This window comes from Vigna unguiculata, chromosome 6 (genome assembly GCF_037176805.1).
Source record: "Vigna unguiculata cultivar grain cowpea cultivar isolate G323 ecotype 2 chromosome 6, ASM3717680v1, whole genome shotgun sequence".
Taxonomy (NCBI): domain Eukaryota; kingdom Viridiplantae; phylum Streptophyta; class Magnoliopsida; order Fabales; family Fabaceae; genus Vigna; species Vigna unguiculata.
The window spans coordinates 25,516,919-25,581,092 of NC_140797.1; the positions used below are offsets into that span (position 1 = coordinate 25,516,919).

At 33.5% G+C, this 64,174-nt stretch overlaps 1 protein-coding gene across 1 annotated transcript; it reads left to right on the plus strand.

Moving 5' to 3' along the window:
- The first annotated feature begins 31,682 nt into the window (after positions 1-31,682).
- On the plus strand, positions 31,683-38,012 carry LOC114186854 (flavonoid 3',5'-hydroxylase 1-like). The gene is made up of 3 exons (XM_028074897.2): positions 31,683-32,066; positions 33,171-33,722; positions 37,247-38,012. The coding sequence occupies exons 1-3, from the start codon at positions 31,719-31,721 to the stop codon at positions 37,877-37,879; spliced, it is 1,533 nt and encodes a 510-aa protein (XP_027930698.2). The 5' UTR covers positions 31,683-31,718; the 3' UTR covers positions 37,880-38,012.
- The last annotated feature ends 26,162 nt before the right edge of the window (positions 38,013-64,174 follow it).

Below are 64,174 nucleotides of genomic sequence, written 5' to 3' on the forward strand. Positions count from 1 at the left end.
TAACTTAAAGCTTGTTCTAGAAATTTAATCAATATTTGATCTAGTTTTTGAAAAATGGTTGTGGACAAGCTTCATTTTCTAATGGTGCATCTTTCAATAGACCACAAATGTTGGGAAGGGTCAATTATCAGTTTTGTAAAGTCAAAGTGAAAATCTTTACTACATCCATCTACAGAGGGATTTGGAATGTCATAATAAACGGTTCTTTTATTTCTAACCATGTATGTATTATAGGATGATGGTGGTCCAAATCTAATGTTGTAACTGAATGATTACTACATGTGATATATATGCGAGATAGTATTTCCATGAGGGAAATGGCTATTTTTTTTTTTTGTACGTTTAAAGATTGTTAGAGAGAGATAAAGGAGGGTACTAGTTAGAGAGATAAAGGAGGGCACTGGCGCAGATGACACTATAGGGTAAGATGTACAACATTAGAAGTTAGGTGATCATGCCTTAGTTATAGGACAATTTTGTATACATGTATTTTGAATTTTATAATCCTCTAGACAAAGTTTTATGATGTAAATTTTATTTAGTATTGTTTTTTAAAGTTCATTTTTTAGATGAATGTATATATTCGTATATGGATATGAAGTTTTTTATAATTGTGTAATAATATTGTAGATGATATGTTATCTAACCATACACTATATTTCATTTGGTTAGATGATTTACTGAATCTTGGTCAGCATGCGCTTAACTAAAAGTGTAATTTGGGTGATGTGACACTAGAAGTGGGTGTTATAAGGTGTACACAAGAAAAAATGGACTCAGTGTCAACTAAAAGTCCACACTAACAAGCCAACCAACGCTAAATAGCTATTAGTGTTGAATTTGGGTCATACACGCGAATAAAGCCTTTTTTTTTCTAAAAGACTCGGTCAAATCCAATTTCTCCTTAAAAATGCAGTGTATGGAGAACCTTGGGAATCAATTTGTGGACATGACTAAAGTCAAATGCAATGTTTGTACTTGAATTGTGGTGGAGAAATTTATTCAAAATCAACACTTATAAACATAAAACTCAAAATCATCAAATTCAAGAAATGCTATGAACTATGCATGAATGCATAACATACAATGCACCAAATGGTATGAAATGATAAATTAACTAATCCTAAATGCTCAAAACATGTTTAATGATCAAAACTAGGCTAATGCAATGGTTAAATTGGTCCAAATTCATCAAACTCAAAATCTGCCCAAAATCAAGAACATGTTCATGAACAAAGTGCATGGTAGCCTCAGATTGGAATCTTTTGATGATACAATTGAAACTGTAATGATGCAGAATGATTATAAATGATCTCAATTGAATCTTGAAATCACTCGATTGGTGCACTACTATCACAACCTCAGAAAAAAATCGCGACGGGATAGCGACCATAAAAAAAACATCATAATAAAATATAAATTTAATAAAGGGGAGTCGCCACCATAGCTTTTGAGAAACTATGGAAAACCTAAAAAACGGTTTGCGAAACCAGATTAGGTTCGGGAGTCGGTTACATATGGGAAAGGTATCAGCACCCCACACGTCCATCCTAAGATGGTTCCATGTAATCAAATTTGCAAAATTAATGTTATTTTAATATATTTATTTTTTTCCCAAAAAATCAAATAAAACATACTAATATGAATGAAAAAAACATTTTCTAAATTTTATATTGTGGGCCCGACAATGTGTTTCACCTTACTCCTACGTATTCTCATAAAAATGAAAAATTAGGATTATGTAGTTCTCTTTTAAAAACAAATTATTAAAAACTTCAATTTGATTAATATTCTATTTTATTATTATTATTATTATTATTATTATTATTATTTTATTTTAAATTTTAATATATAGGTATTATTTACTAAATGAATCAGAGACTCAATATAATAAAGATTTACCATCAAGCAAGTCTAAGCCTTAACATGATAAATAATAATCTTCAATATTAAAAAACTTGACGTGATAAAACAAGATTTGATATATAAAAACATGTATAGTCCAATAAAAACATGAAAGCAGGGTTGTGAATCTCAAAACAGGGTGCAGAATGATATGAATTATATGGTAACTACAAGTGGAGATAAACGCAACATAGTTGAACCAAGGCGTAGTAAGCGTGCAAGACAGAAAACTTGGAAGTTATTGATCCAAAAGGAGAAAATCAATTAACTGTAGTAACTGCAATATGTGTTTCATATATATACAATAGCTTGTAACCGTATAGGGTGTGGTATTCATGAAAACTCTTCCTTTATCTTGTTTTCTAGAATCTATTGTATGAGACTAGGTAATTCTCTGGTGTGTTATTAATACATATATATAAAACTCTCCCTCTTGAGTAATCTCTCTGCATCTCCCTTCTTCTGGAATATAACATTTGGTGCTTTCATTGACCCTCCCATGGCTGAAAATACTGCGGAGTTAAAGCGGCTCCATGACCAAGTTATGGTTCATCAAACAACGTTTGCGCGTGTTCATAAATTAGAGCAAACGTTGGATTCCCTTGTGATTTCTAATGAACCCTCTCGCTTAGATCGCTTGGAAGCATCCATGGATACCATTACGCGTTCAATTGATACCATGTCCCGTCAATTGGAACGAGTAGTCCGGCCTGATTCTGTTTTCGGGAATTCTCATAATGCTTTGCCTATTCGCTCTATGAAATTGGATTTTCCTAAGTTTGATGGATCTGCACCTCTCAATTGGTTATTTCATGTGGAACAGTTCTTTGCTCTTTATCAAACGCCAGACGCGCAACGATTAGCCATTGCTGCTATACATATGGATGGTGACGCTGGCCCGTGGTTTCAAATGCTTCAACGCACTAATCTCCTTCCTAATTGGCAGGCTTTGGTGCATGCAATTGAAGCACATTTTGGTCCTTCCCCATTTGACTCTCCTCGTGCTGCTTTATTCAAACTTCAACAAACTGATTTCGTTCAACACTACTCTCATGAATTTTTATCGTTGGCTAATCGCGTCGAAGGCCTCACCGATTCTGCATTACTCGACTGTTTTATTAGTGGTCTCAAACATGATGTTAAACGGGAGGTTTTGGTCCAAGCTCCTACTTCTTTTGTTAAGGTGGTGGCGTTAGCAAAATTATATGATGCTAAGCCCATGTCCTATTCGCAACCTTCAAAAAAACCACTTGTTTCCTCTTCCCAGCACCGTTACCCTGGCCCTTTTTCCTGCCTCCCCCTCTTCCACATCCTCTGGGTTGCTTCCTACACCGAAACCATCGCCTTCTACTCATTCTGTGAAACGCCTCACTGCCGCTGAGATGCAGGTTCGTCGTGATTGTGGGCTTTGTTATACTTGTGATGAAAAGTTTTCACCTACGCATCGTTGTCCCAATCGCCAATTTCTTTTTCTTCTTCATGATGATGACCCACCGCCGGATGCTTCCTCATCCAGTTTCCCCGATGTTTCTGTTCCAATAGTTGAGGAGACAGTTGCCCAGTATCATCACTTATCGCATTGTGCTTTTCATGGTGCTTCTGGACCTAGTACCTTACGCTTTCGTAGTTTACTGTGTAGGCATGACGTTCAAATTCTTCTTGATAGTAGATCTTCTGATAATTTTATTCAGCCATGTTTGGCAAAGTTTCTTCACCTTCCAATTGAGCATGTGAAGGGTGTGTGAAACAAATTCCACTCTCCATTCAGGGACATACAATTCACCTATTTGCTTTTCTTCTACCAGTAACGGGTGCGGACATTATCCTTAGCGCTTCTTGGTTGGCAACCTTAGGCCCTCATGTCGCAGATTATAGCACACTCACAATTAAGTTCTTCGATGGTTCTGTTTTTTTTACTCTACGGGGCGATTCTCCAAATTTGCCTTCTGCTTCACAAGCCCACTACCATCATCTTCGTCTTCTTCATCATACGAATGCTATCTCCGCTCTTTTCACATTACACTCTCTTCTATCTATTGATGCAGAGGATCCTTTGGTTGATTTGTTACCGCCTCCACCATCTGATATGCTTACTTTACTTCGAAAGTACATTTCGGTATTTCACAAGCCTTATGGCTTACCACCATCGCGAAGTCATGACCATGCCATTCCTTTGTTACTAGGTGTTTCCCTAGTGAAGGTGCACCCATATCGGTATCCTTTTAGTTACAAAATAGAGATCGAGAAGATTGTCTTTGACCTTTTACAGGAAGGGCTTATTCAACATAGCATAAGTCCTTTTTCCTCTCCATTGGGCCATCGTTTCATCATCCGCACAGATCACAAAAGTTTGCGTTCTTTAATGGATCAGACCCTGTAAACACTAGAGCAACAATAATGGATGCATAAACTCATGGGTTACGACTTTATTATTGAGTATAAGCCGGGTAAACAAAACGTTGGGGCTGATGCTTTATCTCGTATGGATTGCTTTGCCTTATCTCTACAAGAGTGTGCTCTTGTTTTTACATTGAAAGATCAACTTGTTGCAGATCTTGAATATAGTCATCGCATTCTCAATCTCTGTGCTGGCCAAACTTTCCCTTATTTTCGCGAACACGATGGACTTTTATATTGGAAAGACCGAATAGTAGTGCCCAAACAATCCCCCTCACTTTGAAGTTAATTCGAGAATTTCATGATTCTCCAATTGGGGGCCATGCTGGTTTTCTGCGCACATATCAGCGCCTCCTACTCCAATTTTTTTGGCCAGGAATGAAACAACAAGTGCATGATTATGTTCGCCAATGCCAAGTGTGTCAACAAGCAAAGGTATCTCACTCCTTACCTGCTGGGTTACTTAATCCACTACCAATTCCGGATAAAATTTGGGATGATATTGTAATGGATTTCATTACCGGACTTCCGCTCGTGAATGGATACACAATCATTATGGTGGTTATTGATAGGTTGTCCAAATACACCTATCTGATTCCCTTAAAGACGCATTTTACGAGTTCTACCGTTGCAGAACTTTTTATCCAACATGTGGTGAAATTACATGGCGTTCCTCGTTCTATTGTTTTCGATCGTGATAAGACTTTTACTAGTCAATTCTGGCAGCACTTATTTAAGTGTTAGGGCACTACCTTAGTCATGAGCAGTGCGTATCACCCACAAACTGATGGTCAATCTGAAGCTCTTAATCGTTGTATTGAGATGTACCTTCGTTGCTTTGCATTTGATCGTCCTCGTGGATGGTTGCAGTTTTTACCATGGGCAGAGTTTTGGTATAATACTGCTTACCAAACTTCAGCTGGCATGACTCCGTTTCAAATTGTTTAGGGACGTCTTCCACCTTCCTTAATATAGGATTCTACAGTTTCTGTTGTTCCGGAGATTGACCACTTATTACAGCAGCGTGATGCAGTCTTAACTACTCTGAAGCATAATCTTGCACATGCTTAAAATCGCATGAAGCAGATTGCGGATCGCAAACGTGTTGATATTGAGTTTCTCGTTGGTGATTTGGTTTACGTTAAACTCCAACCTTATCGTCAACTCACATTGCGAGCACATTGTCATCAAAAATTGGGCCTTCGTTATTTTGGTCCTTTTCCGGTCTTGGAGCATATTGGTAAGGTTGCTTATCATTTGTCATTGCCCTCTACATCCCGTATTCATCCTGTCTTTCATGTTTCCTTTCTTAAGAAGTGTGTTAGTGACCCCTCTGCACAATATTTTCCGCTGCCCCTACATTCTGTTGAAGAGGCTTCCACTCTCACACTTGTTAAAATTCTGGATTCTCGTCGTCTTTGGCAACAAGGTCGTCGGAATGATCAAGTTTTAATTCAATGGTCTAATTTACCTCATGCTCACAGTTCTTGGGAATCTATTTCTTTCATCAAGGCTCAGTTTCCTACATTTGACCTTGGGGACAAGGTCCCTTTCAATGGAGGGAGTGTTGATATGGATTATATGGTAACTGCAAGTGGAGATAAACGCAACATAGTTGAACCAAGGCGTAGTAAGCGTGCGAGACAGAAAACTTGGAAGTTATTGATCCAAAAGGAGAAAATCAATTAACTGTAGTAACTGCAATATGTGTTTCATATATATACAATAGCTTGTAATCGTATAGGGTGTGGTATTCATGAAAACTCTTCCTTTATCTTGTTTTCTAGAATCTATTGTATCAGACTTGGTAATTCTCTGGTGTGTTATTAATACATATATATAAAACTCTCCCTCATGAGTAATCTCTCTGCATCTCTCTTCTTCTGGAATATAACACAGAACCTAAATTTTAATCAACATTGAAGAAGTGTGCATACTAAAACAATGGGTACAAACAGTAAATGGATAAGGCTGCAAGTATTAAATTACAGGGTGCGCAAAGTAAATAAACAGAGGTGTATACCGCAAAATATAGGGGGTGTGCGAAGTAAATGGCCCATCAAAAGTAATGAGTACGCAAAGAATATAAAGGGTACGTGAAGTCCAAATTTACGTTTCTTATGGTTCCTTTTTTATTATTCATTAAATTTCCTTCACCTATTAATATCATTTTGTTATGAATTAACGATTGTCCATTGATTTGATATATTTACTCATATGATTGATACTCATATGATTCATTACTCTTTATGTAAATATTTATATTAAGTAAGTTGATTTGTTTCCTTTATGGATTACATGTTGTGTCTATAAATAGGACTCTTCCTATCAATAATAATACATAGATAAATTGCTCCATATTCTCTCATTCTCTATTTTTCCTTTTATTGTCTATTCTTCTCTCTTTTCTCTATTATGCTTTATTTTATAACACGTTATCAGCACGATGCTCCAACCAATTGAGGACTAGTGAAAGATTTTTCTCTCTAACGCAGTGCTTTGCGTGTCTCAATCTAGGTTCTTTCTAATCCTTTCTCAAATTATAATTTTACCTTATATTCTTCCTTTTGTGATAAAATTGTTCGACTTTATCAATTTTCATCTCCGTCTTTTTATTTTTATTTTTATTATGACGGTGATTATTATTATTATTTTGACGATGATGATTATTATTAATATTATTATTTTATGTGTTGGTTCTACACACGCGAAACGTTGCAAAATTTGGATTTGTGACCCTTTATATTACAAGGAATAATTTCTTATATTGGATTTTAAATGTTGAAATACATTTAGATGCAATAGATATTGGGATACCATTAAATAAAGAAATAAAGCATCTAAGCAACTAATTTTCTCATGCGACAAAAATATTGTGAAAAGAGATTTCACAAATATTATAAATTTATTTTATGCCTATGTATGGCTGGCGGGACAAAGCAATAAAGCTTTTGATGAAAAATCATGAGATCCGCCTAATCTGCTTCATTCCAGAAGTGAATGCAGCAATAAATATTATGAATTTATTTCATGCCTTTATATGGCTGAACAAAGCAATGAGCTTTTGATAGAAAATCATGAAACCTGTCCAAATTGGTTCTGCTCCATTCTAGAAGTGAATGCAACAACATTTAATTTATATTTTCATGATCGTGATCATGATATTAATTATGGACATGGTTATAAAGAAAATTTCAAAGACACATTTTGTCACTAGAAGTGGTATAATAATGTGAAAAAGGGAAAATGAAAATGTGAAAATATTGACAAAAAAATGAAAATATATATTATCATTACGGTGGTAAAGGTCATTTGAGTTGTACTTATTGTACACCAAAGCATCTTACAAATAATGAGAAAAGCATAAAAACACACTTTGCTTATGAAGATGGTGATTCTGATTATGGCCATATGGATGCTACTCATCTTGATATTATTATTTTCTTTGCTAAAGCAAATGGAAGCATTGATCACCTCATGGATTATGAGAGTGTTTAAAAAAAATCTCATATAGATATTTACGTTTATATGAAAAATGAATGTTTGCACTAGTACGAAATATGTCTTATTGATAGTGCAACAACTTATACAATTCTCAAGAGTAATAAATTTTTCTCTTGTTTGATAATGCGAGACATCAATGTTAGTATTATTTATAGTACTTCAAATATATTTGAAGACTCTAGAATAACTATTATACTTCTACCAAGAAGTTGAATAGAAACTTATTAAGTTTCAATGATATTTATCTAAATGGATATTATATTAAGACAAACAATGAAAAAGATATGAAATATCTTTATATCTCTATGAATGAGTTGAAAAAGAAAGTGTATTGGAGAAATTATCAACATTCTCTTATAGTTTGTACTACAAGTTTGTTAGTACAATTGACATGCATGTCATGGTAAACCAGAAGTTTACAAATCAAAATGATTGCCTTGTTTGACATGATAAGTTATTATGATGCGAATAAAAAAGGGTTGAAAAACTCATGTGGACACGTTTGAAGCATGGTAGACCTATTGGTTCCAAAGATAAAAACTCTTGAATGAGAAAGGGAGCTAAATGCAAGATGACCTAATCGAAAATGTGGAAATCCTAAAAGATTCATTTAACGAGAAAGGGAGCTAAAATGCAAGATGACCTTATCGAAAAGGTGGAAATCCCAAAAGATTCATTTGACATAATTAATGATTCGGTTCCAGAAGAACCTCAAGCACCTGAAATTATTGAAAATGATAAGATCTCAATAAATTATGTCATGAATCATATAATATGGAACCAAAATGAAGTTAACATTGAAGAAACTTTTACTTATAACATAGCGATGAATGTTATGAATGACAATGAGGATCAATAAGCAATGATCATTGAAGATTGTCGCAGAAGAAAAGATTGGTCAAAATGAAAATATGCAAAGAAGCATAATTATATTTGCTTACTAAACGAAAGGTTTTTGGACGTATAGTTCGCACACCTGAAGTTGTGAAACTCGTTAGGTACATATGGATTTTTGTGCAAAAATCAAATTAAGAATGATGAAATTGTTAGATACAAAGCACAATTGGTTGCTCAAGGTTGTTCACAAAACCTTGTATTGATTTGTGAAAAAACATATTCACTAGTATTGGATGCAACATGTAACATCCCTAAGGAATATTCCTTAATTAAATAAATAAAAAGGAAAAAATGAATTTAAAACGTCGCAATATTATTATTCCCAAAACGAGGGAAAATTTAAAATATTTAAACATCGCGCTAAAATTTATAAACAATACTAGGAGAAAACATTACAATCTCCAAAATCCAAAAACCATAAATAAACATAGTAAAACCTCTTAGCTCTAATCCCAGCTAGCCCTCACTTCGTCGCCTGAGCATCCTCAGCATCACCTGTATCATTATCTGCTTCCGTGTAGCGAATCACACGATCATCGCCAAATACAAACAAAAAGGGTGAGCTGATAAAAATAAAATTAACATAAAATCACCCATCTTACATATCCAAATTAGTTCTTGGCCAAGACCTTAAACCCTAAGGCTTTTCAACCTTTAATCACACAAATAGTTAGCCTTGGACTCAGGAATATGATGCTCAGAACCTGCCCGCTCGTGGTCCTGTCTCTACGAACCTCCCCACTTGTAGTCCTGCTCTACGAACCTCCCCACTCGTAGTCCTGCTCTACGGACTTGCCTGCCCATAGTCCAACACATTTGATCCTCCAACCACGTACCTCTCCACACACAACATCTCTCAAGTGTGATCATGGAACATACGAACCTACCTCGCTCATATCCCCACACGAGAGTAACTGGATATGAACCTACCTGCTCATATCATCACATGTTCACCACCATCCAAGAACCTACCCGTTCATGGCACAACATCTCCCGATCCAAGTATAGCATCATTGCTCAAACGCAACACACACAAAACATAGTCTGCAGAATTATCGCTTAGCGCAACCCCAAGCGCCGCCAAGCGAAACCAGTCCAGACCGCCTGGCGGAACCTCCTCACCGCCAAGCGTCAGCGCTCTCCCAGACCTACTATTTTACAGTCACCGCCTGGCGAAGCACATCTTGCTGCCAGGCGCCATGCGGTGCAGGGACCTCTCCTACTGTTCCTATCGCCTGACGGGTATCAGCAGGCCACCAAGCGCCATACTAGAGGCACTCAGCTGCTGGTTTTGGCACTCAATTTGGTTGGTTCTATAATCTAGATTGCTCTAAGGTATATTGCGTATTTGCTTTTCAGGACCTGATTCTGATTTCCACAAATCCCAACCTGATTTGATTTCTCTATAACCCATATTTATCATTCAAACATTTCCAACTAGGGGTTCACCTACCCCTGTGTAGTTACATCATGTCTCAGTTCCCTATAGCAGAACCCAATCTCACTCATTTCTTTTACCCAATTAAGCTCATAAGCAAATAATCCTATACTTAACCAATGGTTTATGTACCCCTTTCATTCCCAACTGCTCTTTCCAATTCCACTTACTCAACGCACTAGAATCCATATTTCCAACTTATCTACCATTCCTTTCAAACTTAGTTAATCTCTACTGTCATGGTTCCCTAATTATCAGATTATTAGTTTACAATAATGTTCATTACCTATTAGCCATCAATGCATTCCAATTGCACTCTCCAAACCAATGCACTACACATAACCATAGCCACTTCCTATCCCTCTATATTTCCTCCAGTCAAGTTAACTTTTCTCCCCAAACCAACTCACCCATATTCTCCCTCGCGTCCACTGCACCAGACTTCTCACCATAGAGCTGTCTAGCAGCCATCGCCTGGCGGCCAATAAGATGCCACCAGGCGGCACGTCAGTACCTGGGTAAAATCCTAGGTTTCTTGCACCTGTGAATCCAATCCTCCCCTTCTATTTTTCAATCAACCACCACACATTAATATTTCAGAAACAGTATAATTTTATGCTACTAATCCACTCCATAATCTTATACCAATTCAATTAATGCATCATTGCCGTCAAATTTCCAGAACGTAGAATCCTTCCCTCACATAGGCAAAAATATCCCAATGGAACATCAACACATGATAAAATTCACCAAAATAAGGTAAAAAAGTAATAGAACCAAGTCAAGTGCACAACCAATTCACATTTGTGATAATTCCTATAAGTTTAGCATTTCATTGTCTCACATTCCAATAAATCAACAAAAACATGCACAGATTAAAATAACACACAATTGGCATACATAGGACTTGAACCCAAGTCCTCTCACACAATCAAGTACTCTCAACCACTTGAGCTAGTACTTTTCCATGTCATATCACTCTGCATTAAATGTCTTAAAGGCTCCTATTACCCGCATTTATTAAATAATTATTTAATTAACTATTTAATTTTTCTCGAGTCTTACACAACAACATTGCAATATTCGATTATCCTAGTTGCACAACAAGGTTTACATTTACATCTAATGGATGATGTTACAACCTATTCGTACGGTTCTTTTGAGAATGAGAATCATATTTATATGAAAATCCCTGAAGGATTTTATTTGCTCAATAAGACAAATTCTAAAGAGGGTTATTCAATAAAATTGAACATGCTCTTTTATTGATTAAAGCAATCAGGACGTGTGTGACATAACCATCTTATTTAGTACTTATTAAAATAAGGATATAAAAATGATCTTATTTGTTCTTGTATTTATATGAAAAGATCTATAAATGAATTTGCCATAATTATTTTTTATGTAGATGACATAAACATCGTTGGAACTCCTAATGAGTTTACAAAGGCAATTGATTACTTAAAGAAATAATTTGAGATGAATTATCTTTTAAGGGCAAAGTCTTATTTGAAATTAGAAATTGAGTATTTAAATAAAAGTTTTTTTATACGTCATGAGGCTTATACAATTAAGGTGCTTAAAATGTTCTAAATGGACAAGTCATGTCAATTATGCACTCCAATAGTTTTGAGGTCATTAGATGTTGATAAAGACTCTTCTTAGACCTCAAGAAAATGATGAAGATCTTCTTGGTCCATAAGCACCATATCTTAGTGTCATAAAAACACTAATGTATCTTGCTAATTATACTCGATCTAATATTGCATTTGCTATAAATTTGTTAAGCAAGATATAGCTCTTCAACTACAAGAAGAAAATGGTTTGGAGTAAAATATATACTTTGTTTCTTTAAGGGTACTACGAATATGAGCTTATTCCATCCAAATGATTCAGATTCAGACGAAAGGGTTATGTATATGCATGTTATTTTACATATTCTCACAATGTCATAATGGTTGATCATAAACAAGATGTTTGTTCACATGTGGTAGCACAATAAGGTATATGAAACAAACCATAGTAGCAACATCGTCTAATCATACATAATTACAAGGAAAGTTGTGAATATGTTTGGCTAAGGTTTATAATTCAACATGTGCAAAAAACTTGTGACTATCCCTGACAAAGATGGAATCAACAACCATATATGAAGACAATAGTGTATTGTTCAATTGAAAGGATGATATAGATATCCAAAAATTCATTCATGTGAAAATATGACAAGTCTATTTATGAAGTTTTTGCCAAGAAGAACTTTTGAGCAAATGATTCACAAGTTCGGACTCTGTCACCTTAATGATGTAAGTTTACGTGAGGGGGAGAAATAGAATATGTGATGAACAATCTTGTATTAAAGAATACATAATGTTGTACTATTTTTCCTTCACTAGGTTTTTTATCCCAAAGGGTTTTTCCTAGTAAGGTTTTAACGAGGCTCGTTCTTTTATCAATGGACACTCAAGGGGGAGTGTTATGAATTAATGATTGTCCATTGATTTGATACATTTACTCATATGATTGATACTCATGATTCATTACTCTTTATGTAAATATTTGTATTAACTAAGTTGATTTATTTCCTTTATGGATTACATGTTGTATCTATAAATAGGACTTTTCCTATCAATAATAATACACAGATAAATTGTTCCATATTCTCTCATTCTCTATTTTTCCTTCTATTGTCTATTCTTCTCTCTTTTCTCTATTATGCTTTATTTTAATACACATTTTTTATGATTGGTTCTCTCACTCTTACCTATTAAGGCTAAAATCTAAAAGCACTTAAAACTAAAATTCATAACCTAAAGGCTAAAAAAAACCATTCAGGCCTCTCCTCCACCAACGCACAACCTAACTATCATCTTTATCAAACCCTACTTTCTGCTACATACCACTCTCACGGCCAAGTTTCCTTTGCACTCCAAATCTTCCCCCACTGTTTCCAACAACAAACTTTGGCTTCTAATAACTCAATTTCTATACCTTCATATTGAAGCTTATTGCACTCACTTGCCATTTTAGTTTCCTTTATCTTTCAATCTTAGCTTAAAAATGTGATATTTTAAGTTGTTTTCAGAAGCTGCAGTCTCGCCTGGCGGTATTTATTACCGCCCGGGGCTTCTTAAAAGGTTTTTTTCCACTGTCACGTTCCCGCCTAGCGTTATCCTGCTGCCGCTAGGCGTTGGCGGAAAAACGCTGAGTTTTCAGCACTAAACTTTGCTGCTTGTTTTGATCATAACTTTCTCTACAGGTGTCCAAATGAGTTGGTTCTTGTTTCGTTGGATTCTACACTCAAAGAGCTATAGTTGAAGTGGTAGAACGCAATTTTTGGAATTTTGTGCGAGATGCAATTTACTCTGGAAGATGGCAGCAGTTACAAAGGCAAAAAACCACCTCATGTTTTCGTTGAAAATTTTGTGCATTTAGCAAAGCCTTGAAGCAGACCCTTTCTTCACCTTATGGGCTTCTTCCCTGCACATGAAATAGCCCAAAAAGGGAGTTGATCTAGGGTTGGCCATCATTGCCACATCAGCAGACAAAACAGAAGAAAATTCTGTAAGGACTGGCAACACACACACTCAAAAAGCAAGATTAGCTTTTGGCAGCTTTTGACAGAATGTTGTTGGGAATTTGGAGAGGCAATTTGGTGTAGAGGGGAGGGGGCTGGAATTGAAAAAAAGGGATAGAGAGAACGAGGGAGTTTTTTCCCTGACCATCAGTGTGCAATTTTCTTTTGTTAGCTCTTAGACAACACCGTCATTCTGAATTCTCTGAAAAACTTTTCTCTTCAAGTTCCTCGAAGATGAATTGCTGAACACTTTTCATTGTGATATGGATTATGAGTTTTATTTTAGTTTGCTATTCAATTGTTATTTTGATTCCAAGACTATGTAAGTTGAAACCCATGATGAATGCCAATTCAATCTGTTGTGGGAGTTTTATGTCTTCAATGAATATTTCCAGCTTGCATTTTACACTTAGCTTCTGATTTTATATTTTCATTTTGTCCTGCACTTCTTTTGCTGTTGTCCACAGAGCATCCATCTTGGTTGAATATATCCTAGTTTAAAGTTACTTTGCATTTTTATTAGGTTTAATTTACAGTTATTGTTTAAGCTTTCCATGATATACATTGCAGCTCTGTTTTTGGCTCCATATGGCTTGGTTCAGTCACTGTTTTATTGGTTTCATGCTCTTGTGATATGCCAAATCAAGTTCTAAATTAAAAGGGAGCACTAGCTAGTGGAGTACGTAGACATCAATTTTGGTTTTGTTTCCCTTTTTCTTAGTGATCACTTTGTTATTGATTTTTAGACACTAGCTAGGCCAATTTTTGTTATCTCTTTCAAATGTTGTCATTTCTTCTACTTGTTATCCTTGCATTGGTTTCATGGCTACATACATTCTCATTTATTCTACTTTTAAGAGTCTAGCATATTTCTTATGAGTTAGTTTCATTAATTCATCACTTTACAAATGCATTCGTTTTAATTTCTTTGTCTATCTTTTATGCTTTTAAAAATCTCCCAAAAACATGTATTTAGCATTCAATCCACTCATTGCATTGACTCCATCCTTGGACTGACCTGAGTTGATCCTTATACTGCATTAGTAAAGGGTGATTAATTCAGTTTGTTTGGGACAGTTTATGCGACAAAAGCTGTCTACCAGCTTCCTAAACCACCAATCACTGTATCACTTTAATCATATTAGAAACAAATTTTGTATTCCATTATGTACAAATCTGAACCATCATCATATTATTCCAGACAGTGGAATCATGAATGCAATATGTAACCAAGCTTGTGTGACAAAAACACTTAGAATGATAGCATGCAAACCATAAAATCAACGAGAGTTATTAAACACGAATACAAATCAAGAATAGAACAATGAAACCTTAACAACAAGCATCATAATCGGTGAAAGTAACCTTGTGTTTGAATGAAGCATTTCAACAATGTTGAGAAATTGAAATGCATTGTATTTGAATTGCTTGCAATTAAATTCCCTTCATTTTTTAAATAACTTGTTTGGATAAAGAAATTAAAATACCTTACATTTCAATTTTTTGTTTGGATAAAATAATTGAATTTCTTGTGAGATAAAAGTTCATTTTAACAATATTTATTTTAGGCTTAATTATATTTTGAGTTCATAATAAATTTGGAAACGGGCTCGATGACCCAAATGAGTCAGTCCGACCCGAGGACTCAATCGGGCCAAGAAACCCAGACAGGATAGGTTGGGTCGATCCAGATAAGCCTAATAAGCCTGACGGCGTATACGAGCCGGTTATGCCGATCAACTTCGTCGACCCAGCCTGACCCAACCCGTCTAGGTTGTTGGCCCAGCTTGGCCCCACTAGGTCGTCGGGCCCATCTGACCTATCTGGGTTGTCGAGCCCATTTGTTTCATTGGGCACACTTGATAAGTCTGTCATTGGGCCGACTCGACTTGCAAGGTCGTCAGATCAGTTGGTATCGCCCAGGTCGTCAGACCGGTCGGGCCCGTCTAGGTAGTTTGTCTGGTCGGGCCCAACTAGGTCATCGAGTCGGTTAAGCTTGTCAAGTCAACGGGTTAGTCAAGTCGGTGGCCTGCCCGACACGTCTAGGTCATCAGGCCCGCCTGACACATATAGGTTGTTTGGCCCGCCAAACCCGTATGGGTCGTGGGCTCACTCGTCCTACTTAGGCCATCGGACCCGTTGACCCATCTTGGTTGTCAGGTCGATTCGACCTTTCTTTGTGTTTGAGCCCACCCGACTCGTTTGGGTCATTAGTCCCGTTTGGGTAATCGAGTCCGCTCGACCCATTTATGTCGTTAGGCCAGGCCGATCCATTTGGGTCATTGGGCCAACCCAACACATCTTGGTCGTCGGGTCTACCCAAGTGGTGTGGGTTGTCGGGCACGCCCATCTCGTATGTGTCATTAGGTCACTCTGATCAGTCTAGGTCGTTGGGCACGCCCAATCCGTTGGGTCATCGAACTTGCTCGACCTGTTTGTGTTGTTAGGTTGGTCTGATCCGTTTGGATTGTCTGGTCAACCCAACATATCATTGTTGTCGGGTTTGCCAAGTTCGTTTAGGGTTGAGTCCAGATTGTGAGGTTGAGTCACAAAAATTTCAAATTTCACATTTTTTTAGGGTATTTGAATTTCTTCTAATTTATCTAATTGAAATACTTCAGCAAAATGCATGCATTTTAAATGCTTTTTAATTTCTCTATCCAAACAAAGCATTTCATTAAAAAGAATTCCAAATTCTCCAAATAAATGAATCACCCTCTTGAATTGCCTTATCCAAACACATCATAACCTTGTGTTTGGATGAAGCATTTCAATAATGCTTAGAAATTGAAATGCTTTGTATTTGAATTGTTTGGAATTAAATTCCATTCATTTTTTAAATAATTTGTTTGGATAAGGAAATTAAAATACCTTACATTTCAATTTCTTGTTTTGAAAAAAAATTTGAATTTATTGTGAGATAAAATTTAATTTTAACAATATTTATTTTAGGCTTAATTATGTTTTGAGTTCATGATAAATTTGGAAACCCGACAATCAAGAAGGGCCCGACGACACGGAAAGGTCCGACAACCCGGACGGGCCCGACAACCTAGACGGGCCACGACCTAGACGGGCCGACAACCTTTTGGGTCGACGATCTGGATGGGTCCGACGACTCGGATGGTCCTTCCAAACAGTCGGGTTCGTCTAGGTCGTCGGGCTCGTCTGGATAATTTGACACGTCCAAGTCGTCGGGTCCATCTATGTCATTGGGACCGTCCATGTCGTCGGGTCCGTTTGGATCGTCGAGCTTGACGGTTTGCAAGGGTCCATCCAGGTTGTCGGGCCCATCCAGGTCGTTGGACCCGTCCAGGTTTTCGTGCCCGTCTGGGTCGTTGGGCCCAAAGGTTTGGAAGGGCCCGTTCAGGTCGTTGGGCAGTCGTGTCGTAGGGCCCGTCTAGGTCGTCAGGCTCATCTGGGTCGTCGGGCCCATCTGGATCGTCAGACCCGTCTAGATTGTCGGGCCCGTTAGATCATTGATCTTGTCCGGATAGTGTGCCCCGTCTGATTCGTCGGGCCATTCTGAGTCGTCGGGCACGTTCTGGTCGTAAGGCCAATCCGGGTCGTCGGGCCCGTCTGGGTCGACAGTCGGGCCCGTCTAGATCATCGAGCCCATTCAGGTCGTCGGACTCGTTTGGGTTGTCAAGCCTGTCTGGATCGTCAGACCCATCTGGATCGTTGAGCCCATTCAGGTCGTTGGACCTATCTAGGTCATCGGGCCCGTTTGGGTCGTCGGAGCCGTCTGAATTGTCGGCCTCGTTTGTGTCATCGTTCCTACCAAAGAGTCTAGAATGTGAGGTTGAGTGAGAAGAATGTCAAATTCCACCTATTTTGAGGGTATTTGAATTTCTACTAATTTAGCTAATTTAAATTCCTCAAAAAAATGCTTGCATTTGAAATGCTTTTTAATTTTTGTATCCAAACAAAGCATTTCATTACAAAGCAATCTAAATTCTTCAAAAAAATGAATTATTTCATTAAAATACTCTATCCAAACACACTCTAAAGGTAATTCCATATGAATCAAATTTCATTGAAACTAAACTTCAAAAAATAGAGATCTATTGCATTGCAAATCTGGTGAGTAGATGATGAATGTATAAATTAAAGTGAATAATCAATGTGACTCCACCGAATAAACAAGCGATTTGAACAAACAACTCAAAATAAAATTCAATAGAGAAATTAAGAGTGGACCCCTTCGTTACAATGATTTCTCTTCTTTCTTATTCAAATCTTCCTTTTTTTTTCTTTGACTCACACTTACTGCGTTTCTCTCCTCTTGGTTTTTTTTTTCCGTACTGGACAAATTGCAAACCAAAATTACGGAAGTAGGTAGGTTTTTAAAAAATTACGGAAAAGGACAAATCATGCAGTCCTACACGATTTCTCAACAAAGAAATTGTGTCTCCCTTGAATGTTTTCCTCTTGAATATGAATTCAACCGTTCAAAATTAGAAATCGTGGACCCCCTAGACGTTTTCTTAAGTAAAGTCGCATGGGTCCTGTACGTTTTCTCGTGAAATCGTGTGGGGCAACACATTTTTTGGTTGTCGTAATCGATTACCACAACTCGTAATCGATTATGAAAGGGCTTTTTTTAATTCTGGGCTATTGTAATCGATTACACAGTAATTGTAATAGATTACAGACGTAATTTGGAGATTTTCAATTCCGTTGGATTTTAATTGGATGTAAAGCAATGGTGATAGTGTTGAATGTTATGAAAGTTGAAGTTGATTATTACATTAAGATGTGGTTGTTAAATTTATAATTGTTTTTTAAGTTATAAACATAGAAGAAATTACTAAATATCAATGAAGTTAAATAAAATAAAGATAATAAATTAAATAAGGCAGATATGTAAGAGTTGGTGAAATCTTGAGATTCAATGATGCCAAACATTTCGGTGGAAAAATTATCCATGAATGAGTTGTGAATAGGGAACATGAATGAATAGTAAGAGAGGCATGAACCACCGTCAGGCAACTCATATGTTTTTGTGTTGTTTTGGGGTTCTGGGAAAGGAACCGCCTGGCGGCACGCTTCCGGCCGCCAGGCGACGCTTGGGGTTTACACTAGTTTCTGGGTTTGCTGATGAAGCGCCTGGTGGGACTGGTTGAACCGCCAGGCGGCGCGGGGCAATTTGTCTTGTTTTGGGTTTTCTGGAATTCTGGGTTAAATCTGATCGATGGGAAAGCTATTCGTGGTTATTAATAGATGAATTCGATATTGTATGATGTGCATTTTTACGCATTAGTAGGTATAAGTGAATGAAACAGTGATTGAATATCAACGGGACGAAAGCGGGGTACACTTAGGGTGTAATTGCTGTGATCCTTGCTGGGTACAATGGTACTGAGATTGGAGGCTGTAATTATTGAATTTGTTATGCCAAAATGGGAGAGATTGTATTGAGATAGGTGATAGGGAGTGAACGGGAAGGTTAGTAGGGGCGAAAGAAATCAGAATTGTTCCCAGGTCTGATACACCGCCTGGCGGGAGACAAGTTACCGCCAGACGGGAGACAAGTTACCGCCAGGCGGCAGCGTTACAACAGTGGCAGGCTAGAGTTTTGGTTGGACTGGTTCGGACTGGATGTGTTGTAATTCGTGCGGTTGGTGTAATAGTCTTGGATGTGAAGAAATTTGGATACGAGATGAATTGGATAATTAGGAGAGTGGAGACTTAAGTATGGTTAATGAGATGGGGTGAATTATAGGGTGGATAGTGAGAAGAGAACTCTGACAGATAAGCTTTAGGGCTGAAATATACCTGCAGTGGGGTGAGTGCTCTTTGGTCAGGTTGGGTACCAAAATAGGGGAACATCCTGTGAGATTAATGGAAGAATTAATCATACTATGGTCAGTCTATAGTATAAAATGTGTATGTGTGATAGTTGGTTGTTGGGGAATTTCTAAATAATCTTAATTATAGTAACTCACAGGCAAGATAGGATGAGAGGGCTCATACTGATATAAACCAATCTTGGTGTTATCATATTCAACGAAAACGAGTGTTTCGGTTTGTACAAATGCATGTATGGAGACTAACAGTGGAGTGGAGTGTAGAGAAATCAGCATCTGACGAGGTTCTGATATGGCGCCTGGCGATGGGGTCCAACCCGCCAAGCGATAGCAGTAGTATAAGGGATCTGTATAGCGGGAGGTGCCTGGCGGTGAGAGGTATTTCGCCAAGCGGTAGTGAGAACAACAGTAGGGTCTGGAGCGGTAGTGCCTGGTGGTGGGGGCTGACCCGCCAAGCGGTCTAGGAGTTGGCAGCACCTGGCGGCACGTGTCCCCCGCCAAGCGAATTGCACTGCTGCAACTTGGAATTGTGATTTTGCATAGGTGATCTACAACGCGTCTAGTGTAGCTTTAAAGGTGGGATTGCTGGTGTTCCTTGAGTTGTGGCTCAGAACGTATCCCTTGAGTTGTGGCTCGGGATAGGGGTTAAACATGTGGTATTCCTTGAGTTGTGGCTCAGAATAACATCTCTTGAGTTGTGGCTCGGGATGGCGGATGAACACGAGGAACCCTTGAGTTGTGGCTCGGATTGGCGAGTGTTGCTGATGTGAGTGTACTGGTTGTGGCCAGTACGGATGGGTCCAGATAGATTGCCCTCCTCAGTTGTTGGCTGACGAGTTTGGTAGTCTTGGGACGATACAAACTATGTTCGTATATGGGAACTCTACCTGACGTTACGGTGTATGATCCGTAGCATTGTTTCCCGCACGTGCTCTATCGGTTGTGGCCGATAGGTATGGCAGCAAGTCACCTTGAAGTAATCATTAGACGATGTAGAACACGAATAATCTGATTGGGGGTTAGATGGTAGGAAGTAGAGTATAGAACAATGTGGGATGTTAAGTTACGTACAGTGATATGTGTGTATGTAACATTATATATGATTTATCTATTAAGCTCACCCTATTTGCGTGTGTTTGCGATGATCGTGTACGCGGTACACGGGAGCAGATGTTGTTGATGCAGGTGGCTCAGGTGAAACTTAGTCGCGGAGAGGGGTTTGACTTGGGAAATTCTTATGTTTTCTTTATTTGCTTTTGGAAACAGTTGTAAACCCTGATGGGTGATTTTATAACATTGTTCTTTTAGTTTTGTAACGAATGGTTATGAACTTTATTTACTCATTTAATAAATTTTAAATTTTCCCGCGTTTTGAGAAAATGAGGTATTATTAAATGCGTTGTTATTTATTTGTTTCTCTTATTTTATTTATAAATCCGTAATATCCTGACGGGATGTTACATTAGTTATCGTTTGTTTGGGATAGTTAGGTGACAAAGTTGTACCAACCTCCATATTCAACAAATATAAATGAAAAAAATAGAAAAGAAAATATAATGGATGAAGGAGATGAGTGTAGATGAATGTGTATGAAGGAGATGAAGAGAAGTTTCTAGATGAATGAAATGAGGAAAAAATGTAGATGAAGGAGATGAAAAAAAAAATGTAGATAAAGGAGATGTGTGTGAATGAAAAACAAAGTGTGGATGAAGGAGATGAATATGGGTGAAAAAGATAATTATGAATGAAAGAGATGTGTACAAGTGGATTTATTAATGTAGGATTATTTTGTTCCTTTTAGAATATTAATGAATATGGTGATGATTGATTAAGAAAACCAAAGAAATCCCCACTGAACATTAAGATAGCAAGCTATCTAGATGTGAAGGTTCCTTTCCAAGGTTCTAGAGAGGAGGAGAATGAATTGATGGAGAGTAAGAAACCAAAAGGAAAAACATATAATAGAAACAAGATAAACTAAGAAGAGTAAAGAAACTTAAAATGAAAAGCAAGCGAAAGGGGAGGAATGGAGGATTCACGCCACTACAAGGCTAGGCTAGAAGAAGCGATGGCAACCTTGAAGATGAGTGGTGTATGCCGCCACTTGTCAAGGCAAGATAAGGCTTGAAAGAACTCCATTCCCTAAGGAGGAATGCTCTCACAAAAGGTTGAAACACAAAGTGTATAAATTCTCCAAAATGTTCAACCCTTGTAGAAGTGTTAGAGGTCCCCTTAAATAGAAGTATGTAGGGGTCTCTTAGCAAAAACAAATAAGCTAAAAAGGATTACAATGCAAATAACAAAACATAGAGTCTAGAAAGTAGGTCAACAAAGGAGCATATGGACACATTCTAGAAGCCTTCTTGGCCAAGGCAAGGTGGATGCTCCTTCTAGATGTTTCTAGACTTCTTGGTGGCCAAGGCATGTGGTCATCCTTTCTAGATGTTTCTAGAAAGCTTTGCTCCTTCTCTTTCCTCCACATGTGCTCTCCAAAAGCCATCTAAATGAGCCACTTGTCTTTCCTTGTCCCACCTCTTAATGAACCTACAAAAGAAGTTACATTTGAATTAGCATGTTGGCTTTAGGTTAAGCTAATCCTTTGAGTCAACAAGTCAACCAAAAGTCCAGGTCAACAAGTCAACTTAAAAATAGTCAACCAAGCCAACTTAATGAAATTTTAAACTAAAGAAAATAAAAGAAAAGGAAGGGATCAAGGAACTCCCTTTCTTCTAATCATTTGCCATGGGTCATCATCCTTGGTAGGGATCAATGCTTTATCATTCTCCCCTTGTTGGATAGAATTTGACCTCAAATTCTTGAAGTCTTTATTGATGGAGCTTGACTTAAGTTTATGACAACTTTCTTCATCTTTAATGATGCCATCCCTAGTCTTGGAGAGGCCCTCTTTCTTTTTAATGCCACTCTCCCTTTCTTGCTTGTGTTTTTGTTCATTTCTCTTTGTTTGGGAAGAGAATGAAGAGTGGTGTTGCACCTCTTTCTTTGAAAAACTCTTTTTGCAGGCAAGTAACTCCTTCGGAAAAGCTTGCCCCTTTTCTTTTTCTTTTTCATCTTTTATTTTATTTTTGTCCTCATTTTCTTGTGGAGGTGGGAGAGGTAGGATTGTGAACTTGTTTCTTAGGAAGGAGAAAACATAGGTGTTTGCATGGCCATCATAAACAACTTTTCTATCAAATTTCCATGGTCTACCTAGGAAAATATGGTTGGCTTTCATAGGCACAATGTCATATAATACCGCATCCTTAAAATTGCCAATTGAAAAGTGAATGAGTACTTGTTTAGTTACTTTTATTTCTTCTTCCTTAAGCCATGATAGCTTGTAGGGTTTGGCATGAGGAATGGTTTTCAAGACAAACTTGTCCACCACCCTTGGGCTAGCCATATTTACATAACTTCCACTATCTATGATAAAAGGACATATCTTGTCATTGATAAGGCACCCTCCATGGAAAAGTTTTTGTCTTTGAGAAGGATCAAGTTCTTTGGGAACTTACCCTAGTTGGCACCTTACCATTAACAATCCACTTTCAAGGGGTTTAGTCCTTTCAATTGAATAAGAAGAAGAAGAAGAAGTACTTTTGGGGAAAGGGGAAGAAAAATGTTCACTCTCATCATCACTCTTCTTTAAGATCATTGTCCTCTTGATTGGGCAATTCAAAGCAATGTGTTTATACCCCAAACATTTAAAACATTTAATGGAACTTGATCTTTGAGAAGTGGAATGGTGAGTGTGACCACTTGGTGACTTATTTTTACTTGATGGTGCTTGGTGAGACTTAGAAGGAGATTTATCATGTTTCTCTTTAGCTTTTCCCTTCCATGAGTAACTATAGTAGTGGTTGGGTGAGTAACTCTTCCTTGCCCTATTCTTTCTTTTCAAATGAGTTTCAATCCTAAGGGCAAGTGTGAAAACATTTTGAAGAATGGAGTACTCATACAACTCTACTTGGTCTTGTATGTCTCTCCTAAGACCATTCACAAACCTTTTCATTTTTTCTTTGTTAGTTTCTTTTATTCCAACCATAAACCTTTAAGACTCTAATTCTTTAAAGTACTCACTCACACACATAGGACCTTGGTGAAGCCTTTAGAGCTTCAAAAGAAGTTCCTTCCTATAGGAGGGAGGAACAAATCTAGCGCGCATAAGAGTTTTAATGTCCATCCAAGAAGTCGCAGGTGGCCCTTGGTCATAATTTTTACAAACTTTATGTCACCAAGTTTTGGCATACTCCAAAAGTCTTAACACTACTAGATCAACTTGTGTTTGATCCTTTAGATGATTTTCATTGAAAATTTGTTCCACTTGAGCTTCCCAATCAAGGTATATTTTGGGATCACATCCACCATAGAACTTAGGAATCTTTAGAGTTTCCTTCTTTTGTGATGGTTGGCGCCTAGAATGCTCTCTTTTCTTAGCCTATCTTTGGAATTGTTGCAATTGTTGTTGAATTTTTTGAATTTGTTGTTGCATTTGTTGCATGTAAACTTGAAGGGTTATTTCTTGTTGTTCTCTATCTTATTGTCTCTTAAGCTCCATTTCTTGTAAGATTTTACCAAGGTTTATCAATGCACCTTGAGTGGCCATGGGAGTCACCATCTCACTTTCCTACAACAAAACTCGAAATTCGAGATAAGGTGGTGTTAGTGACAATTGATAACCAAACCTGAGACCAAGTATGGTCTAAAGAAATTCACCATCACTATCCCCGAAAGCAACAAGACAAGGCTACACTCAAATCCACCAAGAGGAGTGAAATACTTTTAAAGTTTTTGAAACCTTCTCAAACACAAACTCAAATGGGTCGACCATCAAACTTAAAAGAGAACAAAGAAAGAAAACCACTAAGACTAAACAAAGATTACTTAAGGACAAGCAAGAAAAGCACAAAGCCAAGGAAGTTAAACTCTAATGAAAGGAAATTATGTGACAAAAATTTTACCAAAACAAAGAAAAACACATTTAAAGACTCTATGGAAAGTACTTGAACATGCCACACCAAGTCTTAAATCATGCATACACTAAGAAAGATAATAGTCAAGTTAAGAATGGAACTAATTAGCCAATAACACCCACAATTTTAATATGAAAACTAGTAGCATAACACCTAATTAAAATTTCCCTAGGCCTTGGCAAATGAGTAAAAAGGTGCTAAGATTTTTCTTCTTTCACAAGTTTCATAAGATAGAAAGACAATGTTTTTAGGTGGCTTGGACACTTAGTTCCTCAAATTTTAGGCTAGAATCAATTTCAAGGAGCATACATCAAGCAAGACATAAAGTGAATGCCATATTCAAATACTTGGAATAACAAGAACAAGAAAACTTCAAGCAAATATATGACATATGACGCAAACAAAAGTTGGGCACATTTAAAGACTCAACATGACATACACAAAGAAACACACATGTAGCTATCATGCATTTAAACTCATGGAATTTAAGCTCAATGATTAAGCATCCAAAGACATGTTATCCAACCACATTTAGGAGCAAAAGAGTCACAAAACCGAAGCCAAAACTGCCACAACATAACTTTAAAATGTTGTTTTTTGTATTCTCGGCAGCTCTGACCTTTGCTCACTCATTTGATCATAACTCTCTCCACAGAACTCCAAATGCGTTCATTCATTTTTTTTTTGGAAACTAGACTCGCAAGGCTTTCTTTTGATATGAAGAACGTTACTTTTTGACCACTGAGATAGCTGCAGTATTTTTTTCAAAAATGCACACGTTGTTGCCAGCATTATCTTTATGTGGACCATTCAAAGATAGCTACACAAGACAAGGTTAGAACATGAAAACACCATATCCAAGGACAACCAAAGCTCTAGATAACAAATTATGTATGATTATCTTCTTTCTTTTATAATATTAATGAATATGGTGATGATTGATTAAGAAAACTAAAGAAATCCCCACTGAACATTAAGATAGCAAGCTATCTAGATGTGAAGGTTCCTTTCCAAGGTTCTAAAGAGGAGGAGAATGAATTGATGGAGAATAAGAAACCAAAAGGAAAAACATATAATAGAAACAATATAAACCAAGAAGAGTAAAGAAACTTAAAATGAAAAGCAAGGGAAAGGGGAGGAATGGAGGATTCACGCCACTACAAGGCTAGGCTAGAAGAAGCCATGACAACCTTGAAGATGAGTGGTGTATGCCGCCACTTGCCAAGGCAAGATAAGGCTTGAAAGAACTCCACTCCCTAAGGAGGAATGCTCTCACAAAAGGTTGAAACACAAAGTGTATAAATTCTCCAAAATGTTCAACCCTTGTAGAAGTGTTAGAGGTCCCCTTAAATAGAAGTCTCTAGGGGCCTCTTAGCAAAAACAAATAAGCTAAAAAGGATTATAATGCAAATAACAAAACATAAAGTCTAGAAAGTATGTCAACAAAGGAGCACATGGACACATTCTAGAAGCCTTTTTAGCCAAGGCAAGGTGGATGCTCCTTCTAGATGTTTCTAGACTTCTTGGTGGCCAAGGCATGTGGTCATCCTTTCTAGATGTTTCTAGAAAGCTTTGCTCCTTCTCTTTCCTCCACATGTGCTCTCCAAAAGCCATCTAAATGTGCCACTTGTCCTTCCTTGTCCCACCTCTTAATGAACCTACAAAAGAAGTTACATTTGAATTAGCATGTTGGCTTTAGGTTAAGCTAATCCTTTGAGTCAACAAGTCAACCAAAAGTCAAGGTCAACAAGTCAACTTAAAAATAATCAACCAAACCAACTTAATGGAAATTTAAACTAAAGAAAATAAAAGAAAAGGAAGAAATCAAGGAACTCTCTTTCTTCTAATCATGTGCCATGGGCCATCATCCTTGGTAGGGATTAATGCTTTATCATTTATGAATGTGAATGAAGACAATGATTATGATGAAATTTATAAAATATGAGTGAAGAGATTTGTCATTTTAAATCTAAGTTTATCTTCTTTTTTACCAATATAAATAATTTCATAATATGTAAACCGACACTAAATTAAATAAATATAAATATTAAAAATAAATAAGGTTAGGATTAACTTATTTTTTTAAAAAAATTTTAAATTTATTTTATTTAGCATTGGTTTGACTGACAATAACCTTATTCATTTTTAATAATTATTTTAGTTAACATTTTTTTAATCAACATTAACTTATTTATTTTTAATATTTATTTAAATTAGTGTCTTCTTATACTAACTTATTTATTTTCAATGTTTATTTGAATTAACATTAGTTAAGTTAATACTAATATAAATATTTATTTATAAAAACGTTAAAATAATTTTATAGTTTTACTTTATATTTTAAAAGAAAATTAAACATTTAGCCAACTTTAATAATTGTTCTTAAAGAACCCAGTTGTACTCCATAAGTCTGCTAAATTGCTCTAGTACTCGGTTGATGGTTTGATGTCTTCCTACTCTGATGTGGCTCCGATCACAGCGTAGGGGTGCCTGCGAAAGACACTTTGATGCTTAAGTTAGGGATTCAAAGAATATTTTAATGCGTAATCAATGCATAGAACAATGTGTTTTTTATACCTTTTTTACCTGTGGGTCCTACCTAGAATGGGCTTTTGGGCCCCAACTACCTCTTTTAACTATTTCTAGATCTAGTGGCAGTGGGTGAAATTACAGGAAGGACCTTCAATAGTTGTTGGCAGACGGCTTGTGAGTCAATAAGGACGAATGTCGCATACTTTATGGGGGTCCTAAGTATGCAGCATCCAGTAAGCGAACATGCGGGCTTGGAGGGCGGGGTACTCTTGGGCCTTCTAGTTATTTGAGTGGTTAGGGTTGGATGTTTGAGGTTGCCTACTATGTGCTGGTGGCTTCCTCAATGTAGTGTTAATATAAGTGTTGATGGTTGCTTACTATGTGCTAAGGGAATCCTTAGTTTAGAGTAAGCGGCCTTGAAGGTTGTTGATGGCTTCTTACTGTCTGCTAAGGGAATCCTTAGTTCAGAGTAAGCGGCCTTGGAGGTTACTGATGGCTACTTACTGTGTGCTAAGGGATTCATTAGTACAGAGTAAGCGGCCTTGAAGGTTGTTGATGGTTGCTTACTGTGTGCTAAGGGAATCCTTAGTTCAGAGTAAGCGGACTTGGAGGTTACTGATGGCTGCTTATTGTGTGCTAAGGGATTCTTTATTACAGAGTAACCGGCGGCCTTGAAGGTTGTTGATGATTGCTTACTATGTGCTAAGGGAATTCTTAGTTCAGAGTAAGCGGCCTTAGAGGTTACTGATGACTACTTACTGTGTACTAAGAGATTCCTTAGTGTAGAGCAAACGGCCCTGAAGATTGTTGATGGCCGCTTACTGTGTGCTAAGGAATTCCTTAGTATAGGGTAAGCGACTTTGGAGGTCACCGAGGGCCAGTTATTGAGTTCTAAGTGATTCCTCAGAACATGGTAAGCGGCCTTGGAGGTTACTAGTGGCTGCTTACCGTATATTGTGCGTACTTGCACCTGGTTCGTGGTATGGTTGAGACACCCGATTCATGGTATAGTAGAGACAATAACATTGTAATGTGACCAGGCTAATATTTAGAAACTGAATTTATTTTATTGTAGTTTATAAATATTGTTATATATTTATACATTTATACAATTTTTTTCTAACAAAATAAAAACTTATAGTTATTAAGGTTCTTATTTGATCGTTGTTAATAGGTGTTTCTTAAGAAAATACTGAAATATATCATAACCCATAGTAAAAAAAAAGCATTTGAAAAAAAATGGAAAAAAAAGGAAAATCTCTTAATTTTTTTTTTAAAAAAAAACTTTTTCAAATTTCAATTGTCACACTTACAATATATTTGAAATTTGTTTATGAAGACATTTTTATTTCTTGCTGATAAAAAAAATATTTTATTTTTAAAAAATATGTGTTCTAAATACTTGAGCAAAGAAATGATTCATAATTATAACCCAAGTACATACTTTGAAGGAGAAATGATTCATAATTATAACCCAAGTACATACTTTGAAAGAGAAAGAGAACGGAATGAGAAATTATTTTTAGTTATTTTTATTTTATTTATTTTAAAGACTTGCTTTACAAATAACTTTCTAAATATGATTTAAGCATACTCTAACTTTTGTTATTCCAACGGGTTTTATTCTCATTTAATATTATCTTTTACTATCTTTCACTTTGTCTTTTTGTTTACAAATAAAAAAAATTCACTTTTGTTAGGATCATTTTCCTCGGATAATGGATGATAAATGGTAATAATTGATTTCAAAGAAATTTTTCCTTCTTAAAAGCGTGTTGAATAAGTAATTGAGTAAGGGCGATAAATACACTATCACAATCGATGTAATTGAAAATAATATTTAAAGAAAATAGAAAAATAAAAAAAAAAGAATGGGAAAATATCTTCATTTCTTTATTTTGTTTATTATTAAAAACTTCACAAATTTCAATCATCAAATTAACCATATATTTAAAATTTGTTTTATTAAAACATTTATATTTCTTAAAACATATGCCAAAGTATACTTGAATATGGAAATGATTCATAATAATAACTGAAGTACTTTGAAGGAAGAGGGAGAAGAGAATAAGGAAATATATATTCAATTACTTTTTTATTTATTATCTTTTATAAAAGACTTGCTTTACAAAAGAACTGTATATATGATTAAGCATATTTGAAAGTTTGTTCAGAACACTCCCTTTAAAACATATGCCAAACTATACTTGAGTAGGGAAATGATTCATAATAATAACCAAAGTACTTTGAAGGAAGAGAGAGAAGAGAATAACGAAACATATGTTCAATTACTTTTTATTTATTTATTATCTTTTATCTTTTAAAGGACTTGGATTTATGAATATCTGAATATAGGATTATACATATTTGAAACTTTGTTAAGAAACTCTACTTCTTAAAACCATGCGCCAAACAATTGACTAGAAAAATCGTTCATAATCATAACTCAAATTGGAAAAAAAAAATATAATGAAATTCAACCTTACAAAATTAGGTTATGAAAAGACATTTACACTCATTTATATATTATAAATTTATTTTATTGTTAATTGGAGTGGATTCTCCACCACTATCCTAATATCGAGACATGTGTATTTTGAGTGTTAGATTAGATTAAACGGTCCAGTAGTGAGTGACACGATATATCCAATAAACAACAAATTTTATTATAATAAATTGAGATGACTTTGATATCATATTAAAAATAAACTTTAAGTCTAAGATAAACCTATAAAATCAGTTTGTAAAGTAAGATTTGAAGCAATTTATATACGATGTAAAATCTCTAACATCTTTAATTATTTTTAAAACCTTTAATTACATATAATTATCAAAATATGATTGAAAAAGAAAATCATAAAATAGTTTGCAATATTTTAGAAACATATTTTAAAGTAAGAACGTAAGAAGCGGAATGAAAATTGAAATTTAGGACTGTGAAAAATGCTATACTTTCACAAAAAGAACGGTAGGTAGCTGCAATCTCTCTGACGTTAGGTTGAACATGGAAGGTTTGGTTACACATGTGAGTTCATAACCTACTCTCTTAGATTGAGTTACTCACCACTTTCCATATTCACAAAGATTTTCACTAATTGTCAATCCTCTAATTCATGCACTACTCACTAAATTATCCAGAAGTTATTTCATCTTGATCGTATTAAATTCTGACTATCTGATGAGAAACTTCTTAGAAGATCCAAATCTATATTCAAATCATGATTTTATTGATGGACCCCTCAAGGAGAGAAATTGTTCTTACATATATGATAAATTCTTAGAATCTTTTTAATAATTAATAAGGAAATAACAAAGGAAGACAAAAAAAAGCATAAAACATGATAAATTATGTAAAATAAAAATAGAAATAGCATGTTATGAATAACTTCCATATATAATATATCCCTTTCAAAATGGTGTTAATAATAAATAACAATTTACGTCTATCTCTCTCTTTCTCATGTACTCTTCCCAACAGAATCAATTTTATTAACTAATTGTTATTATATCATTTATGCTCTTTTGTATTCTAAAAGTCACCTTATATAAGGTATATAATAACTTTCATATATATAAACTTTTTTTATATTTATTTTTAAATTTTACTCTTTAAATAATTTTTTTAATTTAAATAATTATTTTATCAATTTTATTTTTGAAGTAGTCATTTCCTTTTAAATTTATCTGTTTTTTTTATTTGGTCACTTTTTAAACTTAACCTTTACTTAATTACAAAACTACGTAAAAAGAAATAAAGCCTATTTATAAGTAAAGTAACAAAAATTATTTTAATTTTATAATAATAATAATCTATAACAATAATAAAGAGGATTCCTTTTTTTGTGTCTATATTTCATAATACCAATTATACCCTTCATAATATAATTATTTATTATTTTTTAAAATTAATGATTATTTTTACCTATTTTCTATAAAATTGTTTATCTTTTTTTTTTTATTCATCAACAATTAACTTTTTCTATTCATTTTGCTTTATTTTTAATATTTCACTTCATTTTTAATAAATATAAATTTATTTTATATATTAACTTAATAACATTACAGTATTATTATCTATTAAGATACTATCATTCATATTTAAAAAATGTGTATACACAGGCGCAATAATAATAATAATAATAATAATAATAATAATGAACCAATCCGTTAACATACAATCAAACCATTTTTTATTAACGTAGTGACACCGGACTTTTATTATTGCAGCCCTTACTGAATCAGCTGCTTTTATTATTTTGTTATCAATAATTAAGAATTGTTTTTTTTTTCATTTGCTGCGTGAAAAACTAAAAAACAAAATTCTGATAAAAATCGAGTAATTTCAATAATAAATAAATTATCATAAGAAATTATGACATTTATTTTCCTAGTCATAATTTAATAAAGATTTATTTGTCTTAGCATATTTGAATTTTCATAAAAAGTGAAGAAAGAAAAAGACCTTGCCTAAAACAATTAAGAATCACATGTATTCTCTTTTTGTAATTTTTGTTTAATACGTGTGGGGAAGGTTGCACCGCGAGCATGAAGAAGTAGAACCAACTCTTCTTACAATTATTTAGCAAATGTTGGTGGCAACGTGCCCTGCCAAACTCCACACGACACCACACCGAACATCATCGTATATATGTCCCCCGAGCTTATGAAATATCTACACTTAGTTCATAGGCATGGAGACTCTGTTCCTTGTGAGGGAAATTGGTGCGTCAATATTGATCTTCTTGGTGACCCTTTTGTCCATTCGCACAGTGTTGAGACGCCGTGAGAGGAAGCTGCCGCCGGGGCCAAGAGGATGGCCTGTGGTGGGTGCACTTCCTCTGATGGGAAGCATGCCCCATGTCACATTGGCTAATTTGTCAAAGAAATATGGACCTGTTATGTACCTAAAAATGGGTACTAACAACATGGTTGTGGCTTCTACTCCTGCTGCTGCTCGTGCCTTCCTTAAAACCCTCGACCAAAACTTCTCCAATCGCCCTCCAAATGCTGGCGCAACCCACTTGGCTTATGATGCACAGGTACGGATCTCAACACCATTTGCTTCTTCTATTTTTATAAAAATCAAAAACCCATTAATATATTATTTTAAGGTTTTAAATTAAAAATAGTGTTCATTTTTTTTTTTATTGAGTTTAACTATTAGGTCTCGTTAATATTGAATATTTTTTTATATACCCATCACATATTTTGAATATGTTTATTAAGTTGTTTTTAGATTAGGAAAAATATGGTTTCTTTTTTAATTATTGAGATATTAATAAAAGTAAATCTGGGCCATATCAATGATACAAGTTTACTTATAAGACAATTATTTGACCTTATTATGTATGTAGAGGTATGTTCTAATTTGTTTGTATAAAAGGAATATTTTTTTATTCTTCAAAAAATGGGCTTAATTGGACCATATATATAATTAATTCCTCTATCCTCGATTTTTTTTTAATAATGTATAAGTGAGTTTGTTGGTAGTACACATTTTAATGTTTTATGAATGGAAGATGATAGTTTGATAAAGTTTTTTTTATAAACTTTGACAAATTCTTCTTTTTAAAATCACATCAAATCTTTCTTTTCTCTTTTCAAATCACACCAAACATTTTTTTTTTATTTAATGAAGTATTGTCACACTCATATTGTCAAAACTTTATAAAAACAAACTTTGTTAAAAAATAATTTTCTTTTATGAATAAGAGACTTTAATCACATGTAGGATATATAATATGAAAAAGTTATTTAAGTGTAATTATAAATATAATTTATAAAATTTATTTGAGAATTATATTTATATCTCTTGCTTTTTCCTTTTTCTTTTACTATTGTGGTAATTGTTACCAAGGTGTGGAAGTATAATATTTAAAAAAGAAAAAAGGTGCTGTGGTGACGATGTAATATTTTAAAAATGAATGCTTCTTCGAAATTTTAAAGGAGTTGGGATTTGGACGTAATTTGAGAAAAGGTGAGGAGATGTTAATGGAAGGTAGTCTTGTATTAAATGTTAGAAGATAATAAGGTTGAGTTTTGTTATTTTGATTTTTGAGAGTACACTATCCCATGTCTTTTTCTGAAAAAGATGAGTTAATTTTAAAATTAAAGAAAAGCTGATTTAAGTTTTGTTGAGACAGGATATGGTGTTTGCCGAGTATGGATCAAGGTGGAAGTTGCTGAGGAAACTAAGCAACCTGCACATGCTAGGAGGAAAGGCTCTGGATGAGTGGGGAAAGGTTCGAGAAGAAGAGATGGGGCAGATGCTGAGTACGATGTACGAGTGTAGCAAGAAGGGTGAAGCAGTGGTGGTGCCAGAGATCCTGACCTACGCCATGGCCAACATGATAGGCCAAGTCATACTGAGTCGTCGAGTCTTCGAGACCAAGGGTTCCGACTCCAACCAGTTCAAGGACATGGTGGTGGAGCTCATGACTGTTGCAGGCTACTTCAACATCGGCGATTTCATACCCTTCTTGGCCAAATTGGACCTGCAGGGTATTGAGCGTGGGATGAAGCAGTTGCATAAGAAGTTTGATGTGTTGCTCACCAACATGATTCAGGACCATGTGGCTTCTAAGCACAAGAGGCAGAATAAACCCGATTTCTTGGACATGGTCATGGCTCATTATGGTGAACACGACGCTCATGGGGACAAACTCTCACTCATCAACGTCAAGGCACTCCTTCTCGTACGTATCACTCTTTCTCTTATCTCAACTTCTTTCACCATCTCTTCCCACCCTTCAATCACAATCATTATAAAATCTTATATTAATTCATATTTAATTCATGTGAAATTCCAAACACTAAAAACCAGTTCAGTGTTGTAAACTAATTTTAAAATTATTTTATTTACTAAAAAATCTAAATTTATTATTATAATGATTAATTATTTTTTATTATTAAAGTTGATTATTATTTTAAAAAAATTTCTTTTGCAATATATTTGTGATGTAATATGCAATGTGTCAAGTCCACGACCACAACTTACGCCACTAATCCACTAAAACATATGTCTTTGGGACATTCTTAGTTGTGTCTTATTCACATTTTCAATACTTAGACAAAACTTTAAGACGCGTAGCGTTTTTTGAAATATCATGTTAGCAAATGAAATTTACTTAAAGTCAGAGAAAACTTTAGGCTATATTTTTTAGTTGATAAATCTTACTAGATTCTTACAAAGTTTGAACAATAGTAAAGAGTGGGTTAGGAAGAATATCTTATAACGTAAGTTTTTAATTATTAATTCTATTCTTATTAATTATAAGTTTCGTCTAAGTTGAAGAAAATAAATATAATTTTTGGAGGTTTTGTAAACACCTTCTATTTTGTATACACATAGAAAATCAGTCCTACGCATAATAATTAATGAGTAATTACTGCATCAATTTTGTCTCATTGACAAGTATAATTTGTCGGTGTGATGAATTGATTACAAGGTCACTTTTTTAAAGAGAACTACAAGTACACTTTGAATTTTCTAATAACGAAAATGGGCAACAGATACAATATTAGACATTTTCTTTATTAGAATACATAAAGTATATTATTATTATTATTTTTTAATTAGTAATTTAATATCTATATTTAAATTTTTATATTTCTTTATTTAATTGAGTCTTTATTTTTATTTTTTAAATTAATGCTTCGTTAAATTAATATTAACGCTATTTTGAATGTATCATGTCTCAGAATTTGAGTTATTTTCTATTTTAAAATCTTTCTTATCTTTTTCTTTTCACCACCCACCAACCTTCCTTCACCTCCCACTCCTCCAAGTTGTTTGGAGTTTGAAATTCAGTTACAAGTTATTGAATTCAACCCGTTTGGAAATTAACTTCAAAGATATATATTTTTCTTAAAAAAATAAAAATTCAATTAAATAAAAAAGTATAAAAATTAAATAAATAAAAAACATAAATATAAAATATAAAATTTAAAATATTAATTATTTTTTTATCAAAAGTTTCAAATCTTGAATAATAAGTATCTTAGAAAAAAGAAAAGAAAACATTGCAGCTGAATCTAAATTTTGGATTGACTAATATTTCAGTAATCCTAACCACAATCAAACTCTAAAGCAAGTACCTTAAATACGATAAACATATGATATCAACAAACTTTCAGTGGCCAAAACAAATATTACTAATATTCTATTTATACTTCTTTTAATTCTTTACGTAGTGTATGAATAAAAGTTTATGACATGAACATACTAAGGGTCGTACGTACATGTTGTATGTGAACTAAAGTTAACCACGATCGAGTGTTATCTGTGAACTGAGATTCGCAAGATCGAGTATAAATGCTCCGACACGATACATCGCTTATCGGCATTTAGAAGTGGGACCACGGAAATGGGTGTTCCAAGATCGTAGGACAATATCATTGTTTATAATAAGTAAATGTATGTACAAAGTTGGATAAGATCTTTTTATTGGATTTAATCAAATCTAATTTATCTTTCGTTGATTTGAACCAACTTATATTATCTAAAAATTTTGTTTTGTAGAATTTTAAATTTCAATTTTCTTTGAATTCTTTATAATACTTTATTTAAAAACAAATTTTAAATAATTTAGTATTAAAAATATACATTTTATATATTTATTGTATTATGAAAATAAATTGATTTAATTTATTTTTTATAATAATAGAATTAAAATATTCACTTAATTTTTAAAATATTATTATAAAGATAATAATTAAACATTTAAATTATTCAAAATTTAAAAAGAAAAAAAAAGCTGAATTTTTCTCACCTCAACCAAAATTAAATTCAAATTATTGAAGATTTATCTCATTATTTATTCAACACTGAAATAATACTTATGCTATTATTATTATTATTATTATTATTATTATTAAATAATAGATATTAATTTATTTTAACTAATGGTAGAGTTTTTTTTTTTAAATATAAAGATTACATTAAGTTAATTTTTAAGAAATAGAATTTAATTTAATAAAAAAATTAAAACGAATCAACATCTAAATGTAGAAATCGAATCACCGATAAAAAAAAATTAAAATATTATTAAATTAATTAATTGTAAACAAACGGTAGCTTATTGATATGTTCATCTCATCAATATAGATATACAAGTCTTCAGCATGCCACACAAAATTTAAAATATTATTAAATTAATTTGGAATATTTTTATTTGAAAATATTTATTTTCCAAATTATTTATACTCTTAATTAGTAATATTATCTGTTAATTTTTGTGTGTGTATTAATTAAATACTTAAAATACTTTTTCTAGCCAGTAATATTTATCTAATAATGAAAGCACGACATAATATTAATGGGCATAGGTCCAACTTTTATAAAAGATATTTTTACTTATATTTTACTTTCTCATTGAATCAAACTTTTAAACTCATCCCGGCGTCTAACATTTTTTTGAAGGAACTGTAGAATGTTATACTAAAGAGGTGATGAGAAAAATGAAAGTTGAATCAGAGAAATTTATAATCGAGTTGAAATTTGTTAGGAATCCAAGTGTGATTCTAAGTCCCACATTGGCTAGAAATGAGAGAGTAGAGCACTATATAAGAATAAAGACCCATAAACCCATTGCCTTAAGGTTTTGGGTTGAGAGTGGTGTCAATATCTTATGTGGTTAGGCTCAAGTCTCATTGGTGTTTGTTCTCCCTAGTGAAACCCCCTCTGTAAAACCTAACAAGTGGTATCAGAGCCGATGGTTAATACCGGCTCAGACGAGTACAGTACCAGTATGGTCCTAGTATCGAAAGTCTTCCTGACAGTGTGGGTCAGGTAAGCGTGTCCCGTTAAGATGAACGGCCCTAGTATCGAAAGTCTTCCTGACAGTGTGGGTCAGGTAAGCGTGTCCCGTTAAGATGAACGGCGGTACGAGAAGGGGTACTCGTGGTTGGGAATGCTTCCGCTGGAGGGGGAGTGTACCACCGCTGGAGGGGGAGTGTACCAATGTGGTTGAAGGGACTCACCCTTGAGGGGGAGATTGTTAGGAATCCAAGTGTGATTCTAAGTCCCACATTGGCTAGAAATGAGAGAGTAGAGCACTATATAAGAATAAAGACCCATAAACCCATTGCCTTAAGGTTTTGGGTTGAGAGTGGTGTCAATATCTTATGTGGTTAGGCTCAAGTCTCATTGGTGTTTGTTCTCCCTAGTGAAACCCCCTCTGTAAAACCTAACAAAATTGAATTTGTTGTTGTGCAACAGAACCTATTCACGGCGGGAACTGACACGTCTTCAAGCATCATAGAGTGGTCCTTAGCGGAGATGGTGAAGAACCCAAGCATCATGAAGAAGGCTCACGAGGAAATGGACAGAGTGATAGGGAGAGAGCGGCGGCTGAAAGAATCAGACATCCCAAACCTTCCATACTTCCAAGCCATATGCAAAGAGACCTACAGAAAGCACCCTTCAACTCCTCTCAACCTCCCTCGAATCTCCAACAAACCATGCCAAGTTAACGGCTTCTACATCCCCGAGAACACTCGCTTGAGCGTCAACATCTGGGCCATAGGGAGAGACCCACAAGTCTGGGACAATCCCCTCGAGTTTAAGCCAGAGAGGTTCTTGAGTGGCAGGAACAAAACCATCGACCCACGTGGCAATGACTTCGAGCTCATACCCTTCGGCGCTGGCCGAAGAATCTGCGCCGGCACCAGAATGGGGATTGTCTTAGTGCACTACATTTTGGGCACCTTGCTTCATTCCTTTGATTGGAAGGTACCACATGAAGCGGGGGAGTTGAACATGGACGAGGCCTTTGGTCTTGCCTTGCAGAAAAAGATTCCTCTTGCTGCTTTCGTCACTCCTAGGTTGAGTCCTAATGCTTACATCCCTTAGATCAACCTTTCTTTTCTTCTCCGATGTTTCTGTTGTAGCTGATTACATATAATATAGCTACTCAATAAGTGTTTGTGTTGCACAACCAGTTGCACTTTCTAATGCTATGTGTTTCTAATGGTTTTGACTTTTATTTTCTGTCTTCTAGTTCAGCTTTATAATTTGATTTCGGTTAATTATGTTTATGTTATGCATGGGGGACTTTAATTAATTCAATTTATTAGTTTAGAGTTACTTTTTATACATCACATTTTAATTACTAAAAGATACTAGCACGCCCCCTCTTTTTATTCAATTTCAATGTTTATTGTAATAAACTATTTTAATTTCTTAAGGGAACTGCTAAAATTTTACCTCATTACTTATTGAATCAAGGTGCCTTAAGTATTACACACCGATAAAAAAAGCAATTGTAACATACACGCAATGCAATGAGTTCTTAGTTAAGTTGACATAAAAAACTAGTACCAACGTCAAGCCAAGAAATTTGACCCATCCTCACGAGTCAACAACTACTAATTCAATTTATATTGGTTTACTCTTAACCAGTTCGTTGTGTGTAAATGAAAGAAATATTTTAATGAAAATGAAAGGGAAAGATGAGGGCGGCGTAAAGACGAGCAAAAAGGGGAAAAATAGTATAATACATAATAATAGCGTTTGTAAATACCATAATTTGCATACAAAATGTGACAATTATAAAATTGTCATATTATAAAACAAATTATGACAATTTTTTATAGTCGTCATATTTACCTTAATTTTTTGTAGTGTGGGTATGTTGACTTTTAACCATAATTAAGATAAAATTAACATGTTAATAGTTTATGATGTCGATCGATCGTACATACATTGGAGGAAGAAGGTTATGACATAGGGGAACCATGGCTCCCCCAATCATTTGTTTTTATTTTTTTTTTCTATTTATTTAAAAAATAATATTTATATATTATTATTTTATTTATATTAATTGATTTTTATTTTATTTTATTTTTTATATATTTTAAAAAATATATTTATATATTATTACTTTATTTATATATTATTATTTTATTTATATTAATTTGATTTGATTTTTTTTAATTTAAAAATCCCGTTTTTTTTCTCTATTATAATTTCTTATACTTTTTTTATTTGGTTTTTCTCTTTCGTGCTTTCATTTCTTTCTCTCATTTTATTTCTATCTCAATTTTCACCATCATTTCGTTATTATTTTCAAAATCAAATTGCACTACGACAAAATTGAAGAGTTAATGAACATTTTAGACTGAACAATTTCTTCTTTTGAGTAAGTTCATTTTTTCCCTTCTTTTTTTTAAGCAATTTGTTTTCCTCTTGTATGTGGCTTTTCTATACTCTACGCATATCTCTATATGTTAGAGATCATAAAATCATGTTTTAAGATTTAATTTGAGGTATTCATAATTTTATTTTTTTGTAAAAGAATTGACAAATTTATATTAGAAAAATTATGATAAAGAGTAAAAGAATTGATTCTTTTTTCAAGAGGAAAGCTTGTGATGAAGATGAAAAAAATGCATCTACGTCGTCTAAAATTGAGAAACTTCATGATAATCCAAATATTGAAGAAAACGAAAAACAACTCTCTAAGGTTCCTAAAGTTACATATAATGAATTTGAAAAATACTTTAGAACGTGATCTGGGGAAGCGTCTTCAAATCTGACAATACCCACCAAATCAAATTGACAAGGTATGGATGACTTATCTAAAATGGGGTCTATATCAAATGCATCTAGAAAATTATTCGTTGTCTGGTAAAGATGATCATCCAAGAAGATTTCAGTACACATGGTTTAGCTTATTTCGTTTATGGTTAGAGTATTCGTCATTAAAAGATGATACATATTGTTTACCGTATTATCTTTTTAGTAGAAAACCAAGCGGACGACCTGACTCAGATGTTTTCATTGTTACGAGTAATTGAGTTTATTTTCATTGAATTCTAATTGGCAATAAGTTGATTGTCATTAACATGTTTTAACTTTTGTCAACACCCAATTTCGTCCGGCTAAATAAATAATAATAATTTGTTTTTTTCAGAAAAAGGTAAAAAAAATAATAAAAAATAAATAAAAAAATAAATAAGTTTTCTCTTTGGTTTTTTGCTTTATCTAAATAATAATAATAACAGAATAATAATAATAATAAATAAATAAATAAAAAGAAAAAAAAAACTTTGTTTTAATCTGGTATGTATTTTCTTTTCAGGCTTTGTTTCTATTTTAGCCCTAAATACTCTATACACCCACACCGTTTTTCTTGCAACTAATGGTAGCCCAAAATTTAATTTTCACACCCCCACTCTATGCTTTGTCGTTTCTGCTCCAGGTTAAGAAGTTAGTCTAATAATTAGAAACAGAATATGTTCTAATATTTAGAATTATTTACTCTGATTTTGTGCTCTGATTTTATGACACCTTTTTTCTAGATAGAGAAATATTAATATAATTCAAAACAATATCTCTTTTACTAATTAAAATTAATTTTGCTGATCACGTTTGATTTTGTGCTCTGTTTTTTATATGATTTGATTCTCATTTTGTAATAATTTGAAGACCAGTTCTTGCCTTTTAAAACTCGTTGTAGTTAAAGCAGACATTTATTACAAGATTACATTAGATTTATAATGTTGTGTATATAAACCCATCAGAAAAAGAAGAAGAAAATGAATTTTTTTTCTCAAAAATTTCTAGAGCCCTCTCTCACTCTAAGCACACATTCTCTTTTAACCCTCACACATACAAAAACCCACTCACCATCAATCGCCACCCCCACGTGCTTCTTAATGTTCCAACGCAACTATTGTAAGTCTGACCTCCCGTCCAGGTTCGCAAAATTAATTTTTTTATTGTGTCATGCAATAGTTCTCGAGATGTGTTTTTTATCTTGGTTGAATTTGATGTTTTCAGTATTTCTTTTGATATAAAAAAAACATTACTGTCATGCTTTTTGGGGTTCATTAGTTTTATAATTAAGGTTTTGTTGATTGCTTTGGGTTGTGAACATTGTTGCATGAATAAGTGAGAAATATCATGTTTTGACATTGTATGAATATGTTGTGCCATATTTTTTCATGTTAAGGGTTGTAAACTTTTTCATATTAAAATAATATGTTTAATCCTAAACGTTATTTCTTAATCTTTTATTTATTTATTTTTCTAATGTTTTCATAAATTGTGGATACGAAATAGTCAAATTTTGTTGGGTATCAATGTCTTATTTCGAAAGTTTTAAAAGGAAGTAATAACAAATAAATAATTTAAATACCCTTTTAACTTTTAAAATGTATAAGTGCTCGTATGACCACTCGCGTCGACTTAGTACTTAATACCTTCGCTTTTCTATAAGATTGCTAAAAAATACAAAATTTTCAAATATTAAAAAAGAATAATATCAACATCTTCGAATAAATTGTTTTCAAAAAGTTTTTGCATAAAGAACTACGTGACCCTGATTCTCCATTATGAATGGGGATACGTAGGAGCAAGGAGTAATCCTTGTCGGGCCCAAAAAACAAACAAATCTTTTTTGTTTCCTTATTTTTCTTTGTCATCTTTATTTATTTATTTTTATTATTGTTAATTTATTAGTTTATTAATTTATTAATTTTTATTTTGTTTTATTTATTTATATTTTATTTATTTATTTTATTTTATTTCTTTTTTTTAAAATAAATATTTAAAGGAGACCACATCAATTTGTATTTTAATTAAAGGTACCGTTTTAAGGATGGGCGTGGTAGGGTGCTAACACCTTCCCTACACGTAATTAACTCCCGTACCCCCAATCTCTGTTTTCGTAGACCTTGCTCTTTTTTATGGTTTTCCATAGTTTCCTATAATAACTATGGTGGCGACTCTAAAACCTCTTTTTAGAAAAATTTTATTTTTTTGGTTCGTCATCTCGTCGCGATTTCGGTCGTGACAGATGGCGACTCCACTAGGGACTTTAGAGAGTTAGGCCATTTAATTAAATATATAAAATTGATGTGGTTGTTTCAAATTTTTTTTTTGTTTTTTTATTTTTTTTTTGTTTTTTCTCTCTTTTCTTTTTAATTCTTTTTTTTTCCGTCCTATATTCATGTTTGTTTTATTTTATTTTATTTCTCATTATTTATTATTATTGTGTATATTTTTGTTAATTTTGGATGTTTTTTTTATTTTATTTTATTTTATTTATTGTTCATATTACTTTATTCTTATGCTTGAATTTTGAATCCTAGGATAGATGACTTTATTATATATATTTTTGTTTGTTTTTCTTCTCTGTTTGTCTGCAGGAAGGGGTTTGGGTATGCATTATCCTCTCTTCACACACACACACTATGTGCATGACATGAGTGGGGCCCTATACCCGGGCCTGAGTAACTTTAGAAGTAGAGGGGATTGTGTAGCAGTGTCACAGTGGATGTACTTCCCAAGTGGTCATTGTGAGAACCCCAGCTAGAGTTTGTTTGCTTCATTGGTACTCCCACCTCTTGTTGTTTACCAACTGTCGTGGGAAATGCCATGAAGTGGGCCATAGCTCTAGTGACCTTGATATTTAGGTATTAGGAAACCATCCTGATAAGCGCATGTATTTTACCTTAGATCCATTAGGCGTCAAACCTTTGTTAAGGCACAAAGGGAGATATACACTTTTTTTTATTATTCCTTGGTTTTTTATTTTTATTTTTTATTTTTATTTTTATTTTATTGTTATTTATTTATTCTCTTTCTTTTTGATTTTTGAATTAGTAATAAAATCATGCATAACATATTATTGCATCCATGTATTTATCATGTCATCATCATATTTATTTAATTTTAGGTCCGAAATTATAAAGCTATGATTAAGTTTCAAAAGAAAAGGCAAATTAACATAGAATTTGGAGTTGGGGGACAGTTAGATTTTGATGCTTTGAAGAAAAAATTATCCTTTAGGGTTATAGAAGAGATGAAGAGCATGATATCTAGGGCTAGAAATTAGGATTTTCTTTCTTTTGCATTTGATTTATGAGCTTTTTAGAGAGTGGGTTTGTGTGGACTTTTTTCCATGTCAATTTCTATTTACTCACAACTTTATAATTTCTTAATAAAATAAATGATTTGCATTATGTTTTTCCTTCCTTTTCTTCTTCTTATTTTTTTTAATAAAAATAATAGAGCAAAAATAATAAAAATAAATACGGCAAGGCCAAGGCACCCTTACAGGACGCGAGCAAATAGTAAAAACATGGAGGACTGGGAAACTGCACAAGAGACAATAAAAGCAGATATCAATCAACTAAAGGACCAAGTAGGTCAAATCTTGGAGGCCTTGAAGTCCTTAAAGGCCTCAGGAGAAGCTTCATCAGCAAAGGGTGAGGAAAGCACTCACGACGCTCCTATTGCTTTTCCAACATACGGATTGCCATCGAATTACACCCCACCTGTTGGAGATTATTCAGGGGCTGAACATGCTTCCTTCTCATTCCCAATCAATACTTCAAGGAATGAAGCGACTACCTTTGCAGAACCACGAGTGACTGTAATACCCAAGACTTTAAACACAACTGTCGATGATGACTCTTTGGGCAAGATTACACCACACCCTACTATGCAGTCCGTATTCGTTGATGTTGAGGGAACCAAAACTAAGTTGGAAATTTTGGAAGAACGACTACGAGCTATTGAGGGAGGTGGAAACTATGGGTTTGGCGATGTTGCAGGTTTAAGCTTAGTTCGTGATGTAACAATACCTCACAAGTTTAAGGTTCCGGAGTTCGAAAGGTACAAGGGTACCACATGTCCTAGAAGCCATCTAACCATGTATTATCGAAAGATGGCTGCCTATGCTTACGATGACAAATTGTTGATCCACTTTTTCCAAGATAGTTTGGTTGGGGCAGCATTGAGTTGGTATACCCACTTGGAGGCGTCTCGCATTCGCTCTTGGATGGATTTGGTAGATGCTTTTCTGAAACAGTACAAGTATAACATGGATATTGCGCCAGATCGTTTGCAATTGCAGAACATGGCCAAAAGGGATGCAGAATCATTTAAAGAGTATGCCCAACGATGGAGAGAGCTTGCTGCTCAAGTGGAGCCTCCTCTTCATGATAAAGAAATGGTGGCAATGTTTGTGAGCATGTTACAACCACCGTTCTATGAACACATGGTAGGGAATGTATCTTCAGTTTTCGCCGATATTATCATCATAGGTGAAAGGATAGAGATCGGGCTGAAGAATGGAAAGATTGCATATAGCCCGCTCGCGGCTACAACTCCTAAAAAGCCCGATTTCAGTCTCGGGAAGAAGATGGAAGTAGAGGTGCATGCAGTATCAACAATACCTAAGTGGGAAAATCAGACTTTTGCTTACCAAGCACAATCTCCACAACAGGGATCCTATCAATCACAACATAATAACACTTGGAAATTTGAGGCTAACATAAATCCCAACCAGTCTTTGGGGCAAATCACTAGTCCTAGAAGGAATCAAGAAAAGAATTATATTCATTTCACTCCTATTCCTGTGACTTACACGGAGTTATTGCCGGATCTACTCCGTAATGCTTTGGTAGCTATCTGCCCGATGAAGCCTTTGGAGCCACCATACCCTAAGTATTTTGATGTAAATGCCACATGTGATTATCACGGGGGGGCCATTGGTCACTCTACTGAGAAATGTTTGTCTTACAAACACAAAGTTCAAGCTTTAATCGACTCAGGGTGGTTAAAATTTCAAGAGAATAAACCCAACATTAAGACCAATCCCCTATCTGGGCATGATAATGCTTCAATAAATGTTATTGATCTCGAGGGACGCCAGTTGGTGAAGAATGTGAGCGAAATTAAGAGTTCACAAGGTTTATTTTTGAGGCACTACTAACAGTAGGATTATTGGAAGGTGAATATAACTTAAGGGACGCATGCGGGTTCCATCCAGGTGCTGAACATTCCATCGAGGCGTGCAAAAAGTTTGAAAATTTTCTACAAAATTTGATCGACAAGAACTTCGTGCAAGTATGTTGTGGGGACAAAGATGACAAGAGGAGGCTGGTAGAAGAAAAGAATGAGCTAGGCCTAGCTTGCATAGAAGGACGAGAACGAAAGAAAGGGAAGATTTGCATCAGTGACATCAAAGAGAGCTTCCGCAGTGTTAGATGGATTAACGCTTGTCAGATATCACCCATCGAGGATGGAAATGGATTGGAAAGCTTAGACTTTGTGCGGTCCCGTCCTCCAGACATATAGTTGAATAGTTGAGAGATAACGAATTACCCGTGATGTTTAATTTGAAGAAAATGTAATTCTTTTAGTTTATCGTTTTGCTTTACCCGGAGGGACTTTACGAGATGACTTACTTTTTTTTTATGCTTAGTGTGACAATACAAAACATTTATAATTTGTTTTTGATTGTTTTCGACTTATTTTTTTTCGTTTTATAAACTTAAATGATGCAAATATGATGATGAATGTTTTAAAAATATTAATGTCGATATTCCTATTTTCTGAGCACTCTGTTGATAATATGGAAGATGATAATGAGGATGACTGAGAACCTTCTCCTTACTATCTACAGATGAATGGGGCAATTGAGGTTGCTAATAAAAATATAAAGAAGATTATATAAAAGATGTTGGTCATGTATAAGGATTGGCATGAGATGCTTCCTTTTGCTTTGTATGGATATTGTACATCAATACATACTTCAACTGGGGCAACACCTTTCTCTCTAGTATATGGAATGGAGGCAGTACTCCCTTTTGAAGTAGAGATTCCATCCTTGCGAGTATTGATGAAAACCCAATTAGAAGAAGCAGAATGGGTTCAGGCCAGACTTGACCAGCTTAACCTCATTGAGGAAAAAAGGTTAACTGCGGTGTGTCATGGACAATTATACCAAAGAAGAATGAAGAAAGCGTTTGACAAAAAGGTGTGTCCCAGAGAGTTCCATGAAGGCGATCTAGTTTTAAAAAAATCTTACCTATACAAAAGGACCATAGAGGCAAATGGACTCCAAATTATGAAGGCCCGTATGTGGTGAAGAAAGCATTCTCTAGTGGGGCACTAATTCTCATAAGGATGAATGGGGAGGAGTTACCGTTGCCAGTCAACTCTAATGCGGTTAAAAATTTTTATGCATGATGATTCCATAATAGAGGATGCAACTAAGGATATCGACATTGTTTTCAAGATTTTTGTATTTCGTTTTATTTGATAAAAAATATATCATTTGGGTTTTCATAAATGTGTTGTAAAAGTTTTCACACTGAGCTGGTAATTAAAAATATTTGGTAAAAATGTATATTTGTGTAAAGAAAACATCACGGGTATATTCGCTAGATGCATACTAGCTCCTAAGGGTGTCGTGGTGGCCAAAAGAAATACAATGTAAATATAAAAAAATGAGGAAAGGAAAGGAAGGAAAAGTACGGGTTTTGTGCATCCATGCATTCATGCACCCTCATCACATCATACCTTTTTTATCATCAAAACATATTTTGAAAAGTTCGGAAAGGAAAATAAGGGCCCACAGGGGCAGGTTTTCAGTTGGGCTCACTTTACTTCTTTTTTAAAAGGCATTCACGTTGTGTTTGTCTACATTTAAATCGATATTCAGGTTCTCCTTTAGATGTAGACCCTCTCCTCGGGATTGGTCTAATCTTTTCAAAAAGAAATCATATTTGCAAAAAGTATATGTTTTGGGATCGGGGCCCTCTACATAGTAATGGTCGCTTAATCCTTTGGATGTAGACCTTCTCCTCGGGATTGGTCTAATCTTTCTCAAAGAGTTTTAGTTTACAAAAAGTTTATGTTTTTGGATCAAGGCCATCTACGTGGTAATGGTCTCCGAATCCTTTAGATGTAGACCATCTCATCGGGATTGGTCTAATCTTTCTCAAAAAGTTTTAGTTTACAAAGAGTTTTTGTTTTTGGATCGAGGCCCTCTACGTGGTAATGGTCGCCGAATCCTTTAGATGTAGACCCTCTCCTCGGGATTGGTCTAATCTTTTCAAAAAGAAATTATATCGGCAAAAAGTATATGTTTTGGTATCGGGCCCTCTACATGGTAATGGTCACCGAATCCGTTGGATGTAGACCCTCTCCTCGAGATTGGTCTAATCTTTCTCAAAAAGTTTTAGTTTGCAAAAAGTTTATGACTTTCTGGATCATGGCCCTCTACGTGGTAATGGTCATTGAATCCTTTGGAATTGTGGTTGTCGGTTTGTGACCTTTGATTTCATGTCTTGCCTTTGTTTCTTTTGAAACCGGACGAAATTAGTGTCTTTATCTTTACTTATATTTCTTTGAGAATATGAAAATGTAAAATTCTCATATTATCAAGCAAAATCTAAGTAAAGAGGGGCAGCTGTCAACACCCAATTTCGTCCGGCTAAATAAATAATAATAATTTGTTTTTTTCAGAAAAAGGTAAAAAAAATAATAAAAAATAAATAAAAAAATAAATAAGTTTTCTCTTTGGTTTTTTGCTTTATCTAAATAATAATAATAACAGAATAATAATAATAATAAATAAATAAATAAAAAGAAAAAAAAACTTTGTTTTAATCTGGTATGTATTTTCTTTTCAGGCTTTGTTTCTATTTTAGCCCTAAATACTCTATACACCCACACCGTTTTTCTTGCAACTAATGGTAGCCCAAAATTTAATTTTCACACCCCCACTCTATGCTTTGTCGTTTCTGCTCCAGGTTAAGAAGTTAGTCTAATAATTAGAAACAGAATATGTTCTAATATTTAGAATTATTTACTCTGATTTTGTGCTCTGATTTTATGACACCTTTTTTCTAGATAGAGAAATATTAATATAATTCAAAACAATATCTCTTTTACTAATTAAAATTAATTTTGCTGATCACGTTTGATTTTGTGCTCTGTTTTTTATATGATTTGATTCTCATTTTGTAATAATTTGAAGACCAGTTCTTGCCTTTTAAAACTCGTTGTAGTTAAAGCAGACATTTATTACAAGATTACATTAGATTTATAATGTTGTGTATATAAACCCATCAGAAAAAGAAGAAGAAAATGAATTTTTTTTCTCAAAAATTTCTAGAGCCCTCTCTCACTCTAAGCACACATTCTCTTTTAACCCTCACACATACAAAAACCCACTCACCATCAATCGCCACCCCCACGTGCTTCTTAGTGTTCCAACGCAACTATTGTAAGTCTGACCTCCCGTCCAGGTTCGCAAAATTAATTTTTTTATTGTGTCATGCAATAGTTCTCGAGATGTGTTTTTTATCTTGGTTGAATTTGATGTTTTCAGTATTTCTTTTGATATAAAAAAAAACATTACTGTCATGCTTTTTGGGGTTCATTAGTTTTATAATTAAGGTTTTGTTGATTGCTTTGGGTTGTGAACATTGTTGCATGAATAAGTGAGAAATATCATGTTTTGACATTGTATGAATATGTTGTGCCATATTTTTTCATGTTAAGGGTTGTAAACTTTTTCATATTAAAATAATATGTTTAATCCTAAACGTTATTTCTTAATCTTTTATTTATTTATTTTTCTAATGTTTTCATAAATTGTGGATACGAAATAGTCAAATTTTGTTGGGTATCAATGTCTTATTTCGAAAGTTTTAAAAGGAAGTAATAACAAATAAATAATTTAAATACCCTTTTAACTTTTAAAATGTATAAGTGCTCGTATGACCGCTCGCATCGACTTAGTACTTAATACCTTCGCTTTTCTATAAGATTGCTAAAAAATACAAAATTTTAAATATTAAAAAAGAATAATATCAACATCTTCGAATAAATTGTTTTCAAAAAGTTTTTGCATAAAGAACTACGTGACCCTGATTCTCCATTATGAATGGGGATACGTAGGAGCAAGGAGTAATCCTTGTCGGGCCCAAAAAACAAAAAAATCTTTTTTGTTTCCTTATTTTTCTTTGTCATCTTTATTTATTTATTTTTATTATTGTTAATTTATTAGTTTATTAATTTATTAATTTTTATTTTGTTTTATTTATTTATATTTTATTTATTTATTTTATTTTATTTCTTTTTTTAAAAATAAATATTTAAAGGAGACCACATCAATTTGTATTTTAATTAAAGGTACCGTTTTAAGGATGGGCGTGGTAGGGTGCTAACACCTTCCCTACACGTAATTAACTCCCGTACCCCCAATCTCTGTTTTCGTAGATCTTTCTCTTTTTTATGGTTTTCCATAGTTTTCTATAATAACTATGGTGGCGACTCTAAAACCTCTTTTTACAAAAATTTTATTTTTTTGGTTCGTCATCTCGTCGCGATTTCGGTCGTGACAACTTTTTAAATGTTTTTTTATAGGTTTTAAAAGTTGGAGGAGCATTTTGACTAAAAGTAACTTTTGTTTTTTTTATATATATTATTGTTGATGATAAAATTTATGTTACTCTTTCATATATATTATTGTTATATTGTTTGGATTATATTGTCATGAGTGCTTATTTTGAATAAAAAATGATGTAAGAAATTAACTTTTTTTAATTAAAAAAATCATTTATATATAACAAATATAATTTGGTCCCCTAAAATTTTTGGTCAAGTTTTGCCACTGCGTACATATACATTTAATTTAGTGAATTCTCTTTTAATGATCAATAAAAAGTTGAAGCATATATTTTCAATAATCATATTTTTAGTATTTTTCAATAAAGATGGAATGACATATGGAGTGGAGATTAAATGATAGCATACAAAATAAAAATATGGATTAAAATGGTCTAACCGAAAATATAAATTTCAAGAATGTAAATTGATGGAACAAAATTACCAAGGATAAAACAAAAATTGATAAAGGAAATCTACGAAAGGAGTAATTCAAATTACAATAATCATTATTGGATTGACTAGTTTTCTTATTTGTGACGTTCTCAAAGTGTTTGAACTATAACCACAATTTGTCATCCCTTTTTACATTTTGTATAACCTATTTATGTTCTCTCCTTTTTTCTAACCGTTAAACCAAAATAAAAGAAAATCATACACACACATTAATTCTTCAAATTTATTGGTTCATATTTATCAATGTGTGGGGCTTGTTTGAGGCCATATATGACCGTGTTTAGCTTGCAGACTTATTGGCTGTTGGAGGAGACAAACCCTAGAGGTTGATACATATATACAATTTCTTGTAAATCACCATGGACATAGACATTGTTGATGTCTATTTGAGTGTATGGAATGTAACATCCCGTCTGGATATTACGGTTTTAAATAAAATAAAATAGAAATAATATGTCAGCGTCATTTATTAAATCTCATTTCCCAAAACGCGAGAAATTTAAAACTTTATTACATAGTCAAATAAACTAAATCCAAATTATAAACTTAATTAAATCATAAGTATCGCAAAGTGTATACAAAATTATTCCAAATCATAAAACAATAAAACTTTGAGAAAACTCTTTATCCCAATCTAGCACCGCTCCGACTCTATGTCTCACCATATCCACCTGCAACATCATCTACTCACGTGTACCATGCACACGAGCTAATAATAAAAACATCAATCATATACACAAAGCATTTATATGTCAATACAAATATACCAAAGGAATTCCCTCGTTTAATTTCAAGCCACATGACCGCTACCATGTTAATCGTGTTCTACATCTTCCAGTAAGTACCTCAAGATGTCTTGCTGCCATACCTATCGGCCACAACCGATAGAGCACGTGCGGGAAACATAGAGTTCCCAAATACACCAGGTGGAGTTCCCAAATACGAACATAGTTCACAACGTCCCAACACTACCAAACTCGTCAGCTAACTACTAAGGAAGGCAATCTATCTAGACCCATCCGTACTGGTCACAACCAGCACACTCACACCAGCAACACTCGCCAACCCAAGCTCAACTCAAGGGTTCCTCGTGTTCATCCGCCATCCCGAGCTCAACTCGAGGGATGCCATTTTGAGCTCAACTCGAGGAATGTCACGTGTTTAACCCCTATCTCGAGCTCAACTCAAGGGATACATTTCGAGCTCAACTCAAGGAACACTAGCAACCCATATTTGAAGCATCATTATAGCCTTGTAGATGACGCATGACCAGAGTGAAACATCAATACTGCTGCAGTAGAATTGCCTAGCGAGGGACACGTACCGCTAGGTGCTGCCGCTTCCAGACCGCCTGGCAGGGGACACGTGCCGCAGGCGCCAAGCGCCTCTAATACTGTTTTAGCAAGTACCGCCTGACGGGACAACCCTTACCGCCAAGCGCCACACACTTCAATACTCTACTGGTTTTGTAGCTATCACTTGGCGGTCAAACACCACTGTTAGACGCTACACCAGTATTTACGCAGTACTGGTTTTTAAGCACCCAAAAGCAAGGTAAAAATCAATCCTACTCTTATAAATAAGCATATCCACAATCAAGAATATAGGCTTCTAGAAATCAACATGACTCACATGCATAATCTCAACTTAGATGGCTTCATCATACGCGTACATAAGTATCACTATATATCATATGCATCAATGCAATTAATATTAACACACATGCCTTCACCAATAACAAATTCTCCACATGTGACTAACCCAAAGGAACATTCAAATTGATAGACACTTACCACATAACCCAATCATGATTCATTAGAAGTTACTAGGAATTATCAAAAGGCAATTCATGCATTTTAAAGACTCCAAAATCAGAAATATTTAGTAAAGTATATCTCTATCTACTGACCCCCAAATCAAATCTCTACCATTCAAAGTGAAGAACCACATGTTATGGACCACCTGTCAAAATTTCACCTAAATAGGACGTTTATCTAACCGGGAAATGTAGTTTCACGAAAACTGCGCGAACTAGAAAAAAGGTGGCGCCTAGTGCCCAGAATCAGGAGCCTGGCGTCTGGCGGTACAAACCCAACGCCGGGCGGTTCCTGTTCTACGAAAATACGAAAAACAACATTTTTCGTGAATCAAAACACCACGCATCTTTGGTATGGTGCCTGATGGCCAATTGGGTGCCACTAGGCGGTTCCTGCACTTGCGAACCTTACCCCCTTCACAACAACTCTGATTTCCATCAATTTAAGACTCCATAGGATATGATCCCAGTTATTAGGATTACAGTTCATCCCTAACACTTCGCATTCACAAATTCATTCACATTTTCCCCTTAAATTGTTGCCACTATAAAAATTCCCAATTCATCAACCCTAAGATAATATTCCTACTGTTTCATCCAATTTAGCCATCAATTAAATGAATTTCAATGAAGTTTGACATCCTATCACTCCTTAACCATTAAAATTGGCTTTCCCTCCGATTAGCGCGAACCAGAAAAACGGTGGCGCCTAGCGCCCAAAATCAGGAGCCTGGCGTCTGGCGGTACAAACCCAACGTTGGGCGGTTCCTGTTCTGCGAAAATACGAAAGCAACATTTTTCGTGAATCAAAACACCACGCATCTTTGGTATGCGCCTGGTGGCCAATTGGGTGTTGCTAGGCGGTTCCTGCACCTGCGAACCTTACCCCCTTCACAACAACTCTGATTTCCATCAATTTAAGACTCCATAGGATACGATCCCAGTTATTAGGATTATAGTTCATCCCTAACACTTCACATTCACAAATTCATTCATATTTTCCCCTTAAATTGCTGCCACTATAGAAATTCCCAATTCATCAACCCTAAGATAATATTCCTACTATTTCATCCAATTTAGCCATCAATTAAATGAATTTCAATGAAGTTTGACATCCTAGCACTCCTTAACCATTAAAATTTGCTTTCCCTCCGATTAGAGTCATCCCACAACACTCAGAACACCAAAATCAAACCAAAATTTGGTTCGTGTCGCCTAGCGGGTGTTCATCATCGCCAGGCAATTCAAGCAAAACCCAAAAACTGGGTTGGTCTGTCGCGCGTCGCCTGGCGGGCAAGCTCGTGCTGCCAGGCGGTTCCATCTCTAGAACCCCAAAATGCCCATAAAAAGATGAGTCGCCTGGCGGTGGTTCATCACCTGCCAGGCGGTTTCTGGAAAACTTCAGAAACACGAAAATCATATGAAATAGGCAAGAATTATGCATACAATTTACCATACAGTTCATGCATTTAATCAAAACACGTAAAATTAGCGTAGTTCAGCTCCCCTAACCTGGATTCCTTAGCTAAACTTTGAAATTTGGAGAGCTCCCTTGATCACCAATGGGCTTGCCTTAGTTACCTTTAATTCCACCTCTATGCTTCACTCACTGATGAGTGCGTATTTTTGCCCTCATTTAATGTTTAATTATGGGTATTTAATTGAATTTGTGTGTTTAAAGATTGATTTAATTGGGATTTCCTATAATTGGGTTTATTGAGCTTGAGATACAAAAACATGTTAAAAATAGCTTTTTAGTTGCATAAATGTTCTTTGGATATTTTGAGGTGTGTTAGTGCAGCTGCAGCTAAGTTGAGCTCATGGAGGTGTGGAAATATATTGATTAAATCTTCATGACACCTTAAAGATAAATCCAAGAATAAGAAATTATCAAAAGCACAAAAATTCAAGCCAAGCATTGCTTGAAGACGGCAAGAAAAACTTGAAAAAGTGAAGAAGTTTGGCTAAACCAAGAAGAGAGGAACAAAAAAATTGGACCTTGCGATTTTCTTTATCTTTATGATAGAAGATAATTTGGGAAAAATATATCTTTAGATATTTTATTTGATATTTTTAAATAATTATCTTATTTAATTATATCAAAATATTAAAAGATATTAACTACCAAATCTTTTTAAATATGACAAGATCTTCTGGAATCTTTTTAGATTCACAACAAACAAATATATCTTGAAGATATTGGATTATTTAGAAGATAATTTGAGGAGATTGCAAAGAGTTGATTTGGAAAATTAATTCAAATATTAATTGGTGATAATTTATCATATATCTTTAAGTAATTAATTAATTTAATTATATTAGATATTGATATTATCAACCAACTATATTTGTCAAATAGTATATATCTCTCTAAATATTTTTAAATATTTATATTTATCTTTATTTTAAAAGATATTTGAGAGATTTTAGCAACAGAAAAGCCCAGTCCAATTCCTATATAAAGAGACCAAGGGAGAAGCAGAAAACAAGCTCGGCACTTCGGAATTTAGGAACCCTTAGGGGGACCTAATTTCTTTCTCTCTCTTTTCTTCTCTCTATTCTTCTTTTATGCTTATTTTGTATTCCATGGATTGCTAAACTTCTTGGGTTGATTCCATTGTAATTTCATTATTGATTCTGAGGTTAGAATGAAATAATTTCTTTGTTCTTTTTATTATTGTTGAGGTTTTAATTCATCTATGTCTTTTATCTTTAAATCTCGTAAAAAGTAATGATTTTAAATCTATATGCATGTTGATCATATGAGTTCAAGGGTTTTTAAATTTAATTGAGACTTTACTTTGATTTTATTTAGAAACTTTCATGTGATTAAATGAGTTTTTACCAATAATTGAGACTTTACTTTGGTTAAAGGTATTTACTCTAATGAAAATTAATCGAGACTTTACTTTGATTAATTAAGCTTTTTATTTGGTGAGGAGATAAAAGAATAGACATGATTAGGCATAGTAAAATTTGATTGAGACTGTACTTTGATTGAATTTACTATGGATAATCTAAAAGTTCTCACTTTTAATTGAGACTGTACTTTGGTTAAAAGTGAGAACGCCAACAAATTAATTGAGACTTTACATTGATTAATTTGCAAATCTACAACAATAATTAATTGAGCAATAATCTTTAGATAACCGATGATGAATCTATTTTGAAAAGGCAATGGAATCAATCTATTTTCTTTTCTATTGTTTTTATTTCTTTTTATCTTTTAAATTTTATTTCTATCTTTGTTTATCTGAATCCCCTATATTTTTTTATTTTGTTTGACTAACCGCTTTGTATAGTTTTATAAGAACTAATTTGTTAAAAATCAATTCCGTGTTCGTTGGGAGACGACTTTGGGTTACTTTACCCTTACTATTTTGTTGACTACTTTCTTAACAATACTGAAGTTGTTATAGATAAGTAGTATTAATTTGAACGCGTCAACGACAGCGTTATCAAATTTGGCGCCGTTGCCGGGGAACACGGTTAGAATTTTTATCATTTTAGTTCTTATTTTTATTTTTATTCTTTTTATTTTTTTATTTTTATTTTTATTTTTATTTTTTTATCACTAACATTTTCTTTTCTCAATTTTTGTTCTAACATTTTTTTAATTTTCTTTAGTTATTTTATTTTATTTTATTTAGTTATTTTTTTAAGCGTAATTTTTGTTTGAGGAATTTTGTTGGGAAATTTGTGAAACTAGTTGGGAAAAACTTTGGCTAAGGAAAGATAAGGTACTTAAGTTGTCCATTGAGACGCACCTCTCTTTCCTGGAAGTCTACTCAACAAGCTTTCAACTTATCTCTTTTCAGAAAACCTCTTTCAAAAATGCAAAATAATTTTTCATATGAAAATAATCAACTGTGTGATTTTCAAGTGAATTATGATTACTATCCACAGCAACCACGTGATTTTCAGCAACAAATTGTCACACCTACTTCTGCACCTGATATAAGTGGGTTAACTTTACGTAAATTTAATGATCTATATCCTAGATCATCTTTTTTGGGATATGAGCAACAACCATATTCTAAGTGTCCACCTCAGCAACCATATGTTCCAAATAGTGTTCAGCAACAATATGTACCACCACAGCAAGTTGAAGCAATCAATGGACCATCCTACAGGGAAGTTATGATATTAATGGGTGAAGTTATAGAGAAATTAGAGTCCATGGATGAAAGGTTGCGAGTTGATCAACGATGTAGAAATATTGAGCAAGAGTGGTACGAAAATAAGCAAATATTGTCTGATATGTTGAGGGATGCAAGTAAGAACAACTTCATAGAATTACTTGTAACTGTTAATACTACCCCTCAACCCCATCCAAGATTTCCTGAAAATCCAGATTTTAACAAACTTCGTCATGAAATCAAAGATGTGCTTCTGAAGTTGGCCATCAGAGCTGAACAAATGTCTGAAGATTTGAGTCAGCTAATGAATGTTGTAGTGAGAAAGGTCACTTTGGAAGATATGATGAATATGATGACTGAAATGATGAAGATGAATCAGACAGATCAGAAAGAGATGATGAATGCCGCCACACAAAGCTTGCAGAGTCAGTCTGAAAAACCAATAGCGGAATCACATCACATTGATATATCTACTGATGGATATAATGATGCTCATAGTAATATGTCTATTGATGGACATATCAATTTTGCTAAAGATGTTGCTGATGAAGAAATTAAAGATTCTCACAAAAACATATCTACTGATAGATATGTTGACGATGCTCAATGTGAATATAAAGTTGTACCCATTGATGAGGATATGAGTACAAATGATCATTTTCAAGAGCAAAGTTATGAGAACAATACAATGGAGGAACCAAGTGTAGTTGAAGAGCCTACAGTATTCGAAGAAGTAGCGGAAGCATCTACTATTGCAACTGACTTGGTTAATGATGAAGCAGCAGAGTCAACAACACCAGGTGAAAATTTTTGCTCAGAAGATGAGATTATGAGGATTACTGATGATCCACTTAATCGTTCGAATGTACCTGATGATGCTCAAGTTGAGTTGAAACCACACACTCCACACATCAAGTTTGTTGATGTGAATGATGCAAATAAGTTTTCAGTGGTTATCTTTGTTGACATGGCTGCAAAAAAAGAAGAAAGGTTGCTACAACAGGTAAAAAGCTTAGATTCAAATTCTTTTGAAATCATTGTTGATAGAAAAGTTAATTTGCATGCATGTTTGTTTTTTGTTTCTATTTTTAATTTTAAAAATATTAAAAAAATTTCAAAAATATGTGTTTTTGTTTTCTTTAATAAAATTGTACAAGCTGACTTGTACTTTATAAAATTAAAGAAAATAAATTTTGACATATGGCCAGATTGAGCCAATAGTCACAAGATTTTTCGTTTCCTCCCCAAAATAAGTCAATCAACGACATTTTTTTTGAAATAAGTGTGGGGGAAACAAACTGTAGGTAGAATTTTTTTTTTGTTTTTCAATTTTTTGTTTTTGTTTTCATTTAAAAAGAAAAAAAATTGTGATTTCTTTTTGAGAAAATTGTGAAAGTATTAACTTTTTACTAAGTGAAACTTTTAAACAATATGTCTCATAAGAAATCCACCAAAAATATTTCCCTGCTTTCAATAAAACATATTGACATTGGATTTTGGGATTTGATTCAATAATTGGGATGATCATAATTCTGGAAAAATAAAAGTCATGTTGATATGAGTGGTTTGTTTCTATGAATTACTAATTGAGTTGATTTGAGAATTTCTTGATTAAATCTTTTGTGAAAGAGTTTGACCTTGTGAGTCTTGGGCCTTAATGTAAAGGTTGAACTGCTATGTGTCATTCCTATTTTTTCTTGAGTGACTTGCTCATGTTTGTTTATACTCAAATGTTTAGCTTGACTCTTTTGTTTTGCATCTTAGGTGAATAAGCATGATTTGATATGACTGAGGCATTTCTTGTTTTTAGCTACTTGGCCAAATAAGCCCACCTTGATATTAATCCATTGGTAGCCCCTTTGAGCTTTAAACCTCTTTTTCTTGTTTTAAGCCTATTGCATAACCTTGAAAAGAAAAAGACCATATTCTACCTTAGAAAGAAAGAAGGAGCTAATGGATTATGTTCAGGAATGGTTGAGGAATAAAGTGTGTGGGTGAGTACCTCACCCACAAATTAATAAAAATGGCAAAAGGAAAAATTGTTGATGAAAAAGTGTTGAAATGAAAAAAAATATTGCTTTATAAAAAAAAAGAGAGAGCAACAAAGAGCAATAAACGAAAAAAAGTTGTTTTTGAAATTATGCTCCATTATTCTTTCTATATTTTAATTTCAAAAACCCAAAAATCCTAAAATTTTTCCTACCTTTGCCTTGGCCCCATTATAACCTATGAAAAGTCCTCATGATCTTTGAATGCATACTTTTCTAAAAGTTTGTGAATATTAGAGTCTTGTTAAGTATTATGAGAGTTTGCTTACATGAGTATTTTGAGTGAAAACACAAGCCAAAACACTTGAGAGAATTTTGGTGATAAAATACACATTTAACTTGAGTGCTTTCTTTCATAATTGATTGTCTTGTGAATTCAAAAGATTAACTCATGTGTGAAAAATAGAACCTTTCTGTTTGTATATACATAATAATTTGATTTCTAGAAGATTGATTTGTTTACAATGATGTTCATTCCTTTGATCCAGTGTTGATGTGAAATAAAATACCTCAGAACAAGTTTTGAAATTACTCAATTTTGCCCAGGAGTGCAAAAGGATAAGTGTGTGGGTATGATGAGTGCGTATTTTTGCCCTCATTTAATGTTTAATTATGGGTATTTAATTGAATTTGTGTGTTTAAAGATTGATTTAATTGGGATTTCCTATAATTGGGTTTATTGAGCTTGAGATACAAAAACATGTTAAAAATAGCTTTTTAGTTGCATAAATGTTCGTTGGATATTTTGAGGTGTGTTAGTGCAGCTGCAGCTAAGTTGAGCTCATGGAGGTGTGGAAATATATTGATTAAATCTTCATGACACCTTAAAGATAAATCCAAGAATAAGAAATTATCAAAAGCACAAAAATTCAAGCCAAGCATTGCTTGAAGACGGCAAGAAAAACTTGAAAAAGTGAAGAAGTTTGGCTAAACTAAGAAGAGAGGAACAAAAAAATTGGACCTTGCGATTTTCTTTATCTTTATGATAGAAGATAATTTGGGAAAAATATATCTTTAGATATTTTATTTGATATTTTTAAATAATTATCTTATTTAATTATATCAAAATATTAAAAGATATTAACTACCAAATCTTTTTAAATATGACAAGATCTTCTGGAATCTTTTTAGATTCACAACAAACAAATATATCTTGAAGATATTGGATTATTTAGAAGATAATTTGAGGAGATTGCAAAGGGTTGATTTGGAAAATTAATTCAAATATTAATTGGTGATAATTTATCATATATCTTTAAGTAATTAATTAATTTAATTATATTAGATATTGATATTATCAACCAACTATATTTGTCAAATAGTATATATCTCTCTAAATATTTAAATATTTATATTTATCTTTATTTTAAAAGATATTTGAGAGATTTTAGCAACAGAAAAGCCCAGTCCAATTCCTATATAAAGAGACCAAGGGAGAAGCAGAAAACAAGCTCGGCACTTCGGAATTTAGGAACCCTTAGGGGGACCTAATTTCTTTCTCTCTCTTTTCTTCTCTCTATTCTTCTTTTATGCTTATTTTGTATTCCATGGATTGCTAAACTTCTTGGGTTGATTCCATTGTAATTTCATTATTGATTCTGAGGTTAGAATGAAATAATTTCTTTGTTCTTTTTATTATTGTTGAGGTTTTAATTCATCTATGTCTTTTATCTTTAAATCTCGTAAAAAGTAATGATTTTAAATCTATATGCATGTTGATCATATGAGTTCAAGGGTTTTTAAATTGAATTGAGACTTTACTTTGATTTTATTTAGAAACTTTCATGTGATTAAATGAGTTTTTACCAATAATTGAGACTTTACTTTGGTTAAAGGTATTTACTCTAATGAAAATTAATCGAGACTTTACTTTGATTAATTAAGCTTTTTATTTGGTGAGGAGATAAAAGAATAGACATGATTAGGCATAGTAAAATTTGATTGAGACTGTACTTTGATTGAATTTACTATGGATAATCTAAAAGTTCTCACTTTTAATTGAGACTGTACTTTGGTTAAAAGTGAGAACGCCAACAAATTAATTGAGACTTTACATTGATTAATTTGCAAATCTACAACAATAATTAATTGAGCAATAATCTTTAGATAACCGATGATGAATCTATTTTGAAAAGGCAATGGAATCAATCTATTTTCTTTTCTATTGTTTTTATTTCTTTTTATCTTTTAAATTTTATTTCTATCTTTGTTTATCTGAATCCCCTATATTTTTTTATTTTGTTTGACTAACCGCTTTGTATAGTTTTATAAGAACTAATTTGTTAAAAATCAATTCCGTGTTCGTTGGGAGACGACTTTGGGTTACTTTACCCTTACTATTTTGTTGACTACTTTCTTAACAATACTGAAGTTGTTATAGATAAATAGTATTAATTTGAACGCGTCAACGACAGCGTTATCACTCACCACACCAAATTCTCCTTCTGAATTCTCTCTCAATTTTTTCAGAACAAAGGCAGCCACAAACACTCTCAATTTCTCCTTAATTGGTCACTAAAAGTTGTCTTAATTGGAAACAATGATAGAAAAACGAAAATGGCATTAAGTTAGCTTAATTGCCATTCAAGATCACTTAGTGGCTGTTTTTCTAGCCCCTTAGACTGCCTTCACGTGGATGCTAGGATTCCCAACCCTTCTCATCTTTGCCAAAAATAAGTTTAGCAAAAAGAAAGTATACTTTGGTTCAACCAAGGTTTAAACCCCTAACCATGCCAATGTTCAATGCAATACACTACCATTAAACCAATTCATGTTTCGGGATAATTCATATAATTCTATGATTACATTATCACTCAACATGATCATGCATATTATTAAAAATAATAATAAATCAAATAACACACAATTGGCATACAATATAGTACTTGAACCCAAGTCCTCTCACACCACTCAGTACTCTCACACCAGTAAGTACTCTCAACCATTTGAGCTAGTACTTTTCGACATCATACATGTCAGAATTAAATGCCATAAAGGCTCTCACTACCCGCATTATTTATTTATTTAACTAATTTTCACGGGTCTTACACGAAACATCTGCAAGAAGCAACATGAGAAAGAATAATGCAAATAGTATCAGGCTTAACAATATGACTAAATGTTTTAGTGAAGTCCATACCAAGGGTTTGATGAAAGCCTTTTTGACCCTACACGTGTCTTATGGCATTGAAAAGTTCCATCAACATTATGTTTATTTTTACAAACCCACTTACAACCAATAACATTATATCCAACCCACTTCATTATCTAAACTAGAAATCTAGTTTGTTATGATCAATGATAGCGAGCCTGACTTCATTCCAATTGCTTTAGTTGGTCTGACCATGCTGAAAAAGTGTCTTGGTCCATGATTTTAAGCATAGTCTCCCAACCTTCTTTGCCCTGGTCTGTTGTGAAGTTGATTCTGAAGTGGAACTTTCCTCCTATTATCTCATTGTTTCTGTTGTTTCCTCCTATTGATTTATGAAATTATTTGACAAACACAAAAATGAAAAGGTGGAGAAAGTGAAGTAGGGAGTGAATAACAACAATGGTGTTGAGGGTTTGAAAGTAACGAACAATGATAGAATTACAATTTCATGAAGAATTTGAGAATGAAACTTTTTATGCCGTTATCTCTAGAACCAGCATAGAAATTGAAACTTTCTACATCAACTGAATCTATGTTGATTTCAAAACCGTAATAGAATTTTTTTTAACAGACGTAAAGAGTCTTCACTGTACTAATATTAATTATCGAAAAGATAGAAATATATAAAAGAAAAACTAATATGTTTTTTCCAAGTTACATTAATAAGTTTAATACTATAATCAAAAAATTCAATGAAAAAAAAATTAAAAACAATAATTAAACATCAAATGTAAATTTACCTAAGAAAACACATTTCAATATTCAAATAAATAGAATATTAATATAATATAATAATCAATACACTCAAGTAAGTAGAATACTAATAAAATATAATAATCAGTATACTCTATTTAGAAATGTTGATTCATAATAGACCTTATGCGTACTATAATTAGGTTTTTAGTTAGTGACAATGATTTATCAAAGAAAAATGTATAAAATGTTGGTTTATAGCTACTTTCAGCATTAACTTCATTTAGCAACTTCTCCTTTGGGCAATAGAAGCTGAAATTAAATTTTTGATATTTAAACCACGACCGATACAATGCTACTGAAAAGATAAGTTTGGTTATACTTAAAATAATTTGTTTTTAAAATAACTAGTTTTTAAAATAGAGAACTTATATTAAAAAGGCGAGTTTGGTTATACTTTAAATAACTGTTTTTAAATAACTTTTATATTTTGAATGATAGAACCTAAAATACAAAATTTATATTTTAAAACATGTAACACAGAATTCAAAATTTATATTTTAAATTGTACAACTCAAAATATAACATAAAGAAATCATCTAAAATTCAGAATACTTCCTGAATGTATAATTTAAAATATAAAATAAAAATATAACATAAAATTTGTATTTTAAATTAATTTCGAAATATTAAAAATGTTTGCATTGTAATATTGTTTACTTTACAAAATTGGTGAGAAAGGCCAAAAGAGGCAAGGTGGCAGCAAAAGAGGAAAAGTAGGAGATGCCTAATGAAGTTTTGTGACAGCCAACACTCGGAGGATATGCCAGGTATGCAACAGAGACCCATTTCGATACTATTTTGGCCTCTCTTATATCACAAATAATTATTTATCCCAAAATGTAATTTTTATTTTATATTTCTAAATATATAATCTATCATATCAAATTTAAGTTTTTTCTTTAATTGTATAAAAACTAGAGGAAAATATAAAAGGCAATGTATATGTTTATTTTTTTCATAATAATAAGTGGAAATACATGGGTTACGTTACCTGTATAATGTTTATGTTTTTGACAGAACAAAACTTTTTTAAATTATAAAATAATTTTTATTAAAAATAATTATAAATTAAATCATTTGTATTATTTTTATCATAAATAATTATTTGAAAAAAAAATATTAAAAATAAGTTAAATATAATTTTAGTTTCTAAATAAATATAAAATTAGAATTCATCTCTCCGTCTATACAAAACTTTGAAGCATTGTGATTTTCCAAAACACTAATCCAAAACATCGAACATAAACAAAATTAATAAATTAAATATTACTTTAATCTAAAATAAGATTACTCATTAAAAGATAATTTTATAATTTAGATAATCTTCAAATGACATGATTTGGAATTGAAACTGAAATTTCTAAATTGAAGAATAAATTTAGAATTTTTAAATTTATATGGATGTAGGAAGGATTTGCCTAGAGTATGTTAATGTTGGCTATTGTTTCTGGCCTGAATTTTTTTTTTCAATTTCAAAGTAAAATATAATTCGAAAATGACCATTAAAAAGCCTTTGCATTTTTCAAAAAGTTTCAGCATGGTCCACACCTTTGTGTTTTCGTCGCTGGAATAGAGAGAAAACAACTATCAGATGATAAGAGTAGAGATGAGTTGAGAATACGGTGATGATGTTTTAATACTAAAAGAATATGACGTGAGAATAATGGATTAGGACCAATTTCATTTAGCACTTTCATATATATATATATATATATATATATATATATATATATATATATATATATATATATATATATATATATATATATATATTATTTATAAATAAAAATATTTTAAATTATATAATTTAGAAATTTATTTTGAATTATATAATTTAAAATTCAAAATAATATTTTATAAAACAATATTTAAAGAAAATATATTTTTAATTATTGTTGAGGTATCAAGAAATGAGTAAATTCGAAAGAAATAAAAAAGTGGATCAACACAAGAAGGATGAAGGGAGTGAGATGATGAAGTAAGAGAGAGATGTATTAAAATACATAAGATTGAGGAGAGAATCGAAAGAAGATACTACTGAGATTTAGACAAACAAGACATTAAGAAGTAGGGATGTCAAAAAAATTCGTACCCGCGGGTATCCGCGGATAAAACCCGCAACAGGTAGGAAATGGATATATATATATATATATATATATATATATATATATATATATATATATATATATATATATATATATATATATATTAGTAAACAACATTATGAGTCTTCATCCAATAATGGTGGTCAGATTCTTACCCCACAAATGAGTAAATTACTTCCATATACTGTGGAAGTATTGATGTGTCTCTAAGACTGGTTATGAACCAACATGAAAGGTAATGAAATTAACACTTTTACTTAGATATTTTAATTAAGTGGTTGTTAGAAATTTTTACTGAACTTCTTATGTTTTAAGGCTCTTCTAGATTAAAATTGGACAACATGAAACTTTATACAATGTTGCAAGAGATGGACATTGATGAAGTTAGTAATTTCTTTAATATTTTATTCAAAAATAAACTACAATATAAATTGGTAGTGATTTTTTATTTGTTTGTTTTTCAAGAATCAATCGGAGAAAG

Excerpts from the sequence above, each read along its gene's own strand:
- LOC114186854 (XM_028074897.2), top strand. The coding sequence starts at position 31,719 with ATGGAGACTCTGTTCCTTGTGAGGGAAATTGGTGCGTCAATATTGATC. Across the intron at positions 32,067-33,170 it reads ACTTGGCTTATGATGCACAG|GATATGGTGTTTGCCGAGTA; the intron begins GTACGGATCTCA and ends TTGTTGAGACAG. Across the intron at positions 33,723-37,246 it reads ACGTCAAGGCACTCCTTCTC|AACCTATTCACGGCGGGAAC; the intron begins GTACGTATCACT and ends GTTGTGCAACAG.